The following is a 72089-nucleotide window of genomic DNA, read 5'->3' as shown; positions in this document are numbered from 1 at the left end:
TCCTTCCTCCAAATAAATTCCCATACCGCTATTTACTAACAGTTTAAACCCAAACAAACACCTCTAACCACTTCTTCCAACGAGTTCGCAACAGCAACAACCCCAGCTCTCGATAGATGCACCCCATCACGAGCATACATTTCATTTCTTCCATAGAAGTGTTCCCAGTTGTCTATGAAAGATATTGCATTTGATTTGCAATATCTTTTCCAGCCGGCAATTGACACCAAGTGCCCTCGACATCCATTCATTTCCCACTCCGTTTCTTGAAATCATTTCCCTTTTATTCATGTGGCACTGTATCAAAAGCTTTGCTAAAGTCAAGGTACACAACATCGCAATCCTTACCACTATCAACTGCCTCAACAATGCTAGAATAAAATGATAAGAAATTGGTTAAACATGAACGGCCATATATAAAACCATGTTACGACTCAATTATTAATTTATGTTTTTCAAGATGAAGACGAATTTTATTTGCTATTATAGATTCGAGTAACTTTCCCACAATAGACGTTAGGCTAATTGGTCGATAGTTAGACGCAAGTGATCTATCTCCTTTCTTAAAAACTGGTATCACATTAGCAACTTTCCAAAACTCTGGCACTCTGCCTGACTCTATTGATTTATTAAATATGGTTGACATTGGGTCACAAAGCTCCTCTTTGCATTCTTTAAGCACCCTGGCAATCACTTCATCCGGCCCTGGGGATTTGTTTGGTTTGAGTTTTTCTATTTGTTTAAGAACATCCTCCCTGGTAACTGCTAAACTTGTCAACCTGTCCTCATCCCCACCCCACATAGACTTGTTCAGCTGAAGGCATATTGTTAAGTTCCTCTTCAGTAAATACAGATACAAAATATTTATTAAAAATACTACTCATCTCTTCATCACTATCTGTTATTTGACCTCTCTCAGTTTTTAATTCATACAACTGGATAGAAATGTTAAAAAAGAGATTAGGAAAGCAAAAAGAAACTATGAAGTTCGCATAGCAGAGCAAGCAAAGTCAAATCCTAAAGGTTTTTGTTCAGTTATATCGAACTAAGACTAGGGAAAGGATAGGTCCATTAAAATCTGAGACAGGTCAAATAACGGATAATGACAAGGAGATGAGTAGTATTTTTAACAAATATTTTATATCTGTATTTACTAAAGAAGAACTTAACAATATGCCTTCAGCTAAACAAGTCCTTGTGGGTGGGGATGAGGACAGGTTGACTAGTTTAGCAGTTACCAGGGAGGATGTAATTAAACAATTAGAAAAACTAAAACCAAACAAAGCCCCAGAGCCGGATGAATTGTTTGCCAGGGTGCTTAAAGAATGCAAAGAGGAGCTTTCCGAGCCACTGTCTACCGTATTTATTAAATCAATAGAGTCAGGCAGAGTGCCAGAGTCATGGAAGGTAGCTAATGTTGTACCAATTTTTAAGAAAGGAGATAGATCTCTTGCGTCAAACTATTTGAATCAGTCAGGTGCTGTCACAGTGAGAGCTTGTGTTAGCTGGAGCTCTGGAGTAACATTATTATTGCAATAATGGAAGGATTAGTAAATGATTTGGTGAGTTTGGTTGGAGCTCTGAGAGCAGAGATGGATTCCCTGCGGGAGGAGGTACGACAGCTGAGACTTCGAGCGGAAACGAAGGAGGAGACCAGTGTTGACGAGACCTCATCGTGGAGAGTAGTGAAAGACAGGGGTCTTAAGAAGACCTTGACAAGGCCGCCTACAGACGCCCTAAGGACGGCAAATTCATTTGCCGTGTTGGAGGACGAGTGCTGTGGTGCTCCTGCAGAGAGGAAATCAGCGAGGAACGGCGGAGCGCAGGCCCCTCAGGCTGCTCAGAAAGTTAGGGCGGTACGGAAGCGAATTTTGGTTGTGGGAGATTCCCAGGTTAGGTATTTAGACAGAACGTTTTGTGCCAGAGATTGGGGGAACAGATTAAGGGTTTGCTATCCAGGAGCTGGAATTGGAGATATTGTTGAAAACATGAATGATATTATGACGGGAATTGGGAACAAACCCATTATTTGTATTAGTGCAGGGGGTAATGAAGTTGGGCGAGTTAGGAGTGAGGAACTAATACAGAGATTTAGGACATCCATTGAATTAGTTAGGAGCAAGGGAGGAATCCTGATACTATGTGGCATTCTTCCAAGAAAGGGAGTGGGAAATGAATGGATGTCGAGGGCACTTGGTGTCAATTGCCGGCTGGAAAGATATTGCAAATCAAATGCAATATCTTTCATAGACAACTGGGAACGCTTCTATGGAAGAAATGAAATGTATGCTCGTGATGGGGTGCATCTATCGAGGGCTGGGGTTGTTGCTGTTGCGAACTCGTTGGAACCAGTGGTTAGAGGTGTTTGTTTGGGTTTAAACTGTTAGTAGATAGTGGTATGGGAATTGATTTGGAGGAAGGAGGTAATAAAAGTATGTGTTCGTGGGAGAAAAGAATTGGCAAAATGATCAGGGAAAGAAAAGGGCCTCAAAATAACAATTCACTTAGGATATATTACACTAACAGTAGAAGTCTAAGAAATAAAATTAATGAATTAAATGCTCTTGTCTGCACAGAAAAAATAGATATTATTGCACTTACCGAAACGTGGATGAACGTAGAAAATAGAGAACTATTTGCTGAATATCAGATAAATGGATTTAAACAATTTCACACAGATAGATATATTAGACGAGGAGGGGGAGTAGCCATATATGTTAGGGACAATTTGAAATGTAGTCTCAAAGAGGGAATCAAAACTGAGCCACACACAGATACTATTTGGATAGAATTAAACGAAAAAGCAAATAATATTATAATAGGAGGTTATATATAGGCCACCAAATTTAGACAGAATGGAAGCAAAGCATCTATTGAATGAAATATCTAGAGCCTCTAGATCTAACAGTATTTATGTCATGGGTGACTTTAATTTTAGTTGAATAAACTGGGTGAACAAAACAGGGAATAGTGAAGCAGAAGATTTTCTAGAATTAATTGACGATTGCTTTCTTAAGCAACACATTAAGGAACCAACGCGGGAAAATAATATTTTAGATTTAGTGTTAATTAACAGGGAAACACAAATTAATGACATCGAAATAGGGAGTGAGCTAGGGAACAGTGATCGCAAAGAAATCAGATTTAGCATAGAATGGAATAGACCTGTAGGAGAAAATTCTGTTAAAGTGCCAGATTTTCGAAAAGCTGATTTTAATAGCCTATGAAATTTTTTGGGTCAAATAGATTGGAAACTCTTGGGTATGGGGTGTGGGCCGGTCTTAGAGCAAGACATAAACCCAGCGATAGGTGACGTAAAAGGAGATTTCGATGTGGATTTAATATATAACTTATTTAAGAATATTCTAAACAAAGCACAGGAACGTAGTATACCATACAAATTGAATAGGTCGAATACTAATGACTCAAAGTGGATAACAAATAATTTAAAGAATCTTATAGGTAAAAAGAGAGCTTGGTACAAAAGGATTAAGAATGGGGAAGTCAGGTTAGAACAGGAATTCATACAACTGGTTAGAAATGTTAAAAAAGAGATTAGGAAAGCAAAAAGAAACTATGAAGTTCGCATAGCAGAGCAAGCAAAGTCAAATCCTTAAGTTTTTTTTTAGTTATATCGAACTGAGACTAGGGAAAGGATAGGTCCATTCAAATCTGAGACAGGTCAAATAACGGATAATGACAAGGAGATGAGTAGTACTTTTAACAAATATTTTATATCTGTATTTACTAAAGAAGAACTTAACAATATGCCTTCAGCGGAACAAGTCTATGTGGGTGGGGATGAGGAAAGGTTGACTAGTTTAGCAGTTACCAGGGAGGATGTAATTAAACAATTAGAAAAACTAATATCAAACAAATCCCCCGGGCCGGATGAAGTGTTTGCCAGGGTGCTTAAAGAATGCAAAGAGGAGCTTTCCGAGCCACTGTCTACCATATTTATTAAAGCAATAGAGTCAGGCAGAGCGCCAGAGTCATGGAAGGTATCTAATGTGATACCAGTTTTTAAGAAAGGAGATTGATCACTTTCGTCTAACTATCGACCAATTAGCCTAACGTCTATTGTGGGAAAGTTACTCGAATCTATAATAGCAAATAAAATTCGTCTTCATCTTGAAAAACATAAATTAATAATTGAGTAGCAACATGGTTTTATAAATGGCCGTTCATGTTTAACAAATTTGCTATCTTTTTATTCTAGCATTGTTGAGGCAGTAGATAGTGGTAAGGATTGCGATGTTGTGTACCTTGACTTTACCAAAGCTTTTGATACAGTGCCACATGAAAGACTGATTAAAAAGTTAGAGTCTCATGGTATTGGGGGTGCTATATTAAGCTGGATTAGGGCATGGCTACACCAAAGGAAACAGTGAGTTAGTATGAATGGAGTCAAGTCAGAGTGGGAAAATGTTGTAAGTGGGGTGCCTCAGGGCTCTGTCCTGGGACCTCTGTTGTTTATAATATATATAAATGATTTAGATTCAGGTTTGAGTAGCAACATTTGCAAATTTGCCGATGATACGAAAATCGGTAGGGAAATTAATTCGGAGGAGGACTCACTATCACTTCAAGTTGATCTAGATAGGGTTTTGAAATGGTCGAAGGATTGGCAGATGCAGTTTAATGCTGATAAATGTAAAGTTCTGAGGCTAGGTAATGATGATAGAGTTACAAGATACTAGCTAGATGGTGTTGAGATTGCGAAGTCGGATTGCGAAAGGGATCTGGGAGTTATGATTAATAAGAATTTAAAACAAAAGGATCAATGCATGAATGTTCGTAATAAGGCGAATAGGACACTGGGATTTATTAATTGAAGCGTTAGTAAAAAGACACCTGGTGTGGTTCTTAAGCTATATCTTGCTCTGGTTAGGCCCCATTTAGATAATGCAGTTCAGTTTTGGTCGCCATATTATAGAATGGATATAAATTCACTTGAACGTGTTGAATTATACGAAATTATACGATTATACAATTACTGAAAACGGCGATAAGTCATATTATGCTTAAACCCACCCCTCCCCTCTGCAGTTTTCAAAATATCTAAAATGTCGGAAATTTGACCCCTTTGCGTGAATTTTGAGCCGAATTTTGACTCTGCTCCTTTTTTCATTTTCAAATTACGACTTTTTATACCGAAAATTTGCCAATTACTAAAAAAGGCTATGGGTCATATTTTGCACCACCCCCCCTACTCAACAGTTTTCAAAATATCTGAAATGTTGGAAATTTTACTCCTGAGAGTGATTTTTTAAGCTGAATTCTGACTCTCTGCCCAAATTTTCATTTTCAAATTACGACGATTTTTCTGAAAATATGCCAATTACTGAAAACGGCGACGGGTCATCTTTTGGTTAAACCCACCCCATCCCCCTGTAGTTTTCAAAATATCTGAAATGTCGAAAATTTGACTCCTGAGCGTGATTTTTGAGACCAATTTTGACTCTACACCATTTTTTAATTTTCAAATTACGACTTTTTATAACGAAAATATGGCAATTACTGAAAAGGACAGTGGGTCTGATTTTGCCCCCCCCCCCCCCACCCTGCAGTTTTCAAAATCTCTGGAATGTCGGAAATTTGACTCACGAGCGTGATTTTTGAGCCGAATTCTGACTCTCTGCACAGTTTTCTTTTTCAAATTACGAATTTTTATACCGAAAATATGCCAATTACCTAAAACGGCGATGTGTCATATTTTGCCAAAACCCCACTGAAGTTTCCTAAATACAATGAAATGTCGTAAATATGACTCCTGAGCGTTATTTTTTAGCCCAATTCTGACTCTCTGCATCATTTTTAATTTTCAAATTACGAATATCTATACCGAAAATATTCAAATTACTGAAAACAACGATGAGTCACATTTTTCCCAAACCCCTCTGCAGTTATCAAAAGTTTTAAAATGTTGGAAATTTGACTCTTGAACATGATTTTTCAGCCGAATTCTGTCTCTCTGCACCTACTTTCGTTTTCAAATTACGACTTTTTATACCGAAAATATACCAATTATTGAAAACGGGAATAGGTCATATTTTGCCCAAACCCACCTGCAGTTTTCAAAATATCTGAAATGTCGGAAATTTGACTCCTGAGCGTGTTTTTTGATCTGAATACTGACTCTCTGCACCAATTTTCATTTTCAAATTACGATTTTTTTTTACCTAATATATGCCAATTACTAAAAACAGCAATGGTTCATATTTTGCCCAAACCCCCCGGCAGTTTTCAAAATATCTAGAATGTTGGAAATTCGACTCCTGAGCGTGATTTTTAAGCCGAATTCTGACTCTTTGCATCTATTTTCATTTTCAAATTATGATATTTAGTACCGAAAATATGCAAATTACTGAAGATATTCATAGGTCATATTTTGACCAAACGCTTCCTGCAATTGTAAAAATATCTAAAACGTCCGGAATTTAAATCCTGAGCATGATTTTTTGAGCCAAATATACTGACCTACTTTCATTTTCAAATTACGACTTTTTATGCCAAAAATATGGCAATTACTGAAAACGGTGATGGGTCATATTTTGCCCAAATCCCCCCTGCAGTTTTCAAAATATCTGAAATGTCCGGAATATGATTCCTGAGCGTGATTTTTGAGCCGAATTCTGACTCTCTACACCTATTTGCAGTTTCAAATTACGACTTTTTATACCGAAAATTTGCCAATTACTAAAAAAGGCTATGGGTCATATTTTGCACCCCCCCCCCTACCCAGCAGTTTTCAAAACATCTGAAATGTTGGAAATTTGACTCCTGAGAGTGAATTTTTAAACTGAATTCTGACTCTCTGCACCTATTTTCATTTTCAAATTACTACTTTTTTACCTAATATATGCCAATTACTGAAAACAGCGATGGGTCATATTTTGCCCAAACCCCCCCTGCAGTTTTAAAAAATCTGGAATGTCGGAAATTCGACTCCTGAGCGTTATTTTTAAGCCGAATTCTGACTCTGTTCACCTATTTTAATTTTCAAGTTACGACTTTTTATACCAAAAATATGCCAGTTACTGAAAACGGCGATGGGTCATATTTTGCCCAAACAACCACCCCACTGTAGTTTACAAAATATCTGAAATTTCGTAAATTTGACTCCTGAGCTTGATATTTGAGCCAAATTTTGACTCTCTGCACCTATTTTCATTTTCAAATTACGAGTTTTTATATAAAAAATATCCCAATTACTGAAAAAGGTGATGTATCACGTTTTGGCCACCCCCCTCCCCTACAGTTTTCAAAATACCTGAAATGTCTAAAATTTTACTCCTGAGCGTGATTTTTTAGCCGAATTCTAAATCTCTGCCCCTATTTTCATTTTTTAATTACGACTATTTATAACGAAAATATGCCAATTACTGAAAAAGGCGATGGGTCATATTGGGTACAAGCCCCCTAACAGTTTCCAAAATATATGAAATGTCGGAAATTTTACTCCTGAGCGTGATTTTTGAGCCGAATTCTGTTTCTCTAAACCTATTTTCATTTTTACATAACGACTTTCTATACCGAAAATATGCTTATTATTGAAAACTCCGATGGATCATGTTTTTCCCAACACCCCCAGTAGTTTTCGAAATATCTGAAATGTTGAAAATTTAACTCCTGAGCGTGATTTCTGAGCCGAATACTGACTCTCTGCACCTATTTTAATTTTCAAATTACAACTTTTTATACCTAAATATTGCCAATTACTGAAAACAGCGATGGGTCATGTTTTGCGCGAACCCTCTGGCAATTTTACAAATATCTGGAATGTCGGAAATTCGACTCCTTAGCGTAATTTTTTAGCCAAATTCTGACTCTCTGCACCTATTTTCAATTTTTATATTACGACTTTTTATACCGAGAATATGCCAATTAATGAAAAAGACTATGGTTTATGTTTTGCCACCACTTCCCCCTCTGCAGTTTTTAAGATATCTGAAATGTCGGAAATTTGACTCCTGAGCGTGACTTTTGAACCGAATTCTGACTCTCTACACCTTATTTCATTTTCAAATTACGGCATTTTATAACGAAAATATGTCAATTACTGATATCTCGGATTAGTCATATTTTGAGCAACCCCCCCCCCCCCAGCAATTTTCAAAATATATTAAATGTCGGAAATTTGACTCCTGTGCGTGATTTTTGAGGCGAATTCTGGCTCTCTGCACCTATTTTCAATTTCATATTACGAAGTCTTATACCGAAAATATGCAAATTACTTAAAACGGCTATGTTCATGTTTTGCCCCCCCCCCCCCCCTCTGCAATTTTCAAAATATCTGAAATGTTCGAAATTTGACTCCTGAGCTTGATTTTTGAACCGAATTCTGAGTCTTTGCACCTATTTTTATTTTCAAACTAGCATTACCCGGCCACGTGTTGCTCTGGCTGAGCAACGTATGTGCGTTGTTGAGCCACAGCAACCTTCTTTGTTCCCCAGTCCTCCCCACCATTCTCTCCTCACCGGTGTCCTCGGCTTCCCAATTATTCTAAATTCTACCGTCCCCTCGTCCTCCCCACAATTCCCCACTCCACCATCCCCTCTTCCTTCCCACCATGCCCCACTCCCCTGTCCCTTTGTCCTCCCCACCATTCTCCATTCCCACATCCCCTCGTCCCCACCATCCCAAACTCCCCCGTCCCTTCGTCCTTCCCCACCATTACCCCCTTCTCTTGTCCCCTCATCCTCCCCACCATCTCTCACTTCCGTCCCCTCGTCATCCCCAACATTCCACACATCCCTCGTCCGATGCCTTCCGAAATGAACAAATCAACAAGGGTCGTGACGTGGATTCGAATATGCGCCCGGGAGCATCCCAAGACACTGCCTTAATCGACTGAGCTACGACAAGGTAAAATGGTTGAAACCGAAGTTCTACTGAACTTACTGGATCCCGTAGCCTCTCCGAGGCACAAACCAGGAATGGTTTGTGCCTTGTGCCTTTCCAAATGGTCTGATGATCCCATCAGAAAATTGGGAACATCAAGAGATCTGATGTTCCCATCACTGAAGTATGAGAAAAACAGTTAAAAAATTAAATGAAAATTTGACAAAAAAATAAACTAAACTCACGAAATGACGAAATGACAAAATGTATGGCAAACAACACAGCTGAATTCCAACGCAATTGGCACAAAATAATTATATCAAAATGAAAATAAATCCAAAATCTATGATAATTCAATTTATCAATGCAATCAGAAACATTGAAATGGAATTGTAACATATTTTGCATAGCATGTGCATTGCTCCTGCATGCAACAGATGGCGCTGTTTGTCAAGAAAAGCATATTTTTACCAGTCAGAGGTGTGGCATCTATACTTATACCTACGAAATAACCGGTATGGTAAACAACACAGTTCCATTCAAACACAATTTCACACAAAATAATACAATAAAAAGTAAAAACAAATCGAAATCTTAGAAAAAAACGAAACTTAGAAACAAAAAACTTAGAAAGAAGAATCCCTCAACAGTTTTCAAAATATCTGATAAGTCGAAAATTTTACTCCTGAACGTGATTTTTGTGACGAATTCTGACTCTCTGCACCTATTTTCATTTTCAAATTACGACATTTTATACCGAAAATATGCCAAATATTGAAATCGGCGATTAGTAATTTTTTGACCAAACCCCCTTGCAGTTTTCAAATTATATTAAATGTCAGAAATTTTAATTTTCAGCATGATTTTTGAGCCGAATTCTCTCTCTGTGCACCTATTTTCATTTTCATATTAAGAGTTTTTATACCGAAAATACGCCAATTACTGAACACGGCGATGGGTCAGGTTTTTCCCAAACCCCCATGCAGTTTACAAAATACAAGAAATGTCGGAAATTTGACTCCTGACCTTGATGTTTGAACCGAATTCTGACTCTTAGCATATATTTTCATTTTCAAGTTACGAATTTTATACCGAAAATATGCCAATTACTGAAAACGGCGATAGTTCATATTTTGACCCCTCCCCCTGCAGTTTTCAGAATATCTGAAATGTCGGAAATTTGACTCCTGAGCGTGATTTTTCAGCTGAATTCTGTCTTTCTGCACCTATTTTCATTTTCAAATTACAACATTTTATACCGAAAATATGTCTTTACTCAAATCGGCGATTAGTAATATTTTGACCAAACCCCCTTGCAGTTTTCATATTATATTATTGTCAGAAATTAAAATTTTAGCGTGATTTTTTAGCTGAATTCTGACTCTCTGCACCTATTTTCATTTTTATATATACGAGTTTTTATACCGAATATACGCCAATTACCGAAAACAGCGATGGGTCAGGTTTTTCCCAAACCCCATGCAGTTTTCAAAATATATGAAATGTCGAAAACTTGACTCCTGACCTTAATGTTTGTGCCGAATTCTGACTCTTTGCATCTATTTTCATTTTCAAATTACGACTTTTTATACCGAAAATATGCCAATTACTGGAAACAGCGATTGGTCATATTTTGACCCCCACCCTTACAGTTCTCAAAATATTTGAATTGACAGAAATTTAACTCTTTAGCGTGATTTACGAGCCAATTCTGACTCTTTGCACCTATTTTCATTTTCAAATTACGTCTTTTTATTCTGAAATTATGCCAATTACTGAAATCGACGAGTAGTAATATTTTGACCAAACACCCTTGCAGTTTCTAAATTATATTAAGGGTCGGAAATTTGAATTTTAAGCGTGATTTTTGAACTTAATTCGGACTCTCTGCACCTTTTTTCATTTTCAAATTACGACTTTTTATACTGAAAATACGCCAATTACTGAAAACGGCAATGGGTCATTTTTTTCCCAAACCCCCATGCAGTTTTCAAAATACATGAAATGTCTGAAATTTGATTCCTGACCTTGATGTTTGAGCCGAATTCAAACTCTTTGCATATTCTTTCAATTTCAAATAACGACTTTTTATACCAAAAATATGCCAATAACTGTAAACGGCGGTTGGTCATATTTTGACCATTCCCCCCCTCCCCTCTGCAGTTTTCAGAATATCAGAAATGTCGGAAATTTGACTCCTGAGCGTGATTTATCAGCCGAATTCTGACTCTGCACCTATTTTCATTTCCAAATTACAACATTTTATACCGAAAATATGCCAATTACTGATATCGGCGATTAGTAATATTTTGACCAAACCCCCTTGCAGTTTTTAAATTATATTAATGACAGAAATTTATATTTTCAGCGTGATTTTTGAGCCGAATTCTGACTCTGCACCTTTTTTCATTTACAAATTATGACTTTTTATACCGAATATGTGCCAATTACTGAAAACAGCAATTGGTAATATTTTGCCCAACCGCCCTACAGCTTTCAAAATACCTGAAATGTCGGAAATATTACCCCTGAGCGTGATTTGTGAGCCGATTCTGACTCCCTGCACCTATTTTCATTTCCAAATTACGAATTTTTGTACCGAAAATTCGCCAATTACTGAAAACAGTGATGGGTCATATTTTGCACAAATCCCTCTACAGTTTTCAAAATATCTGAAATGTCGGGAATTTAAATCATGAGCGTGATTTTTTAGCATAGTTCTGACTGTCTGGACCTATTTTCATTTTAAAATTACGACTTTTTATACTGAAAATATGCCAATTACTGAAAACAGCTACGGGTCATATTTTGCCCAAATTCCCTGCAGTTTTCAAATATTTCAAACGTCGGAAATATGATTCCTGAGCGTTATATTTCATCTGAATTCTGACTCTCTGCACCTAATTTCATTTTCAAATTACGATTTTTTATACCGAAAATATGCAAATTACTGAAAACTGCGATGGGTCATATTTTGTCTAACACCCCATCCCCCCCCCCCCTCTGCATTTTTAAAAATATTTGAAATGTCGGAAATTTGACTGCTGAGCGTGATTTTTTAGCCAAATTCTGATTCTCTACACCTATTTTCATTTTCATATTAAGACTGTTTATATCGAAAATGTGCCAATTACTGAAAACAGCGATGGGTCCTATTTTGCCCAAACCTCCCTGAAGTTTCAAATTATCTCAAACGTCGGATATTTGGCTCCTGAGTGTGATTTTTTTAGCCGAATTCTGATTGTCTGCATCTATTTTCATTTTCAAATTACGCCTTTTTATACCGAAAATATGCAAATTACTGAAAACTGCGATCGGTCATATTTTGCCCAAATCCTCACTGCAGTTATCAAAATTCCAGAAATATCGGAAATTTCAATCCTGAGCGTGATTTTTTAACAGAATTCTGACTGTGCAACAAATTTCAGTTTCAAATTACGACTTTTTATACCGAAAATACGCCAATTACTGAAAAGGCCGATGGGTCATATTTTGCCCAGACCCCCCCCCCCCTGCAATTTTCAAAATATCTGAAATGTCGGAAGTTTGAGACCTGAGCATGATTTTTGAGCCGAGCTCCGAATCTGTGCACCTGTTTTCATTTTAAAATTACGACTTTTTATACCGAAAATATGCCAATTACTGAAAACGGTGATGAGTCCTATTTTGCCCAAATCCCCTGCAATTTTCATAATAATTGAAATGTCGAAAGTATGACTCCTGGGCGTGATCTTTGAGCCGAATTCTGACTCTCTGCACCTAATTTCCTTTTCAAATTACGATTTTTTATACCGAAAATATGGCAATTACTGAAAACAGCATTGGGTCACATTTCCCCCCCCCCCTCAGTGAAATGTCGGAAATTTGACTCCTGAGCGTGATTTTTGAGCCGAATTCTGACTCAATGCACCTATTTTTATTTTCAAATTACGACTTTTTTTATCTAAAGTTTGCCAATTACTGAAATGGGCGATGGGTTATGTTTTGGCCAAACGGTCTCTGTTGTTTTCAAATTATCTGAAATGTCGGAAATTTGACTCATGAGCGTGATTTTTGAGCCGATTTCTGACTCGCTGCACCTATTTTCATTTTTAAATTACGACTTTTTATACCTAAAGTTTGCCAATTACTGAAAACGGCTATGGGTCATATTTTGACTAAATCCCCTGCAGTTTTCAAAATTTTTGAAATGTCGGAAATATGACTCCTGAGTGTGATATTTGAGCCAAATTCTGACTCTCTGCACCTAATTTCATTTTCATATTATGACTTTTTATACCGAAAATGTGCCAATTACTGAAAACGGCAAAGGGTCATATTTTGCCCCCCCCCCCCAGCAGTTTTCAAAATATCTGAAGTATCGGAAATTTGACTAAGGGTGATTTTTGAGCCGAATTCTGACTCTACACCAAATTTCAGTTTCAAATTAGAACTATTTATACCGAACATATGTCAATTACTGAAATGGCGATGGGTCATATTTTGGCCAAACCTCCCTGCAGTTTTCAAAATATCTGAAATGTTGGAAATTCGAATCGTGAGCGTGATTTTTGAGCCGAATTCTGATCTGCACCTATTTTCATTTTCAAATTATGAATTTTTATACCGAAAATATGCCAATTACTAAAAACGGCGATGGGTCATATTTTGCCAAAACCGCCCAACAAATTTCAAAATATCTGAAATATTGGAAATTTGACTCCTAATCGTGATTTTTGAGGCGAATTTTGACCCTCTGCACCTATTTTAATTTTCAAATTTCGACTTTTAATACCGAAAATATGCAAATTACTGAAAACAACGATGGGTCATATTTTGCACAAACTACCCTGCAGTTTTCAAAATATGTGAAATGTCGGAAATTGGAATCCTGAGCGTGATTCTTGAACCGAATTCTGACTCTGCCTCAAATTACAGTTTCAAATTACTACTTTTTATACCGAAAATATGTCAATTACTGAAAACAACGATGGGTCATATTCTGCCCAAACCCTCCTGCAGTATTCAAAATATCTGAAATGTCAAAAATTTGACTCCTAATCGTGATTTTTGAGCCGTATTCTGACTCTCTGCACATATTTCATTTTCAAATTACGACGTTTTATACTGAAAATATGCAAATTTCTGAAAACTGCGATGGGTCATATTATGCCCAAACCCCCTTGCACTTTTCAAATTATGTGAAATGTCAGAAATTTGAATTTAAAGGGTAATTTTTCAGCCGAATTCTGACTCTGCACCAAATTTCAGTTTCATATTACGAATTTTTATATCGAAAATATGTCAATTACAGAAAACGGCGATTGGTCATACTTTGCACATTCCTTCCCGCAGTTTTCAAAATATCTGAAGTGTCGGAAAATTGACTCCTGAGCGTGATTTTTGTGCCGAATTCAGACTCTCTACACTGATTTACATTTTCAAATTATGACTTTTTATACCGAAAATATTCCAATTACTGAAAACGGTGATGGGTCATATTTTTTCCCAAACCCCCCTGCAGTTTTCAAAATATCTAAAACGTCGGAAATTTGACTCGTAAGCGGGATTTTGGAGCCGAATTCTATCTCTCTGCACCTGTTTTTACTTTCAAACTTACACTTTTTTTACCGAAAATATGCCAATTACTGAAAACAGCAATGGGTCATATCATGACCTACCCCCCCCCCCCCCCTGCAGTTTTCATTAATATCTTAAATGTCAAAATTTGACTGAGCATGATTTTTGAGCCGAGTTCTTAGTTCTGCACCTATTTTCATTTTAAAATTATGATTTTTTTGAATTTAAAGTTTCATTTATCACGAATTTGTAAACTAATTTTTTTGTAGCCTAGCATAGGCTTAATTATTTTTGTTGTGAAGACATAACTAAAATGAACTTAGCCTCTTGTGTATTAGTTGTGTATAAAATGCTTTTAAACACTTGGGACCAAATTGGAAAAACAGTTAATCTTCGTTAAGCTACAAAGTTACGGAATGGAAAGTTTGATATTTTTTCCCTTCCAGTAAAATCCTACATCTCGCAAAGTCGATTCGTATCCTGAAGACCGTGGAAGTCGACTATTATGTCCCAGTTATTCAAGTGTTGCAACACCAGATCTCTTCTCAGTGTGCGCTCCCAGAGTTGTACTTGTCGGGGGTTGAGCTTCGGCTTTTTGGTCATGGCTCTCAACTGTCATTATGATGTTGAAGGTGAATAAAGCACTTGCAAGTAACATCGGTGATGTTCTGCGTTTATGAGTTTCTATATATTTTTTTATTATTTAATCTAAAAGGCTGTATGGTAGAGAACATTTTGCTCTGAATTGAAATCATTTGGAATAAACCTTTTAGATAGTTTTTTAGATAGCTCTTGTTTCCAAAGAGCTGTATAAATTGACTGCTTCGTATGAAGCATTTCAAACAAGATTTTGAATCTGAAGTATGAGAAATATTTATGCTCATTACGAGTAAAGGTAAAACTGGAAGCATGCTTAATGCTGTAAATTGCCGTCTCCAATATTGTCACCTGGAACACGAGTCGTTTCGCTCAATTTGAGTGAAATAAATCGGTAAGATATTTACTTTTCAAACTGTTGACTCATATGTAATTAAAGGTAATCAATTGGAAAAGAATTCTAATTTAGAGTGGCAAGAATCAAAGGTCTAAACATTTTTTGTCATGGGTCTAAGCTACAGAGGAATAGGCATATATGTGCCAAAGATTTTTATTATTAGGCATGTACCAACCTATTCATGACAGTTCTAGTAGAGTATTTTATAAAAATGAATTCTTTAAACAAAAAATGCAGACTTTTTTAATGATTATTGCGAATTTACTGTTTGCTTATATATTTTGTTTTATACAATACTGTATTGTGTGGGGGGTAACATTAAACTTTCATTTCTATTCCTTAAAAGATTTTTAGACTGAAATTGCTGCTCTGAACAGCAAAGATACAATATTTTCATTAAAGCCACGAATACTATTTTTCACTTTAGTGCTAAAATACTTCAAACTGACAGTTGTCAAATTGCCGATCTCCATGTTGCTCATAAACCATTTTTTTTGTAAACAGTTTATGCATAAAAGAAATACTGTGCTTTATGTTGCCAAAAGATTATACATCCAGTACAGTATGTAGAGGAGTAGCTGCAGGATCCAGTAAGTTCAGTAGAACTTCGGTTTCAACTCTTGACCATGTCGTACTTCAGTCGACTGAGGCAGCGTCTGGGATGCTCCCGGACGCAGGTTCGAATCATCGACCTTGTGGATTTGTTCATTTGATGCATCACGCAATTGTGATTTCTGTGTGTAATGTATTGTAGAATAAGGTTTAATAATTTTAGGAGGAAATGTACATGTCAATTGTCATAGATCATTGATAGCCTTTGTATTCGTAATCATCTTATAACTACCAGGCCACATTGACTAAGGGCGGGGGGGGGGGGGGGTTGGACACAAAATCAATAACTTTCCCATGGATTCATGTTCTTATATACTCATCAATACTTAGGATTAAAAACAAACTGATATATTTTACTAACCTTTATTTCACAGCAATGAGAACATGTCAATAAGGAACATTTTCAATATAACACATCTTTGATTTATTAAATTCCTGATTTATAGACCTAAACATAGCTTTATAAAACATTCTAAATGAATGTAGAATGAAAAAACATTCTACATTCCTACAAAATTCTTTGCTATGTAAAACTCATATTTACAGGACAAGTCGCATTTTAACACAAGAAAACTGCACTGCATTCCACAAGTACTTAATGTTTTACAAATTATATGTGCACTCTGAAGAACAAGACTTCATCCTCCCATGTCAATTTATGTTGGTTCTCCAACCAAAGCTTTTTGGCGAAGTGAGAAAATCCTGCATAGATACTCTTCCTCGAGGATACAGGTGAGGACTTGAAAGACTATCCTCACTAGAAGGCATAAATTTCCTAGCAATTCCTTTGCAGCAAACTTAGCAGTGTCCCAAAGTTGGATTCATCTCCATCTTTACTATCAGCTTGTTTCTTGGGAGCTTTCCCACTACGGCTGGATTTTAAGGCTTGCTGAACCAAATCATCATCTCCAATTTCTTCTACAGCTCGTGAATATGCTCCTACTCTCTATGCTCAGAGACTGGCATTTCTTGTCTCTTTGTAGACGACTTTCTGAGAACTTTTTCTTTTTCCTTATTCCTTTCTTTGTCTCTTTGATCCTTTATACTCTACTGCTGCGTCTCGCTGACCATGATTTTGAGTACTTTTCACTATGATCTGAATCAGAGCTGGAACTGCGCTCTCTGTGCTTGGATCTCTGATGCTTCCGGCTAAATCTGTCCCTAGATCTTGAGCGGGAATAAGTAGGACTGCGATGACGCCTGTGGCGCTCTCGATCTCGACTTGATGAGTGGGACCTCCGAGTGGGCGATGGACAACGAGAACACCTGCTTGACAGAGGACTGGGTGATGAATAGCGAGAACGCCTGCGTGCCAGAGGACTGGGTGATGGACAGCGAGAACGGCTGCGTGACAGAGGACTAGGTGATGAACAGCAAGAACGCCTGCATGGCAGAGGACTGGGCGATGGACAACGAGAACGCCTGCTTGACAGAGGACTGGGTGATGAACAGCGAGAACGCCTGCGTGCCAGAGGACTGGGTGATGGACAGCGAGAACGGCTGCGTGACAGAGGACTAGGTGATGAACAGCAAGAACGCCTGCATGGCAGAGGTCTGGGCGATGGACAACGAGAACGCCTGCTTGACAGAGGACTGGCTGATGAACAGCGAGAACGCCTGCGTGCCAGAGGACTGGGTGATGGACAGCGAGAACGGCTGCGTGACAGAGGACTGGGTGATGAACAGCAAGAACGCCTGCATGGCAGAGGACTGGGCGATAGACAACGAGAACGCCTGCATGGCAGAGGACTGGGCGATAGACAACGCCTGCGTGGCAGGGGATTGGGAGATGGACAACGAGAACGCCCGCCTGACAGAGGGCTGGGCGATGGACAACGAGAACACCTGTCTGACAGAGGGCTGGGCGATGGACAACGAGAACACCTGTCTGACAGAGGGCTGGGCGATGGACAACGAGAACGCCTGTTTGACAGAGGGCTGGGCGATGGACAACGAGAACGCCTGTCTGACAGACGGCTGGGCGATGGACAACGAGAACGCCTGTCTGACAGAGGGCTGGGCGAACGGCTTAATGACCGACTAGAGGAACGTCTTCTGTGTGTCCGTGACTTTTTATGGTGACGATGACGACTTCTGGAACTAGTACTGCTGCTACTCCGAGACCTATTTCTCCGTTTCCTTTTGCTGGTCCCCTCACTGCTTGAATCTATCGAGTAACGGCCCATGTTTGCAATATTATCTACAATTATACGTGCAGTTGTAGGGGATTTCTTCTTAATTTACGTACTGTATGGCTCCTTCATACAGTTCCCGCAGTACACGACACGCCGCTGAAACCTTTGTTATTCGAATTAATGAACAGTTTTTCTTCATCCAATAGCAGTGCGAGTGGATGCGTTAACCAATAAGACAGTCCGGTGTTGCTAATAAGATGAAGATGTTTAGTCTAGGAATGTCTCTAAGGAAGTGGCTCAACAGTGTTGATTGAAGGTATGGCCATCCAAGAGGTGGCATGGGCATAAATAAACCATAACAGCACCTAACTACTAATTCTTCTTCCTCTTGATAGTTGGTGCAGTTTGTAACACCACACCTCTAAACTGTTATTCGGGAAGTGCTTTGATTTTTTGAGACGCGTTAAGATAAGCCTAAAAATTATACATATATATTTTTGTAATATCATAAAGGCTACTTAAGCGTTGTCGGGTGCAACATCGATGTTTTCGAATATAAGTATTAAAGGTATATTTTCTATCCATGACATTGGTCAAGCATAACAACATATGAATAAAGGTAACTTAAGAAGGCCTATTGGCCCATACTAGGCAGCTTCAATTTATAACCACCCAATACCACTTATATACATGTCCAACCCACGCTTAAAAAAATCAAGGGACTCCCACCTCCACCACGCCATGTGGCAAATGGTTCCACAAATCAACAATCTTATTACCGAACCTGTATTTACCCAGGTCTTTCCGAAATCTAAACTTATTCAGTATATTCCCATTGTTTCGTATTCTGTCCTTTGTTGATACTTTTAATACTCTATTAATATCCCCTTTGTTATGTCCATTCATCCACTTGTAAACCTCTATCATGTCACCCCTAACTCTTCGCGTTTCCAGTGAATGAACGTTAAGCTATGTTAATCTCTCTCTATATGAAAGATTTCTAATTTGTGGAATGAACTTTGCCATCCTTCGCTGGATACGTTCAAGTGAATCACAACTCGTCGATAAATAAATCCCAGTGTTCTATTTGCATTATTACGAACATTCTTGCATTGATCCTTTGGTTTTAAATTCTTACTAATCATAACTCACAGATCCCTTTCACAATTCGATTTCGTAATCTCAACACCATCTAGATTGTACCCTGTAACTCTTATCATTATTAAATCGATAATCGCAAATACCATTCGTCTTCATCTTGAAAAACATAAATTAATAAACGAGTCACAACATGGATTTACAAATGGCCGTTCATGTTTAACAAATTTGCTATCATTTTATTCCTGCATAGTTGAGGCAGTTGATAGTGGTAAGGTTTGCGAACAAACGAACAAACCAAAGAACATAAGAACAAAGGTAACTGCAGAAGGCCTATTGGCCCATACGAGGCAGCTCCTATCTATAACCACCCAATCCCACTCATATACTTGTCCAACCCGCGCTTGAAACAATCCAGGGACCCCACCTCCACCGCGTTACGTGGCAGTTGGTTCCACAAATCAACAACCCTGTTACTGAACCAGTATTTACCCAAGTCTTTATTAAATCTAAACTTATCCAATTTATACCCATTGTTTCGTGTTCTGTCTTGTGTTGATATTTTTAATACCCTATTAATATCCCCCTTGTTATGTCTATTCATCCACTTGTAAACCTCTATCATGTCACCCCTAACTCTTCGCCTTTCCAGTCAATGCAACTTAAGCTTTGTTAATCTTTCTTCATATGAAAGATTTCTAATTTGGGGAACTAACTTAGTCATCCTATGTTGGACACGTTCAAGTGAATTTATATCCATTCTATAATACGGCGACCAAAACTGAACTGCATAATCTAAATGGGGCCTAACCAGAGCAAGATATAGCTTAAGAACCACACCAGGTGTCTTGATACTAACGATTCGATTAATAAATCCCAGTGTCCTATTCGCCTTATTACGAACATTCATGCATTGATCCTTTTGTTTTAAATTCCTACTAATCGTAACTCCCAGATCCCTTTCGCAATCCGACTTCGCAATAACAACACCATCTAGCTCGTATCTTGTAACTCTATCATCATTACCTAGCCTCAGAACTTTACATTTATCAGCGTTAAACTGCATTTGCCAATCCTTTGACCATTTCAAAACCCTATCTAGATCAACTTGAAGTGATAATGAGTCCTCCTCCGAAATAATTTCCCTACCGATTTTCGTATCATCGGCAAATTTGCAAATGTTGCACCTCAAACGTGAATCTAAATAATTTATATATATTATAAACAATAGAGGTCCCAGGACAGAGCCCTGAGGTACTCCACTAACAACATTATCCCACTCTGACTTAACCCCATTTATACTAACTCTCTGTTTCCTTTGGAATAGCCATGCCTTAATCCAACTTAATATAGCACCCCCAATACCATGAGCTTCTATTTTTTAAATTAGTCTTTCATGTGGCACTGTATCAAAAGCTTTGCTAAAGTCAAGATTAACAACATCACAATTCTAACCACTATCAACTGCCTCAACTATGCTGGAATAAAAAGTTAGCAAATTTGTTAAACATGGACGGCCATTTGTAAAACCATGTTGCGGCTCATTTATTAATTTATGTTTTTCAAGATGGAGACGAATTGTATTTGCAATTATTGATTCAAGTAACTTTCCCTCAATAGACGTTAGGCTAATTGGCCGATAATTTAACGCAAGTGATCTATCTCCTTTCTTAAAAATTGGTACCACATTAGCTACCTTCCATGACTCTGGCACTCTGCCTGTCTCTATTGATTTATTAAATATGGTAGACAGTGGCTCGGAAAGCCCCTCTTTGCATTCTTTAAGCACCCTGGCAAACACTTCATCCGGCCCTGGGGATTTGTTTGGTGTTGATTTTTCTAATTGTTTAATTACATCCTCCCTGGTAACTGCTAAACTAGTCAACCTTTCCTCATCCCCACCCACATAGACTTGTTCCGCTGAAGGCATATTGTTAAGTTCTTCTTTAGTAAATACAGATATAAAATATTTGGTAAAAATACTACTCATCTCCTTGTCATTATCCGTTATTTGACCTGTCTCAGATTTTAATGGACCTATCCTTTCCCTAGTCTTAGTTCGATATAACTGAAAAAACCCTTTAGGATTTGACTTTGCTTGCTCTGCTATGCGAACTTCATAGTTTCTTTTTGCTTTCCTAATCTCTTTTTTAACATTTCTAACCAGTTGTATGAATTCCTTTTCTAAACTGACTTCCCCATTCTTAATCCTTTTGTACCAAGCTCTCTTTTTACCTATAAGGTTCTTTAAATTATTTGTTATCCACTTTGGGTCATTTGTATTCCATCTATTCAATTTGTATGGTATACTACGTTCCTGTGCTTTGTTTAGAATATTCTTAAATAAGTTATATATTAAATCCACATCGAAATCCCCTTTTACGTCACCTATCGCTGGGTTCATGTCTCGCTCTAAGACCGGCCCACACCCCATACCCAAGACTTTCCAGTCTATTTGACCCAAAAAATTTCTTAGGCTATTAAAATCAGCTTTTCGAAAATCTGGCACTTTAACAGAATTTTCTCCTACAGGTCTATTCCATTCTATGCTAAATCTGATTACTTTGTGATCACTGTTCCCTAGCTCACTCCCTATTTTGATGTCTTTAATTTGTGCTTCCCTGTTAGTTAACACTAAATCTAAAATATTATTTTCCCGCGTTGGTTCCTTAATGTGTTCCGTAAGAAAGCAATCGTCAATTAATTCTAGAACATCTTCTGCTTCACTATTCCCTGTTTTGCTCACCCAGTTTATTTCACTAAAATTAAAGTCACCCATGACATAAGTACTGTTATATCTAGATGCTCTAGATATTTCATCCCATAGATGCTCTGCTTCCATTCTGTCTAAATTTGGTGGCCTATATATAACTTCTATTATAATATTATTTGCTTTTTCGTATAATTCTATGCAAATAGTTTATGTGTGTGGCTCAGTTTTGATTCCCTCTTTGAGACTACATTTCAAATTGTCCCTAACATATATGGCTACTCCCCCTCCTCGTCTAATATATCTATCCGTGTGAAATAGTTTAAATCCATTTATTTGATATTCAGCTAAAAGTTCTCTATTTTCTACATTCAACCACGTTTCGGTAAGTGCAATAATATCTATTTTTTCTGTGCAGACAAGAGCATTTAATTCGTTAATTTTATTTCTTAGACTTCTACTGTTAGTGTAATATACCCTAAGTGAATTGTTATTTTGAGGCCTTTCTCTTTCCCTGATCATTTTGCCAATTCCTTTCTCCCACAAACACATACTTTTATTACCTCCTTCCTCCAAATAAATTCCCATACCGCTATTTACTAACAGTTTAAACCCAAACAAACACCTCTAACCACTTCTTCCAACGAGTTCGCAACAGCAACAACCCCAGCTCTCGATAGATGCACCCCATCACGAGCATACATTTAATTTCTTCCATAGAAGTGTTCCCAGTTGTCTATGAAAGATATTGCATTTGATTTGCAATATCTTTTCCAGCCGGCAATTGACACCAAGTGCCCTCGACATCCATTCATTTCCCACTCCCTTTCTTGGAATCATTTCCCTTTTATTCATATGGCACTTTATCAAAAGCTTTGCTAAAGTCAAGGTACACAACATCGCAATCCTTACCACTATCAACTGCCTCAACAATGCTAGAATAAAATGATAAGAAATTTGTTAAACATGAACGGCCATATATAAAACCATGTTACGACTCAATTATTAATTTATGTTTTTCAAGATGAAGACGAATTTTATTTGCTATTATAGATTCGAGTAACTTTCCCACAATAGACGTTAGGCTAATTGGTCGATAGTTAGACGCAAGTGATCTATCTCCTTTCTTAAAAACTGGTATCACATTAGCAACTTTCCAAAACTCTGGCACTCTGCCTGACTCTATTGATTTATTAAATATGGTTGACATTGGGTCACAAAGCTCCTCTTTGCATTCTTTAAGCACCCTGGCAATCACTTCATCCGGCCCTGGGGATTTGTTTGGTTTGAGTTTTTCTATTTGTTTAAGAACATCCTCCCTGGTAACTGCTAAACTTGTCAACCTGTCCTCATCCCCACCCCACATAGACTTGTTCAGCTGAAGGCATATTGTTAAGTTCCTCTTCAGTAAATACAGATACAAAATATTTATTAAAAATACTACTCATCTCTTCATCACTATCTGTTATTTGACCTCTCTCAGTTTTTAATTCATACAACTGGATAGAAATGTTTAAAAAGAGATTAGGAAAGCAAAAAGAAACTGAAGTTCGCATAGCAGAGCAAGCAAAGTCAAATCCTAAAGGTTTTTGTTCAGTTATATCGAACTAAGACTAGGGAAAGGATAGGTCCATTAAAATCTGAGACAGGTCGAATAACGGATAATGACAAGGAGATGAGTAGTATTTTTAACAAATATTTTATATCTGTATTTACTAAAGAAGAACTTAACAATATGCCTTCAGCTAAACAAGTCTATGTGGGTGGGGATGAGGACAGGTTGACTAGTTTAGCAGTTACCAGGGAGGATGTAATTAAACAATTAGAAAAACTAAAACCAAACAAAGCCCCAGAGCCGGATGAATTGTTTGCCAGGGTGCTTAAAGAATGCAAAGAGGAGCTTTCCGAGCCACTGTCTACCGTATTTATTAAATCAATAGAGTCAGGCAGAGTGCCAGAGTCATGGAAGGTAGCTAATGTTGTACCAATTTTTAAGAAAGGAGATAGATCTCTTGCGTCAAACTATTTGAATCAGTCAGGTGCTGTCACAGTGAGAGGTTGTGTTAGCTGGAGCTCTGGAGTAACATTATTATTGCAATAATGGAAGGATTAGTAAATGATTTGGTGAGTTTGGTTGGAGCTCTGGGAGCAGAGATGGATTCCCTGCGGGAGGAGGTACGACAGCTGAGACTTCGAGAGGAAACGAAGGAGGAGACCAGTGTTGACGAGACCTTATCGTGGAGAGTAGTGAAAGACAGGGGTCTCAAGAAGACCTTGACAAGGCCGCCTACAGACGCCCTAAGGACGGCAAATTCATTTGCCGTGTTGGAGGACGAGTGCTGTGGTGCTCCTGCAGCGAGGAAATCAACGAGGAACGGCGGAGCGCAGGCCCCTCAGGCTGCTCAGAAAGTTAGGGCGGTACGGAAGCGAATTTTGGTGGTGGGAGATTCCCAGGTTAGGTATTTAGACAGAACGTTTTGTGCCAGAGATTGGAGGAACAGATTAAGGGTTTGCTATCCAGGAGCTGGAATTGGAGATATTGTTGAAAACATGAATGATATTATGACGGGAATTGGGAACAAACCCATTATTTGTATTAGTGCAGGGGGTAATGAAGTTGGGCGAGTTAGGAGTGAGGAACTAATACAGAGATTTAGGACATCCATTGAATTATTTAGGAGCAAGGGAGGAATCCTGATACTATGTGGCATTCTTCCAAGAAAGGGAGTGGGAAATGAATGGATGTCGAGGGCACTTGGTGTCAATTGCCGGCTGGAAAGATATTGCAAATCAAATGCAATATCTTTCATAGACAACTGGGAACGCTTCTATGGAAGAAATGAAATGTATGCTCGTGATGGGGTGCATCTATCGAGGGCTGGGGTTGTTGCTGTTGCGAACTCGTTGGAACCAGTGGTTAGAAGTGTTTAAGAACATAAGAACATAAGAACAAAGGCAACTGCAGAAGGCCTGTTGGCCCATACGAGGCAGCTTCTATTCTATAACCACCCAATCCCACTCATATACTTGTCCAACCCGTGCTTGAAACAATCGAGGGACCCCACCTCCACAATGTTACGCGGCAATTGGTTCCACAAATCAACAACCCTGTTACTGAACCAGTATTTACCCAAGTCTTTCCTAAATCTAAACTTATCCAATTTATACCCATTGTTTCGTGTTCTGTCCTGTGTTGATACTTTTAATACCCTATTAATATCCCCCCGGTTATGTCCATTCATCCACTTGTAAACCTCTATCATGTCACCCCTAACTCTTCGCCTTTCCAGTGAATGCAACTTAAGCTTTGTTAATCTTTCTTCATATGAAAGATTTCTAATTTGGGGAATTAACTTAGTCATCCTACGCTGGACACGTTCAAGTGAATTTATATCCATTCTATAATATGGCGACCAAAACTGAACTGCATAATCTAAATGGGGCCTAACTAGAGCAAGATATAGCTTGAGAACCACACCAGGTGTCTTGTTACTAACGCTGCGATTAATAAATCCAAGTGTCCGATTTGCCTTATTACGAACATTTATGCATTGATCCTTTTGTTTTAAATTCTTACTAATCATAACTCCCAGATCCCTTTCGCAATCCGACTTCGCAATCACAACACCATCTAGCTCGTATCTTGTAACTCTATCATCATTACCTAACCTCAGAACTTTACATTTATCAGCATTAAACTGCATCTGCCAATCCTTTGACCATTTCAAAACCCTATCTAGATCAACTTGAAGTGATAGTGAGTCCTCCTCCGAATTAATTTCCCTACCGATTTTCGTATCATCGGCAAATTTGCAAATGTTGCTACTCAAACCTGAATCTAAATCATTTATATATATTATAAACAACAGAGGTCCCAGGACAGAGCCTTGAGGCACTCCACTTACAACATTTTCCCACTCTGACTTGATTCCATTTATACTAACTCTCTGTTTCCTTTGGTATAGCCATGCCCTAATCCAGCTTAATATAGCACCCCCAATACCATGAGACTCTATTTTTTTAATCAGTCTTTCATGTGGCACTGTATCAAAAGCTTTGCTAAAGTCAAGGTATACAACATCGGTTTGTTTGGGTTTAAACTGTTAGTAGATAGTGGTATGGGAATTGATTTGGAGGAAGGAGGTAATAAAAGTATGTGTTCGTGGGAGAAAAGAATTGGCAAAATGATCAGGGAAAGAAAAGGGCCTCAAAATAACAATTCACTTAGGATATATTACACTAACAGTAGAAGTCTAAGAAATAAAATTAATGAATTAAATGCTCTTGTCTGCACAGAAAAAATAGATATTATTGCACTTACCGAAACGTGGATGAACGTAGAAAATAGAGAACTATTAGCTGAATATCAGATAAATGGATTTAAACTATTTCACACAGATAGATATATTAGACGAGGAGGGGGAGTAGCCATATATGTTAGGGACAATTTGAAATGTAGTCTCAAAGAGGGAATCAAAACTGAGCCACACACAGAAACTATTTGGATAGAATTAAACGAAAAAGCAAATAATATTATAATAGGAGGTTATATATAGGCCACCAAATTTAGACAGAATGGAAGCAAAGCATCTATTGAATGAAATATCTAGAGCCTCTAGATCTAACAGTATTTATGTCATGGGTGACTTTAATTTTAGTTGAATAAACTGGGTGAACAAAACAGGGAATAGTGAAGCAGAAGATTTTCTAGAATTAATTGACGATTGCTTTCTTAAGCAACACATTAAGGAACCAACGCGGGAAAATAATATTTTAGATTTAGTGTTAACTAACAGGGAAACACAAATTAATGACATCGAAATAGGGAGTGAGCTAGGGAACAGTGATCGCAAAGAAATCAGATTTAGCATAGAATGGAATAGACCTGTAGGAGAAAATTCTGTTAAAGTGCCAGATTTTCGAAAAGCTGATTTTAATAGCCTATGAAATTTTTTGGGTCAAATAGATTGGAAACTCTTGGGTATGGGGTGTGGGCCGGTCTTAGAGCAAGACATGAACCCAGCGATAGGTGACGTAAAAGGGGATTTCGATGTGGATTTAATATATAACTTATTTAAGAATATTCTAAACAAAGCACAGGAACGTAGTATACCATACAAATTGAATAGGTCGAATACTAATGACTCAAAGTGGATAACAAATAATTTAAAGAATCTTATAGGTAAAAAGAGAGCTTGGTACAAAAGGATTAAGAATGGGGAAGTCAGGTTAGAACAGGAATTCATACAACTGGTTAGAAATGTTAAAAAAGAGATTAGGAAAGCAAAAAGAAACTATGAAGTTCGCATAGCAGAGCAAGCAAAGTCAAATCCTTAAGTTTTTTTTTAGTTATATCGAACTGAGACTAGGGAAAGGATAGGTCCATTAAAAATCTGAGACAGGTCAAATAACGGATAATGACAAGGAGATGAGTAGTACTTTTAACAAATATTTTATATCTGTATTTACTAAAGAAGAACTTAACAATATGCCTTCAGCGGAACAAGTCTATGTGGGTGGGGATGAGGAAAGGTTGACTAGTTTAGCAGTTACCAGGGAGGATGTAATTAAACAATTAGAAAAACTAATATCAAACAAATCCCCCGGGCCGGATGAAGTGTTTGCCAGGGTGCTAAAAGAATGCAAAGAGGAGCTTTCCGAGCCACTGTCTACCATATTTATTAAAGCAATAGAGTCAGGCAGAGCGCCAGAGTCATGGAAGGTATCTAATGTGATACCAGTTTTTAAGAAAGGAGATTGATCACTTTCGTCTAACTATCGACCAATTAGCCTAACGTCTATTGTGGGAAAGTTACTCGAATCTATAATAGCAAATAAAATTCGTCTTCATCTTGAAAAACATAAATTAATAATTGAGTCGTAACATGGTTTTATAAATGGCCGTTCATGTTTAACAAATTTGCTATCTTTTTATTCTAGCATTGTTGAGGCAGTAGATAGTGGTAAGGATTGCGATGTTGTGTACCTTGACTTTAGCAAAGCTTTTGATACAGTGCCACATGAAAGACTGATTAAAAAGTTAGAGTCTCATGGTATTGGGGGTGCTATATTAAGCTGGATTAGGGCATGGCTACACCAAAGGAAACAGAGAGTTAGTATAAATGGAGTCAAGTCAGTGTGGGAAAATGTTGTAAGTGGGGTGCCTCAGGGCTCTGTCCTGGGACCTCTGTTGTTTATAATATATATAAATGATTTAGATTCAGGTTTGAGTAGCAACATTTGCAAATTTGCCGATGATACGAAAATCGGTAGGGAAATTAATTCGGAGGAGGACTCACTATCACTTCAAGTTGATCTAGATAGGGTTTTGAAATGGTCGAAGGATTGGCAGATGCAGTTTAATGCTGATAAATGTAAAGTTCTGAGGTTAGGTAATGATGATAGGGTTACAAGATACGAGCTAGATGGTGTTGAGATTGCGAAGTCGAATTGCGAAAGGGATCTGGGAGTTATGATTAGTAAGAATTTAAAACAAAAGGATCAATGCATAAATATTCGTAATAAGGCAAATCGGACACTTGGATTTATTAATCGAAGCGTTAGTAACAAGACACCTGGTGTGGTTCTCAAGCTATATCTTGCTCTAGTTAGGCCCCATTTAGATTATGCAGTTAAGTTTTGGTCGCCATATAATGGAATGGATATAAATTCACTTGAACGTGTCCAGCGTAGGATGACTAAGTTAATTCCCCAAATTAGAAATCTTTCATATGAAGAAAGATTGACAAAGCTTAAGTGACATTCCCTGGAAAGGCGAAGAGTTAGGGGTGACATGATAGAGGTTTACAAGTGGGTGAATGGACATAACAAAGGGGATATTAATAGGGTATTAAAAGTATCAACACTAGACAGAACACGAAACAATGGGTATAAATTGGATAAGTTTAGATTTAGGAAAGACTTGGGTAAATACTGGTTCAGTAACAGGGTTGTTGATTTGTGGAACCAATTGCCGCGTAACATTGTGGAGGTGGGGTCCCTCGATTGTTTCAAGCATGGGTTGGACATGTATATGAGTGGGATTGGGTGGTTATAAATAGGAGCTGCCTCGTATGGGCCAACAGGCCTTCTGCAGTTGCCTTTGTTCTTATGTTCTTATGTGGTACCAATTTTTAAAAAAGGAGATAGATCACTTGCGTCAAACTATCGGTCAATTAGCCTAACGTCTATTGTGGGAAAGTTACTTGAATCAATAATTGCAAATACAATTCGTCTCCATATTGAAAAACATAAATTAATAAATGAGTCGCAACATGGTTTTATAAATGGCAGTTCATGTTTAACAAATTTGCTAACTTTTTATTCCAGCATAGTTGAGGCAGTTGATAGTGGTAAGGATTGTGATGATAAAGTAGCTTGACTTTAGCAAAGCTTTTGATACAGTGCCACATGAAAGACTAATTAAAAAAATAGAAGCTCATAGTATTGGGGGTGCTATATTAACTTGGATTAGGGCATGGCTATTCCAAAGGAAACAGAGAGTTAGTATAAATGGGGTTAAGTCAGAGTAGGATAATGTTGTTAGTGGAGTACCTCAGGGCTCTGTCCTGGGACCTCTGTTGTTTATAATATATATAAATGATTTAGATTCAGGTTTGAGTAGCAACATTTGCAAATTTGCCGATGATACGAAAATCGGTAGGGAAATTAATTCGGAGGAGGACTCACTATCACTACAAGTTGATCTAGATAGGGTTTTGAAATGGTCAAAGGATTGGCAAATGCAGTTTAATGCTGATAAATGTAAAGTTCTGAGGCTAGGTAATGATGGTAGAGTTACAAGATACTAGCTAGATGGTGTTGAGATTGCGAAGTCGGATTGCGAAAGGGATCTGGGAGTTATGATTAATAAGAATTTAAAACAAAAGGATCAATGCATGAATGTTCGTAATAAGGCGAATAGGACACTGGGATTTATTAATTGAAGCGTTAGTAACAAGACACCTGGTGTGGTTCTTAAGCTATATCTTGCTCTGGTTAGGCCCCATTTAGATAATGCAGTTCAGTTTTGGTCACCTTATTATAGAATGGATATAAATTCACTTGAACGTGTTGAATTATACGAAATTATACGATTATACAATTACTGAAAACGGCGATAAGTCATTTTATGCTTAAACCCACCCCTCCCCTCTGCAGTTTTCAAAATATCTATAATGTCGGAAATTTGACCCCTTTGTGTGAATTTTGAGCCGAATTTTGACTCTGCTCCTTTTTTCATTTTCAAATTACGACTTTTTATACCGAAAATTTGCCAATTACTAAAAAAGGCTATGGGTCATATTTTGCACCACCCCCCCTACTCAACAGTTTTCAAAATATCTGAAATGTTGGAAATTTTACTCCTGAGAGTGATTTTTTAAGCTGAATTCTGACTCTCTGCACAAATTTTCATTTTCAAATTACGACGATTTTTCTGAAAATATGCCAATTACTGAAAACGGCGACGGGTCATCTTTTGGTTAAACCCACCCCATCCCCCTGTAGTTTTCAAAATATCTGAAATGTCGGAAATTTGACTCCTGAGCGTGATTTTTGAGACCAATTTTGACTCTACACCATTTTTTAATTTTCAAATTACGACTTTTTATAACGAAAATATGGCAATTACTGAAAAGGACAGTGGGTCTGATTTTGCCCCCCCCCCCACCCTGCAGTTTTCAAAATCTCTGGAATGTCGGAAATTTGACTCACGAGCGTGATTTTTGAGCCGAATTCTGATTCTCTGCACAGTTTTCTTTTTCAAATTACGAATTTTTATACCGAAAATATGCCAATTACCTAAAACGGCGATGTGTCATATTTTACCAAAACCCCCCTGAAGTTTCCTAAATACAATGAAATGTCGTAAATATGACACCTGAGCGTTATTTTTTAGCCCAATTCTGACTCTCTGCATCATTTTTAATTTTCAAATTACGAATATCTATACCGAAAATATTCAAATTACTGAAAACAACGATGAGTCACATTTTTCCCAAACCCCTCTGCAGTTATCAAAAGTTTTAAAATGTTGGAAATTTGACTCTTGAACATGATTTGTCAGCCGAATTCTGTCTCTCTGCACCTACTTTCGTTTTCAAATTACGACTTTTTATACCGAAAATATACCAATTATTGAAAACGGGAATAGGTCATATTTTGCCCAAACCCACCTGCAGTTTTCAAAATATCTGAAATGTCGGAAATTTGACTCCTGAGCGTGTTTTTTGATCTGAATACTGACTCTCTGCACCAATTTTCATTTTCAAATTACGAATTTTTTTACCTAATATATGCCAATTACTAAAAACAGCAATGGTTCATATTTTGCCCAACCCCCCGGCAGTTTTCAAAATATCTAGAATGTTGGAAATTCGACTCCTGAGCGTGATTTTTAAGCCGAATTCTGACTCTTTGCATCTATTTTCATTTTCAAATTATGATATTTAGTACCGAAAATATGCAAATTACTGAAAATATTCATAGGTCATATTTTGACCAAACGCTTCCTGCAATTGTAAAAATATCTAAAACGTCCGGAATTTAAATCCTGAGCATGATTTTTTGAGCCAAATATACTGACCTACTTTCATTTTCAAATTACGACTTTTTATGCCAAAAATATGGCAATTACTGAAAACGGTGATGGGTCATATTTTGCCCAAATCCCCCCTGCAGTTTTCAAAATATCTGAAATGTCCGGAATATGATTCCTGAGCGTGATTTTTGAGCCGAATTCTGACTCTCTACACCTATTTGCAGTTTCAAATTACGACTTTTTATACCGAAAATTTGCCAATTACTAAAAAAGGCTATGGGTCATATTTTGCACCCCCCCCTACCCAGCAGTTTTCAAAACATCTGAAATGTTGGAAATTTGACTCCTGAAAGTGAATTTTTAAACTGAATTCTGACTCTCTACACCTATTTTCATTTTCAAATTACTACTTTTTTTTTACCTAATATATGCCAATTACTGAAAACAGCGATGGGTCATATTTTGCCCAAACCCCCCCCTGCAGTTTTAAAAAATCTGGAATGTCGGAAATTCGACTCCTGAGCGTTATTTTTAAGCCGAATTCTGACTCTGTTCACCTATTTTAATTTTCAAGTTACGACTTTTTATACCAAAAATATGCCAGTTACTGAAAACGGCGATGGGTCATATTTTGCCCAAACAACCACCCCACTGTAGTTTACAAAATATCTGAAATTTCGTAAATTTGACTCCTGAGCTTGATATTTGAGCCAAATTTTGACTCTCTGCACCTATTTTCATTTTCAAATTACGAGTTTTTATATAAAAAATATCCCAATTACTGAAAAAGGTGATGTATCACGTTTTGGCCACCCCCCTCCCCTACAGTTTTCAAAATACCTGAAATGTCTAAAATTTTACTCCTGAGCGTGATTTTTTAGCCGAATTCTAAATCTCTGCCCCTATTTTCATTTTTTAATTACGACTTTTTATAACGAAAATATGCCAATTACTGAAAAAGGCGATGGGTCATATTGGGTACAAGCCCCCTAACAGTTTCCAAAATATATGAAATGTCGGAAATTTTACTCCTGAGCGTGATTTTTGAGCCGAATTCTGTTTCTCTAAACCTATTTTCATTTTTACATAACGACTTTCTATACCGAAAATATGCTTATTATTGAAAACTCCGATGGATCATGTTTTTCCCAACACCCCCAGTAGTTTTCGAAATATCTGAAATGTTGAAAATTTAACTCCTGAGCGTGATTTCTGAGCCAAATACTGACTCTCTGCACCTATTTTAATTTTCAAATTACAACTTTTTATACCTAAATATTGCCAATTACTGAAAACAGCGATGGGTTATGTTTTGCGTGAACCCTCTGGCAATTTTAAAAATATCTGGAATGTCGGAAATTCGACTCCTTAGCGTAATTTTTTAGCCAAATTCTGACTCTCTGCACCTATTTTCAATTTTTATATTACGACTTTTTATACCGAGAATATGCCAATTACTGAAAAAGACTATGGTTTATGTTTTGCCACCACTTCCCCCTCTGCAGTTTTTAAGATATCTGAAATGTCGGAAATTTGACTCCTGAGCGTGACTTTTGAACCGAATTCTGACTCTCTACACCTTATTTCATTTTCAAATTACGGCATTTTATAACGAAAATATGTCAATTACTGATATCTCGGATTAGTCATATTTTGAGCAACCCCCCCCCCCCCCCCCACAGCAATTTTCAAAATATATTAAATGTCGGAAATTTGACTCCTGTGCGTGATTTTTGAGGCGAATTCTGGCTCTCTGCACCTATTTTCAATTTCATATTACGAAGTCTTATACCGAAAATATGCAAATTACTTAAAACGGCTATGTTCATGTTTTGCCCCCCCCCCCTGCAATTTTCAAAATATCTGAAATGTTCGAAATTTGACTCCTGAGCTTGATTTTTGAACCGAATTCTGAGTCTTTGCACCTATTTTTATTTTCAAACTAGCATTACCCGGCCACGTGTTGCTCTGGCTGAGCAACGTATGTGCGTTGTTGAGCCACAGCAACCTTCTTTGTTCCCCAGTCCTCCCCACCATTCTCTCCTCACCGGTGTCCTCGGCTTCCCAATTATTCTAAATTCTACCGTCCCCTCGTCCTCCCCACAATTCCCCACTCCACCATCCCCTCTTCCTTCCCACCATGCCCCACTCCCCTGTCCCTTTGTCCTCCCCACCATTCTCCATTCCCACATCCCCTCGTCCCCACCATCCCAAACTCCCCCGTCCCTTCGTCCTTCCCCACCATTACCCCCTTCTCTTGTCCCCTCATCCTCCCCACCATCTCTCACTTCCGTCCCCTCGTCATCCCCAACATTCCACACATCCCTCGTCCGATGCCTTCCGAAATGAACAAATCAACAAGGGTCGTGACGTGGATTCGAATATGCGCCCGGGAGCATCCCAAGACACTGCCTTAATCGACTGAGCTACGACAAGGTAAAATGGTTGAAACCGAAGTTCTACTGAACTTACTGGATCCCGTAGCCTCTCCGAGGCACAAACCAGGAATGGTTTGTGCCTTGTGCCTTTCCAAATGGTCTGATGATCCCATCAGAAAATTGGGAACATCAAGAGATCTGATGTTCCCATCACTGAAGTATGAGAAAAACAGTTAAAAAATTAAATGAAAATTTGACAAAAAAATAAACTAAACTCACGAAATGACGAAATGACAAAATGTATGGCAAACAACACAGCTGAATTCCAACGCAATTGGCACAAAATAATTATATCAAAATGAAAATAAATCCAAAATCTATGATAATTCAATTTATCAATGCAATCAGAAACATTGAAATGGAATTGTAACATATTTTGCATAGCATGTGCATTGCTCCTGCATGCAACAGATGGCGCTGTTTGTCAAGAAAAGCATATTTTTACCAGTCAGAGGTGTGGCATCTATACTTATACCTACGAAATAACCGGTATGGTAAACAACACAGTTCCATTCAAACACAATTTCACACAAAATAATACAATAAAAAGTAAAAACAAATCGAAATCTTAGAAAAAAACGAAACTTAGAAACAAAAAACTTAGAAAGAAGAATCCCTCAACAGTTTTCAAAATATCTGATAAGTCGAAAATTTTACTCCTGAACGTGATTTTTGTGACGAATTCTGACTCTCTGCACCTATTTTCATTTTCAAATTACGACATTTTATACCGAAAATATGCCAAATATTGAAATCGGCGATTAGTAATTTTTTGACCAAACCCCCTTGCAGTTTTCAAATTATATTAAATGTCAGAAATTTTAATTTTCAGCATGATTTTTGAGCCAAATTCTCTCTCTGTGCACCTGTTTTCATTTTCATATTAAGAGTTTTTATACCGAAAATACGCCAATTACTGAACACGGCGATGGGTCAGGTTTTTCCCAAACCCCCATGCAGTTTACAAAATACAAGAAATGTCGGAAATTTGACTCCTGACCTTGATGTTTGAACCGAATTCTGACTCTTAGCATATATTTTCATTTTCAAATTACGAATTTTATACCGAAAATATACCAATTACTGAAAACGGCGATAGTTCATATTTTGACCCTTCCCCCTGCAGTTTTCAGAATATCTGAAATGTCGGAAATTTGACTCCTGAGCGTGATTTTTTAGCTGAATTCTGTCTTTCTGCACCTATTTTCATTTTCAAATTACAACATTTTATACCGAAAATATGTCTTTACTCAAATCGGCGATTAGTAATATTTTGACCAAACCCCCTTGCAGTTTTCATATTATATTATTGTCAGAAATTAAAATTTTAGCGTGATTTTTTAGCTGAATTCTGACTCTCTGCACCTATTTTCATTTTCAAATTACAACATTTTATACCGAAAATATGTTTTTACTCAAATCGGCGATTAGTAATATTTTGACCAAACCCCCTTGCAGTTTTCATATTATATTATTGTCAGAAATTAAAATTTTAGCGTGATTTTTTAGCTGAATTCTGACTCTCTGCACCTATTTTCATTTTTATATATACGAGTTTTTATACCGAATATACGCCAATTACCGAAAACAGCGATGGGTCAGGTTTTTCCCAAACCCCCATGCAGTTTTCAAAATATATGAAATGTCGAAAACTTGACTCCTGACCTTAATGTTTGTGCCGAATTCTGACTCTTTGCATCTATTTTCATTTTCAAATTACGACTTTTTATACCGAAAATATGCCAATTACTGGAAACAGCGATTGGTCATATTTTGACCCCCACCCTTACAGTTCTCAAAATATCTGAATTGACAGAAATTTAACTCTTTAGCGTGATTTACGAGTCAATTCTGACTCTTTGCACCTATTTTCATTTTCAAATTCCTTTTTTTATACTGAAAATATGCCAATTACTGAAATCGACGAGTAGTAATATTTTGACCAAACACCCTTGCAGTTTCTAAATTATATTAAGGGTCGGAAATTTGAATTTTAAGCGTGATTTTTGAACTTAATTCGGACTCTCTGCACCTTTTTTCATTTTCAAATTACGACTTTTTATACTGAAAATACGCCAATTACTGAAAACGGCAATGGGTCATTTTTTTCCCAAACCCCCATGCAGTTTTCAAAATACATGAAATGTCTGAAATTTGATTCCTGACCTTGATGTTTGAGCCGAATTCAAACTCTTTGCATATTCTTTCAATTTCAAATAACGACTTTTTATACCAAACATATGCCAATAACTGTAAACGGCGATTGGTCATATTTTGACCATTCCCCCCTCCCCCCTGCAGTTTTCAGAATATCAGAAATGTCGGAAATTTGACTCCTGAGCGTGATTTATCAGCCGAATTCTGACTCTGCACCTATTTTCATTTTCAAATTACAACATTTTATACCGAAAATATGCCAATTACTGATATCGGCGATTAGTAATATTTTGACCAAACCCCCTTGCAGTTTTTAAATTATATTAAATGACAGAAATTTATATTTTCAGCGTGATTTTTGAGCCGAATTCTGACTCTGCACCTTTTTTCATTTACAAATTATGACTTTTTATACCGAATATGTGCCAATTACTGAAAACAGCAATTGGTAATATTTTGCCCAACCGCCCTACAGCTTTCAAAATACCTGAAATGTCGGAAATATTACCCCTGAGCGTGATTTGTGAGCCGATTCTGACTCCCTGCACCTATTTTCATTTCCAAATTACGAATTTTTGTACCGAAAATTCGCCAATTACTGAAAACAGTGATGGGTCATATTTTGCACAAATCCCTCTACAGTTTTCAAAATATCTGAAATGTCGGGAATTTAAATCATGAGCGTGATTTTTTAGCATAGTTCTGACTGTCTGGACCTATTTTCATTTTAAAATTACGACTTTTTATACTGAAAATATGCCAATTACTGAAAACAGCTATGGGTCATATTTTGCCCAAATTCCCTGCAGTTTTCAAAATATTTCAAACGTCGGAAATATGATTCCTGAGCGTTATATTTCATCTGAATTCTGACTCTCTGCACCTAATTTCATTTTCAAATTACGATTTTTTATACCGAAAATATGCAAATTACCGAAAACTGCGATGGGGCATATTTTGTCTAACACCCCATCCCCCCCCCCCTCTGCATTTTTAATAATATTTGAAATGTCGGAAATTTGACTGCTGAGCGTGATTTTTTAGCCAAATTCTGATTCTCTACACCTATTTTCATTTTCATATTAAGACTGTTTATATCGAAAATGTGCCAATTACTGAAAACAGCGATGGGTCCTATTTTGCCCAAACCTCCCTGAAGTTTCAAATTATCTCAAACGTCGGATATTTGGCTCCTGAGTGTGATTTTTTTAGCCGAATTCTGATTGTCTGCATCTATTTTCATTTTCAAATTACGCCTTTTTATACCGAAAATATGCAAATTACTGAAAACTGCGATCGGTCATATTTTGCCCAAATTCTCACTGCAGTTATCAAAATTCCAGAAATATCGGAAATTTCAATCCTGAGCGTGATTTTTGAGCAGAATTCTGACTGTGCAACAAATTTCAGTTTCAAATTACGACTTTTTATTCCGAAAATACGCCAATTACTGAAAAGGCCGATGGGTCATATTTTGCCCAGACCCCCCCCCCCCTGCAGTTTTCAAAATATCTGAAATGTCGGAAATTTGAGACCTGGGCATGATTTATGAGCCGAGTACTGACTCTCTGCATATATTTTCATTTTAAAATTACGACTTTTTATACCGAAAATATGCCAATTACTGAAAACGGCTATGGGTCATATTTTGCACAAATCCCCTGCAGTTTTCCAAATATCTGGAAAATCGGAAATTTGACTCCTAAGCGTAATTTTTGAGCCGAAGTCTCATCCTCTGCACCTACATTAATTTTCAAATTTCGAGTTTTAATACCGAAAATATGCAAATTACTGAAAACAACGATGGGTCATATTTTGCCCAAACCCCCCGGCCGTTTTCAAAATATGCGATATGTCAGAAATTTGAATCCTGAGCGCCATTTTTGAGGCGAATTCTAACTATGCACCTATTTTCATTTTAAAATTACGACTTTTTATACCGAAAATTCTCCAATTACTAAAAATAGCGATGAGTCATATTTTGCCCAAACATCCCTGCAGATGTCAAAATATCTGAAATGTCGGAAATTTGACTCCTAAGCGTGATTTCTGAGGCGAATTCTGACTCTCTGCGCCTATTTTCATTTTCAAATTTCGAATTTTCATACCGAAATTAAGCAAATTATTGTAAACAATAATGGGATCATATTTTGCCCAAACCCTCCTGCAATTATCAAAATACCTGAAATGTCGGAAATTTGACTCCTGAGCGTCTTTTTTGAGCCGAATTCTGACTCTCTGCACCTATTTTCACTTTTAAATTTAGACTTTTTATACCGAAAATATGCCAACTACAGAAAATGGCAATGGGTCATATTTTGTCCAAACCCCCCTGCAGTTTTCAAAATACGATAAATGTCGGTAAATTTGACTTCTGAGCATGATTTTTGGGCCGAATTCTCACTCTGCACCAAATTTCAGTTTCAAATTACGACTTTTTATACCAAAAATATACCAATTAATGACAACTGCGAAGAGGCATATTTTGCCAAAACCTCCCTGCAGTTTTCAAAATATCTGAAATGTTGGCAATTTGACTCATCAGCGTGATTTTTGAGCCGAATTCTGACTCTGCACCTATTTTCATTTTCATATTATGATTTTGTTATGCCAAAAATATGCTAATTACCGAAAACGGCGATGGGTCATATTTTATTCAAACCCCTCTGCAATTTTCAAAATATCTGAAATGTCGGAAGTTTGAGACCTGAGCATGATTTTTGAGCCGAGCTCCGAATCTGTGCACCTGTTTTCATTTTAAAATTACGACTTTTTATACCGAAAATATGCCAATTACTGAAAACGGTGATGAGTCCTATTTTGCCCAAATCCCCTGCAATTTTCATAATAATTGAAATGTCGAAAGTATGACTCCTGGGCGTGATCTTTGAGCCGAATTCTGACTCTCTGCACCTAATTTCCTTTTCAAATTACGATTTTTTATACCGAAAATATGGCAATTACTGAAAACAGCATTGGGTCACATTTTGCCCCCCCCCCCTCAGTGAAATGTCGAAAATTTGACTCCTGAGCGTGATTTTTGAGCCGAATTCTGACTCAATGCACCTATTTTTATTTTCAAATTACGACTTTTTTTATCTAAAGTTTGCCAATTACTGAAATGGGCGATGGGTTATGTTTTGGCCAAACGGTCTCTGTTGTTTTCAAATTATCTGAAATGTCGGAAATTTGACTCCTGAGCGTGATTTTTGAGCCGATTTCTGACTCGCTGCACCTATTTTCATTTTTAAATTACGACTTTTTATACCTAAAGTTTAGCAATTACTGAAAACGGCTATGGGTCATATTTTGCCTAAATCCCCAGCAGTTTTCAAAATTTTTGAAATGTCGGAAATATGACTCCTGAGTGTGATATTTGAGCCAAATTCTGACTCTCTGCACCTAATTTCATTTTCATATTATGACTTTTTATACCGAAAATGTGCCAATTACGGAAACGGCAGAGGGTCATATTTTGCCCCCCCCCCCCAGCAGTTTTCAAAATATCTGAAGTATCGGAAATTTGACTAAATTTTGGTGATTTTTTGAGCCGAATTCTGACTCTACACCAAATTTCAGTTTCAAATTAGAACTATTTATACCGAACATATGTCAATTACTGAAATGGCGATGGGTCATATTTTGGCCAAACCTCCCTGCAGTTTTCAAAATATCTGAAATGTTGGAAATTCGAATCGTGATTTTTGAGCCGAATTCTGATCTGCACCTATTTTCATTTTCAAATTATGAATTTTTATACCGAAAATATGCCAATTACTAAAAACGGCGATGGGTCATATTTTGCCAAAACCGCCCAACAAATTTCAAAATATCTGAAATATCGGAAATTTGACTCCTAATCGTGATTTTTGAGGCAAATTTTGACCCTCTGCACCTATTTTAATTTTCAAATTTCGACTTTTAATACCGAAAATATGCAAATTACTGAAAACAACGATGGGTCATATTTTGCACAAACTACCCTGCAGTTTTCAAAATATGTGAAATGTCGGAAATTGGAATCCTGAGCGTGATTCTTGAACCGAATTCTGACTCTGCCTCAAATTACAGTTTCAAATTACTACTTTTTATACCGAAAATATGTCAATTACTGAAAACAACGATGGGTCATATTCTGCCCAAACCCTCCTGCAGTATTCAAAATATCTGAAATGTCAAAAATTTGACTCCTAATCGTGATTTTTGAGCCGAATTCTGACTCTCTGCACATATTTCATTTTCAAATTACGACGTTTTATACTGAAAATATACAAATTTCTGAAAACTGCGATGGGTCATATTATGCCCAAACCCCCTTGCACTTTTCAAATTATGTGAAATGTCAGAAATTTGAATTTAAAGGGTAATTTTTCAGCCGAATTCTGACTCTGCACCAAATTTCAGTTTCAAATTACGAATTTTTATATCGAAAATATGTCAATTACAGAAAACGGCGATTGGTCATACTTTGCACATTCCTTCCCGCAGTTTTCAAAATATCTGAAGTGTCGGAAAATTGACTCCTGAGCGTGATTTTTGTGCCGAATTCTGACTCTCTACACTGATTTACATTTTCAAATTATGACTTTTTATACCGAAAATATTCCAATTACTGAAAACGGTGATGGGTCATATTTTTTCCCAAACCCCCCTGCAGTTTTCAAAATATCTAAAACGTCGGAAATTTGACTCGTAAGCGGGATTTTGGAGCCGAATTCTATCTCTCTGCACCTGTTTTTACTTTCAAACTTACACTTTTTTTACCGAAAATATGCCAATTACTGAAAACAGCAATGGGTCATATCATGACCTACCCCCCCCCCCCCCTGCAGTTTTCATTAATATCTTAAATGTCGGAAATTTGACTGAGCATGATTTTTGAGCCGAGTTCTTAGTTCTGCACCTATTTTCATTTTAAAATTATGATTTTTTTGAATTTAAAGTTTCATTTATCACGAATTTGTAAACTAATTTTTTTGTAGCCTAGCATAGGCTTAATTATTTTTGTTGTGAAGACATAACTAAAATGAACTTAGCCTCTTGTGTATTAGTTGTGTATAAAATGCTTTTAAACACTTGGGACCAAATTGGAAAAACAGTTAATCTTCGTTAAGCTACAAAGTTACGGAATGGAAAGTTTGATATTTTTTCCCTTCCAGTAAAATCCTACATCTCGCAAAGTCGATTCGTAACCTGAAGACCGTGGAAGTCGACTATTATGTCCCAGTTATTCAAGTGTTGCAACACCAGATCTCTTCTCAGTGTGCGCTCCCAGAGTTGTACTTGTCGGGGGTTGAGCTTCGGCTTTTTGGTCATGGCTCTCAACTGTCATTATGATGTTGAAGGTGAATAAAGCACTTGCAAGTAACATCGGTGATGTACTGCGTTTATGAGTTTCTATATATTTTTTTATTATTTAATCTAAAAGGCTGTATGGTAGAGAACATTTTGCTCTGAATTGAAATCATTTGGAATAAACCTTTTAGATAGTTTTTTAGATAGCTCTTGTTTCCAAAGAGCTGTATAAATTGACTGCTTCGTATGAAGCATTTCAAACAAGATTTTGAATCTGAAGTATGAGAAATATTTATGCTCATTACGAGTAAAGGTAAAACTGGAAGCATGCTTAATGCTGTAAATTGCCGTCTCCAATATTGTCACCTGGAACACGAGTCGTTTCGCTCAATTTGAGTGAAATAAATCGGTAAGATATTTACTTTTCAAACTGTTGACTCATATGTAATTAAAGGTAATCAATTGGAAAAGAATTCTAATTTAGAGTGGCAAGAATCAAAGGTCTAAACATTTTTTGTCATGGGTCTAAGCTACAGAGGAATAGGCATATATGTGCCAAAGATTTTTATTATTAGGCATGTACCAACCTATTCATGACAGTTCTAGTAGAGTATTTTATAAAAATGAATTCTTTAAACAAAAAATGCAGACTTTTTTAATGATTATTGCGAATTTACTGTTTGCTTATATATTTTGTTTTATACAATACTGTATTGTGTGGGGGTAACATTAAACTTTCATTTCTATTCCTTAAAAGATTTTTAGACTGAAATTGCTGCTCTGAACAACAAAGATACAATATTTTCATTAAAGCCACGAATACTATTTTTCACTTTAGTGCTAAAATACTTCAAACTGACAGTTGTCAAATTGCCGATCTCCATGTTGCTCATAAACCATTTTTTTTGTAAACAGTTTATGCATAAAAGAAATACTGTGCTTTATGTTGCCAAAAGATTATACATCCAGTACAGTATGTAGAGGAGTAGCTGCAGGATCCAGTAAGTTCAGTAGAACTTCGGTTTCAACTCTTGACCATGTCGTACTTCAGTCGATTGAGGCAGCGTCTGGGATGCTCCCGGACGCAGGTTCGAATCATCGACCTTGTGGATTTGTTCATTTGATGCATCACGCAATTGTGATTTCTGTGTGTAATGTATTGTAGAATAAGGTTTAATAATTTTAGGAGGAAATGTACATGTCAATTGTCATAGATCATTGATAGCCTTTGTATTCGTAATCATCTTATAACTACCAGGCCACATTGACTAAGGGCGGGGGGGGTTGGGGGGGTTGGACACAAAATCAATAACTTTCCCATGGATTCATGTTCTTATATACTCATCAATACTTAGGATTAAAAACAAACTGATATATTTTACTAACCTTTATTTCACAGCAATGAGAACATGTCAATAAGGAACATTTTCAATATAACACATCTTTGATTTATTAAATCCCTGATTTATAGACCTAAACATAGTTTTATAAAACATTCTAAATGAATGTAGAATGAAAAAAACATTCTACATTCCTACAAAATTCTTTGCTATGTAAAACTCATATTTACAGGACAAGTCGCATTTTAACACAAGAAAACTGCACTGCTTTCCACAAGTACTTAATGTTTTACAAATTATATGTGCACTCTGAAGAACAAGACTTCATCCTCCCATGTCAATTTATGTTGGTTCTCCAACCAAAGCTCTTCCTCTTTGATACTCTTCCTCGAGGATACAGGTGAGGACTTGAAAGACTATCCTCACTAGAAGGCATAAATTTCCTAGCAATTCCTTTGCAGCCAACTTAGCAGTGTCCCAAAGTTGGATTCATCTCCATCTTTACTATCAGCTTGTTTCTTGGGAGCTTTCCCACTACGGCTAGATTTTAAGGCTTGCTGAACCAAATCATCATCTCCAATTTCTTCTACAGCTCGTGAATATGCTCCTACTCTCTATGCTCAGAGACTGGCATTTCTTGTCTCTTTGTAGACGACTTTCTGAGAACTTTTTCTTTTTCCTTATTCCTTTCTTTGTCTATTTGATCCTTTATGCTCTACTGCTGCGTCTCGCTGACCATGATTTTGAGTACTTTTCACTATGATCTGAATCAGAGCTGGAACTGCGCTCTCTGTGCTTGGATCTCTGATGCTTCCGGCTAAATCTGTCCCTAGATCTTGAGCGGGAATAAGTAGGACTGCGATGACGCCTGTGGCGCTCTCGATCTCGACTTGATGAGTGGGACCTCCGAGTGGGCGATGGACAACGAGAACACCTGCTTGACAGAGGACTGGGTGATGAACAGCGAGAACGCCTGCGTGCCAGAGGACTGGGTGATGGACAGCGAGAACGGCTGCGTGACAGAGGACTAGGTGATGAACAGCAAGAACGCCTGCATGGCAGAGGACTGGGCGATGGACAACGAGAACGCCTGCTTGACAGAGGACTGGGTGATGAACAGCGAGAACGCCTGCGTGCCAGAGGACTGGGTGATGGACAGCGAGAACGGCTGCGTGACAGAGGACTAGGTGATGAACAGCAAGAACGCCTGCATGGCAGAGGACTGGGCGATAGACAACGAGAACGCCTGCATGGCAGAGGACTGGGCGATAGACAACGAAAACGCCTGCGTGGCAGGGGACTGGGAGATGGACAACGAGAACGCCCGCCTGACAGAGGGCTGGGCGATGGACAACGAGAACACCTGTCTGACAGAGGGCTGGGCGATGGACAACGAGAACACCTGTCTGACAGAGGGCTGGGCGATGGACAACGAGAACGCCTGTTTGACAGAGGGCTGGGCGATGGACAACGAGAACGCCTGTCTGACAGAGGGCTGGGCGATGGACAACGAGAACGCCTGTCTGACAGAGGGCTGAGCGATGGACAACGAGAACGCCTGTCTGACAGAGGGCTGGGCGAACGGCTTAATGACCGACTAGAGGAACGTCTTCTGTGTGTCCGTGACTTTTTATGGTGACGATGACGACTTCTGGAACTAGTACTGCTGCTACTCCGAGACCTATTTCTCCGTTTCCTTTTGCTGGTCCCCTCACTGCTTGAATCTATCGAGTAACGGCCCATGTTTGCAATATTATCTACAATTATACGTGCAGTTGTAGGGGATTTCTTCTTAATTTACGTACTGTATGGCTCCTTCATACAGTTCCCGCAGTACACGACACGCCGCTGAAACCTTTGTTATTCGAATTAATGAACAGTTTTTCTTCATCCAATAGCAGTGCGAGTGGATGCGTTAACCAATAAGACAGTCCGGTGTTGCTAATAAAATGAAGATGTTTAGTCTAGGAATGTCTCTAAGGAAGTGGCTCAACAGTGATGATTGAAGGTATGGCCATCCAAGAGGTGGCATGGGCATATATAAACCATAACAGCACCTCACTACTAATTCTTCTTCCTCTTGATAGTTGGTGCAGTTTGTAACACCACACCTCTAAACTGTTATTCGGGAAGTGCTTTGATTTTTTGAGACGCGTTAAGATAAGCCTAAAAATTATACATATATATTTTTGTAATATCATAAAGGCTACTTAAGCGTTGTCGGGTGCAACATCGATGTTTTCGAATATAAGTATTAAAGGTATATTTTCTATCCATGACATTGGTCAAGCATAACAACATATGAATAAAGGTAACTTAAGAAGGCCTATTGGCCCATACTACGCAGCTTCTATTTATAACCACCCAATACCACTTATATACATGTCCAACCCACGCTTAAAAAAATCAAGGGACTCCCACCTCCACCACGCCATGTGGCAAATGGTTCCACAAATCAACAATCTTATTACCGAACCAGTATTTACCCAGGTCTTTCCGAAATCTAAACTTATTCAGTATATACCCATTGTTTCGTATTCTGTCCTTTGTTGATACTTTTAATACTCTATTAATATCCACTTTGTTATGTCCATTCATCCACTTGTAAACCTCTATCATGTCACCCCTAACTCTTCGCGTTTCCAGTGAATGAACGTTAAGCTATGTTAATCTCTCTCTATATGAAAGATTTCTAATTTGTGGAATGAACTTTGCCATCCTTCGCTGGATACGTTCAAGTGAATCACAACTCGTCGATAAATAAATCCCAGTGTTCTATTTGCATTATTACGAACATTCTTGCATTGATCCTTTGGTTTTAAATTCTTACTAATCATACCTCACAGTTCCCTTTCACAATTCGATTTCGTAATCTCAACACCATCTAGCTTGTACCCTGTAACTCTTATCATTATTAAATCGTTAATCGCAAATACCATTCGTCTTCATCTTGAAAAACATAAATTAATAAACGAGTCACAACATGGATTTACAAATGGCCGTTCATGTTTAACAAATTTGCTATCATTTTATTCCTGCATAGTTGAGGCAGTTGATAGTGGTAAGGTTTGCGAACAAACGAACAAACCAAAGAACATAAGAACAAAGGTAACTGCAGAAGGCCTATTGGCCCATACGAGGCAGCTCCTATCTATAACCACCCAATCCCACTCATATACTTGTCCAACCCGCGCTTGAAACAATCGAGGGACCCCACCTCCACCGCGTTACGTGGCAGTTGGTTCCACAAATCAACAACCCTGTTACTGGACCAGTATTTACCCAAGCCTTTATTAAATCTAAACTTATCCAATTTATACCCATTGTTTCGTGTTCTGTCTTGTGTTGATATTTTTAATACCCTATTAATATCCCCTTTGTTATGTCTATTCATCCACTTGTAAACCTCTATCATGTCACCCCTAACTCTTCGCCTTTCCAGTCAATGCAACTTAAGCTTTGTTAATCTTTCTTCATATGAAAGATTTCTAATTTGGGGAACTAACTTAGTCATCCTATGTTGGACACGTTCAAGTGAATTTATATCCATTCTATAATACGGCGACCAAAACTGAACTGCATAATCTAAATGGGGCCTAACCAGAGCAAGATATAGCTTAAGAACCACACCAGGTGTCTTGATACTAACGCTTCGATTAATAAATCCCAGTGTCCTATTCGCCTTATTACGAACATTCATGCATTGATCCTTTTGTTTTAAATTCCTACTAATCGTAACTCCCAGATCCCTTTCGCAATCCGACTTCGCAATAACAACACCATCTAGCTCGTATCTTGTAACTCTATCATCATTACCTAGCCTCAGAACTTTACATTTATCAGCGTTAAACTGCATTTGCCAATCCTTTGACCATTTCAAAACCCTATCTAGATCAACTTGAAGTGATAATGAGTCCTCCTCCGAAATAATTTCCCTACCGATTTTCGTATCATCGGCAAATTTGCAAATGTTGCTACTCAAACGTGAATCTAAATCATTTATATATATTATAAACAATAGAGGTCCCAGGACAGAGCCCTGAGGTACTCCACTAACAACAATATCCCACTCTGACTTAACCCCATTTATACTAACTCTCTGTTTCCTTTGGAATAGCCATGCCCTAATCCAACTTAATATAGCACCCCCAATACCACGAGCTTCTATTTTTTTAATTAGTCTTTCATGTGGCACTGTATCAAAAGCTTTGCTAAAGTCAAGATTTAACAACATCACAATTCTAACCACTATCAACTGCCTCAACTATGCTGGAATAAAAAGTTAGCAAATTTGTTAAACATGGACGGCCATTTGTAAAACCATGTTGCGGCTCATTTATTAATTTATGTTTTTCAAGATGGAGACGAATTGTATTTGCAATTATTGATTCAAGTAACTTTCCCTCAATAGACGTTAGGCTAATTGGCCGATAATTTAACGCAAGTGATCTATCTCCTTTCTTAAAAATTGGTACCACATTAGCTACCTTCCATGACTCTGGCACTCTGCCTGTCTCTATTGATTTATTAAATATGGTAGACAGTGGCTCGGAAATCCCCTCTTTGCATTCTTTAAGCACCCTGGCAAACACTTCATCCGGCCCTGGGGATTTGTTTGATGTTAGTTTTCTAATTGTTTAATTACATCCTCCCTGGTAACTGCTAAACTAGTCAACCTTTCCTCATCCCCACCCACATAGACTTGTTCCGCTGAAGGCATATTGTTAAGTTCTTCTTTAGTAAATACAGATATAAAATATTTGGTAAAAATACTACTCATCTCCTTGTCATTATCCGTTATTTGACCTGTCTCAGATTTTAATGGACCTATCCTTTCCGTAGTCTTAGTTCGATATAACTGAAAAAACCCTTTAGGATTTGACTTTGCTTGCTCTGCTATGCGAACTTCATAGTTTCTTTTTGCTTTCCTAATCTCTTTTTTAACATTTCCAACCAGTTGTATGAATTCCTGTTCTAAACTGACTTCCCCATTCTTAATCCTTTTGTACCAAGCTCTCTTTTTACCTATAAGGTTCTTTAAATTATTTGTTATCCACTTTGGGTCATTTGTATTCCATCTATTCAATTTGTATGGTATACTACGTTCCTGTGCTTTGTTTAGAATATTCTTAAATAAGTTATATATTAAATCCACATCGAAATCCCCTTTTACGTCACCTATCGCTGGGTTCATGTCTCGCTCTAAGACCGGCCCACACCCCATACCCAAGACTTTCCAGTCTATTTGACCCAAAAAATTTCTTAGGCTATTAAAATCAGCTTTTCGAAAATCTGGCACTTTAACAGAATTTTCTCCTACAGGTCTATTCCATTCTATGCTAAATCTGATTACTTTGTGATCACTGTTCCCTAGCTCACTCCCTATTTCGATGTCATTAATTTGTGCTTCCCTGTTAGTTAACACTAAATCTAAAATATTATTTTCCCGCGTTGGTTCCTTAATGTGTTCCGTAAGAAAGCAATCGTCAATTAATTCTAGAACATCTTCTGCTTCACTATTCCCTGTTTTGCTCACCCAGTTTATTTCACTAAAATTAAAGTCACCCATGACATAAGTACTGTTATATCTAGATGCTCTAGATATTTCATCCCATAGATGCTCTGCTTCCATTCTGTCTAAATTTGGTGGCCTATATATAACTTCTATTATAATATTATTTGATTTTTCGTATAATTCTATGCAAATAGTTTATGTGTGTGGCTCAGTTTTGATTCCCTCTTTGAGACTAGGTATAAAACAGCCATAGAATTAGTTAGGAGCAAGGGAGGAATCCCGATCATATGTGGCATTCTTCCAAGAAAGGGAGTGGGAAATGAATGGATATCGAGGGCACTTGGTGTCAATTGCCGGCTGGAAAGATATTGCAAATCAAATGCAATATCTTTCATAGACAACTGGGAACACTTCTATGGAAGAAATGAAATGTATGCTCGTGATGGGGTGCATCTATCGAGAGCTGGGGTTGTTGCTGTTGCGAACTCGTTGGAAGAAGTGGTTAGAGGTGTTTGTTTGGGTTTAAACTGTTAGTAGATAGAGGTATGGGAATTGATTTGGAGGAAGGAGGTAATAAAAGTATGTGTTTGTGGGAGAAAGGAATTGGCAAAACGATCAGGGAAAGAGAAGGTCCGCAAAATAACAATTCACTTAGGGTATATTACACTAACAGTAGAAGTCTAAGAAATAAAATTAACGAATTAAATGCTCTTGTCTGCACAGAAAAAATAGATATTATTGCACTTACCGAAACGTGGATGAATATTACTAGAACTAGACTAGCTAATTACTAGAACTATTAGCTGAATATCAAATATACGGATTTAAACTATTTCACACAGATAGATATATTAGACGAGGAGGTGAAGTAGCCATATATGTTAGGGACAATTTGAAATGTAGTCTCAAAGAGGTAATCAAAACAGAGCCACACACAGAAACTATTTGGATAGAATTAAACGAAAATGCTAATAATATTATAATAGGAGTAATATATAGGCCACCAAATTTAGACAGAATGGAAGCAAAGCACCTATGGGATGAAATATCTAGAGCATCTAGATCTTACAGTATTTATGTCATGGGTGACATGGGTGATCTATCTCCTTTCTTAAAAACTGGTATCACATTAGCAACTTTCCAAAACTCTGGCACTCTGCCTGACTCTATTGATTTATTAAATATGGTTGACAGTGGGTCACAAAGCTCCTCTTTGCATTCTTTAAGCACCCTGGCAAACACTTCATCCGGCCCTGGGGATTTGTTTGGTTTGAGTTTTACTATTTGTTTAATTACATCCTCCCTGGTAACTGCTAAACTCGTCAACCTGTCCTCATCCCCACCCCACATAGACTTGTTCAGCTGAAGGCATATTGTTAAGTTCCTCTTCAGTAAATACAGATACAAAATATTTATTAAAAATACTACTCATCTCTTCATCACTATCTGTTATTTGACCTCTCTCAGTTTTTAATTCATACAACTGGATAGAAATGTTAAAAAAGAGATTAGGAAAGCAAAAAGAAACTATGAAGTTCGCATAGCAGAGCAAGCAAAGTCAAATCCTAAAGGTTTTTGTTCAGTTATATCGAACTAAGACTAGGGAAAGGATAGGTCCATTAAATTCTGAGACAGGTCAAATAACGGATAATGACAAGGAGATGAGTAGTATTTTTAACAAATATTTTATATCTGTATTTACTAAAGAAGAACTTAACAATATGCCTTCAGCTAAACAAGTCTATGTGGGTGGGGATGAGGACAGGTTGACTAGTTTAGCAGTTACCAGGGAGGATGTAATTAAACAATTAGAAAAACTAAAACCAAACAAAGCCCCAGAGCCGGATGAATTGTTTGCCAGGGTGCTTAAAGAATGCAAAGAGGAGCTTTCCGAGCCACTGTCTACCGTATTTATTAAATCAATAGAGTCAGGCAGAGTGCCAGAGTCATGGAAGGTAGCTAATGTTGTACCAATTTTTAAGAAAGGAGATAGATCTCTTGCGTCAAACTATTTGAATCAGTCAGGTGCTGTCACAGTGAGAGGTTGTGTTAGCTGGAGCTCTGGAGTAACATTATTATTGCAATAATGGAAGGATTAGTAAATGATTTGGTGAGTTTGGTTGGAGCTCTGAGAGCAGAGATGGATTCCCTGCGGGAGGAGGTACGACAGCTGAGACTTCGAGAGGAAACGAAGGAGGAGACCAGTGTTGACGAGACCTCATCGTGGAGAGTAGTGAAAGACAGGGGTCTTAAGAAGACCTTGACAAGGCCGCCTACAGACGCCCTAAGGACGGCAAATTCATTTGCCGTGTTGGAGGACGAGTGCTGTAGTGCTCCTGCAGCGAGGAAATCAGCGAGGAACGGCGGAGCGCAGGCCCCTCAGGCTGCTCAGAAAGTTAGGGCGGTACGGAAGCGAATTTTGGTTGTGGGAGATTCCCAGGTTAGGTATTTAGACAGAACGTTTTGTGCCAGAGATTGGGGGAACAGATTAAGGGTTTGCTATCCAGGAGCTGGAATTGGAGATATTGTTGAAAACATGAATGATATTATGACGGGAATTGGGAACAAACCCATTATTTGTATTAGTGCAGGGGGTAATGAAGTTGGGCGAGTTAGGAGTGAGGAACTAATACAGAGATTTGGGACAGCCATTGAATTAGTTAGGAGCAAGGGAGGAATCCTGATACTATGTGGCATTCTTCCAAGAAAGGGAGTGGGAAATGAATGGATGTCGAGGGCACTTGGTGTCAATTGCCGGCTGGAAAGATATTGCAAATCAAATGCAATATCTTTCATAGACAACTGGGAACGCTTCTATGGAAGAAATGAAATGTATGCTCGTGATGGGGTGCATCTATCGAGGGCTGGGGTTGTTGCTGTTGCGAACTCGTTGGAACCAGTGGTTAGAGGTGTTTGTTTGGGTTTAAACTGTTAGTAGATAGTGGTATGGGAATTGATTTGGAGGAAGGAGGTAATAAAAGTATGTGTTCGTGGGAGAAAAGAATTGGCAAAATGATCAGGGAAAGAAAAGGGCCTCAAAATAACAATTCACTTAGGATATATTACACTAACAGTAGAAGTCTAAGAAATAAAATTAATGAATTAAATGCTCTTGTCTGCACAGAAAAAATAGATATTATTGCACTTACCGAAACGTGGATGAACGTGGAAAATAGAGAACTATTAGCTGAATATCAGATAAATGGATTTAAACTATTTCACACAGATAGATATATTAGACGAGGAGGGGGAGTAGCCATATATGTTAGGGACAATTTGAAATGTAGTCTCAAAGAGGGAATCAAAACTGAGCCACACACAGAAACTATTTGGATAGAATTAAACGAAAAAGCAAATAATATTATAATAGGAGATTATATATAGGCCACCAAATTTAGACAGAATGGAAGCAAAGCATCTATTGAATGAAATATCTAGAGCCTCTAGATCTAACAGTATTTATGTCATGGGTGACTTTAATTTTAGTTGAATAAACTGGGTGAACAAAACAGGGAATAGTGAAGCAGAAGATTTTCTAGAATTAATTGACGATTGCTTTCTTAAGCAACACATTAAGGAACCAACGCGGGACAATAATATTTTAGATTTAGTGTTAACTAACAGGGAAACACAAATTAATGACATCGAAATAGGGAGTGAGCTAGGGAACAGTGATCGCAAAGAAATCAGATTTAGCATTGAATGGAATAGACCTGTAGGAGAAAATTCTGTTAAAGTGCCAGATTTTCGAAAAGCTGATTTTAATAGCCTATGAAATTTTTTGGGTCAAATAGATTGGAAACTCTTGGGTATGGGGTGTGGGCCGGTCTTAGAGCGAGACATGAACCCAGCGATAGGTGACGAAAAAGGGGATTTCGATGTGGATTTAATATATAACTTATTTAAGAATATTCTAAACAAAGCACAGGAACGTAGTATACCATACAAATTGAATAGGTCGAATACTAATGACTCAAAGTGGATAACAAATAATTTAAAGAATCTTATAGGTAAAAAGAGAGCTTGGTACAAAAGGATTAAGAATGGGGAAGTCAGGTTAGAACAGGAATTCATACAACTGGTTAGAAATGTTAAAAAAGAGATTAGGAAAGCAAAAAGAAACTATGAAGTTCGCATAGCAGAGCAAGCAAAGTCAAATCCTTAAGTTTTTTTTTAGTTATATCGAACTGAGACTAGGGAAAGGATAGGTCCATTAAAAATCTGAGACAGGTCAAATAACGGATAATGACAAGGAGATGAGTAGTACTTTTAACAAATATTTTATATCTGTATTTACTAAAGAAGAACCATATATGCCTTCAGCGGAACAAGTCTATGTGGGTGGGGATGAGGAAAGGTTGACTAGTTTAGCAGTTACCAGGGAGGATGTAATTAAACAATTAGAAAAACTAATATCAAACAAATCCCCCGGGCCGGATGAAGTGTTTGCCAGGGTGCTTAAAGAATGCAAAGAGGAGCTTTCCGAGCCACTGTCTACCATATTTATTAAAGCAATAGAGTCAGGCAGAGCGCCAGAGTCATGGAAGGTATCTAATGTGATACCAGTTTTTAAGAAAGGAGATTGATCACTTTCGTCTAACTATCGACCAATTAGCCTAACGTCTATTGTGGGAAAGTTACTCGAATCTATAATAGCAAATAAAATTCGTCTTCATCTTGAAAAACATAAATTAATAATTGAGTCGCAACATGGTTTTATAAATGGCCGTTCATGTTTAACAAATTTGCTATCTTTTTATTCTAGCATTGTTGAGGCAGTAGATAGTGGTAAGGATTGCGATGTTGTGTACCTTGACTTTAGCAAAGCTTTTGATACAGTGCCACATGAAAGACTAATTAAAAAAATAGAAGCTCATAGTATTGGGGGTGCTATATTAACTTGGATTAGGGCATGGCTATTCCAAAGGAAACAGAGAGTTAGTATAAATGGGGTTAAGTCAGAGTAGGATAATGTTGTTAGTGGAGTACCTCAGGGCTCTGTCCTGGGACCTCTGTTGTTTATAATATATATAAATGATTTAGATTCAGGTTTGAGTAGCAACATTTGCAAATTTGCCGATGATACGAAAATCGGTAGGGAAATTAATTCGGAGGAGGACTCACTATCACTTCAAGTTGATCTAGATAGGGTTTTGAAATGGTCGAAGGATTGGCAGATGCAGTTTAATGCTGATAAATGTAAAGTTCTGAGGTTAGGTAATGATGATAGGGTTACAAGATACGAGCTAGATGGTGTTGAGATTGCGAAGTCGAATTGCGAAAGGGATCTGGGAGTTATGATTAGTAAGAATTTAAAACAAAAGGATCAATGCATAAATATTCGTAATAAGGCAAATCGGACACTTGGATTTATTAATCGAAGCGTTAGTAACAAGACACCTGGTGTGGTTCTCAAGCTATATCTTGCTCTAGTTAGGCCCCATTTAGATTATGCAGTTAAGTTTTGGTCGCCATATAATGGAATGGATATAAATTCACTTGAACGTGTCCAGCGTAGGATGACTAAGTTAATTCCCCAAATTAGAAATCTTTCATATGAAGAAAGATTGACAAAGCTTAAGTGACATTCCCTGGAAAGGCGAAGAGTTAGGGGTGACATGATAGAGGTTTACAAGTGGGTGAATGGACATAACAAAGGGGATATTAATAGGGTATTAAAAGTATCAACACTAGACAGAACACGAAACAATGGGTATAAATTGGATAAGTTTAGATTTAGGAAAGACTTGGGTAAATACTGGTTCAGTAACAGGGTTGTTGATTTGTGGAACCAATTGCCGCGTAACATTGTGGAGGTGGGGTCCCTCGATTGTTTCAAGCATGGGTTGGACATGTATATGAGTGGGATTGGGTGGTTATAAATAGGAGCTGCCTCGTATGGGCCAAACGGCCTTCTGCAGTTGCCTTTGTTCTTATGTTCTTATGTGGTACCAATTTTTAAGAAAGGAGATAGATCACTTGCGTCAAACTATCGGTCAATTAGCCTAACGTCTATTGTGGGAAAGTTACTTGAATCAATAATTGCAAATACAATTCGTCTCCATCTTGAAAAACATAAATTATTAAATGAGTCGCAACATGGTTTTATATATGGCAGTTCATGTTTAACAAATTTGCTAACTTTTTATTCCAGCATAGTTGAGGCAGTTGATAGTGGTAAGGATTGTGATGATAAAGTACCTTGACTTTAGCAAAGCTTTTGATACAGTGCCACATGAAAGACTAATTAAAAAAATAGAAGCTCATAGTATTGGGGGTGCTATATTAACTTGGATTAGGGCATGGCTATTCCAAAGGAAACAGAGAGTTAGTATAAATGGGGTTAAGTCAGAGTAGGATAATGTTGTTAGTGGAGTACCTCAGGGCTCTGTCCTGGGACCTCTGTTGTTTATAATATATATAAATGATTTAGATTCAGGTTTGAGTAGCAACATTTGCAAATTTGCCGATGATACGAAAATCGGTAGGGAAATTAATTCGGAGGAGGACTCACTATCACTACAAGTTGATCTAGATAGGGTTTTGAAATGGTCAAAGGATTGGCAAATGCAGTTTAATGCTGATAAATATAAAGTTCTGAGGCTAGGTAATGATGATAGAGTTACAAGATACTAGCTAGATGGTGTTGAGATTGCGAAGTCGGATTGCGAAAGGGATCTGGGAGTTATGATTAATAAGAATTTAAAACAAAAGGATCAATGCATGAATGTTCGTAATAAGGCGAATAGGACACTGGGATTTATTAATTGAAGCGTTAGTAACAAGACACCTGGTGTGGTTCTTAAGCTATATCTTGCTCTGGTTAGGCCCCATTTAGATAATGCAGTTCAGTTTTGGTCGCCATATTATAGAATGGATATAAATTCACTTGAACGTGTTGAATTATACGAAATTATACGATTATACAATTACTGAAAACGGCGATAAGTCATATTATGCTTAAACCCACCCCTCCCCTCTGCAGTTTTCAAAATATCTAAAATGTCGGAAATTTGACCCCTTTGCGTGAATTTTGAGCCGAATTTTGACTCTGCTCCTTTTTTCATTTTCAAATTACGACTTTTTATACCGAAAATTTGCCAATTACTAAAAAAGGCTATGGGTCATATTTTGCACCACCCCCCCTACTCAACAGTTTTCAAAATATCTGAAATGTTGGAAATTTTACTCCTGAGAGTGATTTTTTAAGCTGAATTCTGACTCTCTGCACAAATTTTCATTTCAAATTACGACGATTTTTCTGAAAATATGCCAATTACTGAAAACGGCGAAGGGTCATCTTTTGGTTAAACCCACCCCATCCCCCTGTAGTTTTCGAAATGTCGGAAATTTGACTCCTGAGGGTGATTTTTGAGACGAATTTTGACTCTCTGCACCTTTTTTCATTTTCAAATTTCGACTTTTTATACTGAAAATTAGCCAATAACTGAAAAAGGCTATGTGTAATATTTTGCCCCACCCCCCATACTTTGCAGTTTTTAAAATATCTGAAACGTCAAAATTTGACTCCTGAGTGTAATTTTTGAGTCGAATACTGGCTCTCTGAACCAATTTTCAAGAAAACAGCGATGGGTCATATATTGCCAAAAACTGCCTGCAGTTTTTAAAATATCTGAAATGTCGAAAGTTTGAATCCTGAGCGTGATTTTTGTGCTGAATTCTGGCTTTCTGCTCATATCTTCATTTTCAAATTACGACTATTTATACCGAAAATATGCCAATTACTGAAAACTGCGATTGGTCATATTTTGATCAAACTCCCCTGCAGTTGTCAAAATATCTGAAATGTCGGAAACTTGACTCCTGAGCGTAATTTATGAGCCGAATTCTGACTCGGCACCAAATTTCAGGTTCTAATTACGACTTTTTATACTGAAAATATGCAAATTACTTAAAACAGCGATAGGTCATAATTTGCCCAAACCTCCCTGCAGTTCTTTAGAGTCTTTGAAATGTCGAAAATTTATCTCCTGAGCGTGATTTTTGAGCTGATTTCTGATTCTGCACCTATTTTCGTTTTCAAATTATGATTTTTATTCCGAAAATATGTCTATTATTGAAAACGGCGATGGGTCATATTTTGCCCACACCCCCCTCCCCCCTGCAGTTTTCAAAATATCTGAATTGTCGGAAATTTGACCCCTGTGCGTGAATTTTGAAACAAATTCTGACTCTTTGCTCATATTTTCATTTTCAAAATATTCTTTTTATACCGAAAATATGCCAATTGCAGAAAACGGCGATGGGTCATGGTTAGACCAAACCCCCCCCCCCCCCCCTCCCGCAGCTTTCAAAATATCAGAAATGTCGGAAATTTGACTCCTGAGCGTGAATTTTGAAACGAATTCTGACTCTCTGCACCTATTTTCATTTTCGAATTATAAATTTTCATACAGAAAATTTGCCAATTACTTAGAAAGGAGATGGTTCATATTTTTCCCCCCTCCCCCCTTTACCATGATGTTTTCAAAATATTTGAAATGTCGGAAATTTGACTGCTGAGCGTGATTTTTTAGCCAAATTCTGATTCTCTACACCTATTTTCATTTTCATATTAAGACTGTTTATATCGAAAATATGCCAATTACTGAAAACAGCGATGGGTCCTATTTTGCCCAAACCTCCCTGAAGTTTCTAATTATCTCAAACGTCGGATATTTGGCTCCTGAGTGTGATTTTTTTAGCCGAATTCTGATTGTCTGCATCTATTTTCATTTTCAAATTACGCCTTTTTATACCGAAAATATGCAAATTACTGAAAACTGCGATCGGTCATATTTTGCCCAAATCCCCACTGCAGTTATCAAAATTCCAGAAATATCGGAAATTTCAATCCTGAGCGTGATTTTTGAGCAGAATTCTGACTGTGCAACAAATTTCAGTTTCAAATTACGACTTTTAATACCGAAAATACGCCAATTACTGAAAAGGCCGATGGGTCATATTTTGCCCAGACCCCCCCCCCCCCTGCAGTTTTCAAAATATCTGAAATGTCGGAAATTTGAGACCTGGGCATGATTTTTGAGCCGAGTTCTGACTCTCTGCATATATTTTCATTTTAAAATTACGACTTTTTATACCGAAAATATGCCAATTACTGAAAACGGCTATGGGTCATATTTTGCACAAATCCCCTGCAGTTTTCCAAATATCTGAAAAATCGGAAATTTGACTCCTAAGCGTAATTTTTGAGCCCAAGTCTCACCCTCTGCACCTACATTAATTTTCAAATTTCGAGTTTTAATACCGAAAATATGCAAATTACTGAAAACAACGATGGGTCATATTTTGCCCAAACCCCCCGGCCGTTTTCAAAATATGCGATATGTCAGAAATTTGAATCCTGAGCGCCATTTTTGAGGCGAATTCTAACTCTGCACCTATTTTCATTTTAAAATTACGACTTTTTATACCGAAAATTCTCCAATTACTGAAAATAGCGATGAGTCATATTTTGCCCAAACATCCCTGCAGATGTCAAAATATCTGAAATGTCGGAAATTTGACTCCTAAGCGTGATTTCTGAGGCGAACTCTGACTCTCTGCGCCTATTTTCATTTTCAAATTTCGAATTTTCATACCGAAATTAAGCAAATTATTGTAAACAATAATGGGATCATATTTTGCCCAAACCCTCCTGCAATTATCAAAATACCTGAAATGTCGGAAATTTGACTCCTGAGCGTCATTTTTGAGCCGAATTCTGACTCTCTGCACCTATTTTCATTTTTAAATTTAGACTTTTTATACCGAAAATATGCCAACTACAGAAAATGGCAATGGGTCATATTCTGTCCAAACCCCCCTGCAGTTTTCAAAATACGATAAATGTCGGTAAATTTGACTTCTGAGCATGATTTTTGGGCCGAATTCTCACTCTGCACCAAATTTCAGTTTCAAATTACGACTTTTTATACCAAAAATATACCAATTAATGACAACTGCGAAGAGGCATATTTTGCCAAAACCTCCCTGCAGTTTTCAAAATATCTGAAATGTTGGCAATTTGACTCATCAGCGTGATTTTTGAGCCGAATTCTGACTCTGCACCTATTTTCATTTTCATATTATGATTTTGTTATGCCAAAAATATGCTAATTACCGAAAACGGCGATGGGTCATATTTTATTCAAACCCCTCTGCAATTTTCAAAATATCTGAAATGTCGGAAGTTTGAGACCTGAGCATGATTTTTGAGCCGAGCTCCGAATCTGTGCACCTGTTTTCATTTTAAAATTACGACTTTTTATACCGAAAATATGCCAATTACTGAAAACGGTGATGAGTCCTATTTTGCCCAAATCCCCTGCAATTTTCATAATAATTGAAATGTCGAAAGTATGACTCCTGGGCGTGATCTTTGAGCCGAATTCCGACTCTCTGCACCTAATTTCCTTTTCAAATTACGATTTTTTATACCGAAAATATGGCAATTACTGAAAACAGCATTGGGTCACATTTTGCCCCCCCCCCCCTCAGTGAAATGTCGGAAATTTGACTCCTGAGCGTGATTTTTGAGCCGAATTCTGACTCAATGCACCTATTTTTATTTTCAAATTACGACTTTTTTTATCTAAAGTTTGCCAATTACTGAAATGGGCGATGGGTTATGTTTTGGCCAAACGGTCTCTGTTGTTTTCAAATTATCTGAAATGTCGGAAATTTGACTCCTGAGCGTGATTTTTGAGCCGATTTCTGACTCGCTGCACCTATTTTCATTTTTAAATTACGAATTTTTATACCTAAAGTTTGCCAATTACTGAAAACGGCTATGGGTCATATTTTGCCTAAATCCCCTGCAGTTTTCAAAATTTTTGAAATGTCGGAAATATGACTCCTGAGTGTGATATTTGAGCCAAATTCTGACTCTCTGCACCTAATTTCATTTTCATATTATGACTTTTTATACCGAAAATGTGCCAATTACTGAAAACGGCAAAGGGTCATATTTTGCCCCCCGCCCCAGCAGTTTTCAAAATATCTGAAGTATCGGAAATTTGACTAAGGGTGATTTTTGAGCCGAATTCTGACTCTACACCAAATTTCAGTTTCAAATTAGAACTATTTATACCGAACATATGTCAATTACTGAAATGGCGATGGGTCATATTTTCGCCAAACCTCCATGCAGTTTTCAAAATATCTGAAATGTTGGAAATTCGAATCGTGAGCGTGATTTTTGAGCCGAATTCTGATCTGCACCTATTTTCATTTTCAAATTATGAATTTTTATACCGAAAATATGCCAATTACTAAAAACGGCGATGGGTCATATTTTGCCAAAACCGCCCAACAAATTTCAAAATATCTGAAATATCGGAAATTTGACTCCTAATCGTGATTTTTGAGGCGAATTTTGACCCTCTGCACCTATTTTAATTTTCAAATTTCGACTTTTAATACCGAAAATATGCAAATTACTGAAAACAACGATGGGTCATATTTTGCACAAACTACCCTGCAGTTTTCAAAATATGTGAAATGTCGGAAATTGGAATCCTGAGCGTGATTCTTGAACCGAATTCTGACTCTGCCTCAAATTACAGTTTCAAATTACAACTTTTTATACCGAAAATATGTCAATTACTGAAAACAACGATGGGTCATATTCTGCCCAAACCCTCCTGCAGTATTCAAAATATCTGAAATGTCAAAAATTTGACTCCTAATCGTGATTTTTTAGCCGAATTCTGACTCTCTGCACATATTTCATTTTCAAATTACGACGTTTTATACTGAAAATATGCAAATTTCTGAAAACTGCGATGGGTCATATTATGCCCAAACCCCCTTGCACTTTTCAAATTATGTGAAATGTCAGAAATTTGAATTTAAAGGGTAATTTTTCAGCCGAATTCTGACTCTGCACCAAATTTCAGTTTCAAATTACGAATTTTTATATCGAAAATATGTCAATTACAGAAAACGGCGATTGGTCATACTTTGCACATTCCTCCCCGCAGTTTTCAAAATATCTGAAGTGTCGGAAAATTGACTCCTGAGCGTGATTTTTGTGCCGAATTCTGACTCTCTACACTGATTTACATTTTCAAATTAAGACTTTTTATACCGAAAATATTCCAATTACTGAAAACGGTGATGGGTCATATTTTTTCCCAAACCCCCCTGCAGTTTTCAAAATATCTAAAACGTCGGAAATTTGACTCGTAAGCAGGATTTTGGAGCCGAATTCTATCTCTCTGCACCTGTTTTTACTTTCAAACTTACACTTTTTTTACCGAAAATATGCCAATTACTGAAAACAGCAATGGGTCATATCATGACCTACCCCCCCCCCCTGCAGTTTTCATTAATATCTTAAATGTCGGAAATTTGACTGAGCATGATTTTTGAGCAGAGTTCTTAGTTCTGCACCTATTTTCATTTTAAAATTATGATTTTTTTGAATTTAAAGTTTCATTTATCACGAATTTGTAAACTAATTTTTTTGTAGCCTAGCATAGGCTTAATTATTTTTGTTGTGAAGACATAACTAAAATGAACTTAGCCTCTCGTGTATTAGTTGTGTATAAAATGCTTTTAAACACTTGGGACCAAATTGGAAAAACAGTTAATCTTCGTTAAGCTACAAAGTTACGGAATGGAAAGTTTGATATTTTTTCCCTTCCAGTAAAATCCTACATCTCGCAAAGTCGATTCGTATCCTGAAGACCGTGGAAGTCGACTATTATGTCCCAGTTATTCAAGTGTTGCAACACCAGATCTCTTCTCAGTGTGCGCTCCCAGAGTTGTACTTGTCGGGGGTTGAGCTTCGGCTTTTTGGTCATGGCTCTCAACTGTCATTATGATGTTGAAGGTGAATAAAGCACTTGCAAGTAACATCGGTGATGTACTGCGTTTATGAGTTTCTATATATTTTTTTATTATATAATCTAAAAGGCTGTATGGTAGAGAACATTTTGCTCTGAATTGAAATCATTTGGAATAAACCTTTTAGATAGTTTTTTAGATAGCTCTTGTTTCCAAAGAGCTGTATAAATTGACTGCTTCGTATGAAGCATTTCAAACAAGATTTTGAATCTGAAGTATGAGAAATATTTATGCTCATTACGAGTAAAACTGGAAGCATGCTTAATGTTGTAAATTGCCGTCTCCAATATTGTCACCTGGAACACGAGTCATTTCGCTCAATTTGAGTGAAATAAATCGGTGAGATATTTACTTTTCAAACTGTTGACTCATATGTAATTAAAGGTAATCAATTGGAAAAGAATTCTAATTTAGAGTGGCAAGAATCAAAGGTCTAAAAATTTTTTGTCATGGGTCTAAGCTACAGAGGAATAGGCATATATGTGCCAAAGATTTTTATTATTAGGCATGTACCAACCTATTCATGACAGTTCTAGTAGAGTATTTTATAAAAATGAATTCTTTAAACAAAAAATGCAGACTTTTTTAATGATTATTGCGAATTTACTGTTTGCTTATATATTTTGTTTTATACAATACTGTATTGTGTGGGGGATAACATTAAACTTTCATTTCTATTCCTTAAAAGATTTTTAGACTGAAATTGCTGCTCTGAACAGCAAAGATACAATATTTTCATTAAAGCCACGAATACTATTTTTCACTTTAGTGCTAAAATACTTCAAACTGACAGTTGTCAAATTGCCGATCTCCATGTTGCTCATAAACCATTTTTTTTGTAAACAGTTTATGCATAAAAGAAATACTGTGCTTTATGTTGCCAAAAGATTATACATCCAGTACAGTATGTAGAGGAGTAGCTGCAGGATCCAGTAAGTTCAGTAGAACTTCGGTTTCAACTCTTGACCATGTCGTACTTCAGTCGACTGAGGCAGCGTCTGGGATGCTCCCGGACGCAGGTTCGAATCATCGACCTTGTGGATTTGTTCATTTGATGCATCACGCAATTGTGATTTCTGTGTGTAATGTATTGTAGAATAAGGTTTAATAATTTTAGGAGGAAATGTACATGTCAATTGTCATAGATCATTGATAGCCTTTGTATTCGTAATCATCTTATAACTACCAGGCCACATTGACTAAGGGCGGGGGGGGGGGGGGGTTGGTTGGACACAAAATCAATAACTTTCCCATGGATTCATGTTCTTATATACTCATCAATACTTAGGATTAAAAACAAACTGATATATTTTACTAACCTTTATTTCACAGCAATGAGAACATGTCAATAAGGAACATTTTCAATATAACACATCTTTGATTTATTAAATCCCTGATTTATAGACCTAAACATAGTTTTATAAAACATTCTAAATGAATGTAGAATGAAAAAACATTCTAAATGAATGTAGAATGAAAAAACATTCTAAATGAATGTAGAATGAAAAAACATTCTACATTCCTACAAAATTCTTTGCTATGTAAAACTCATATATACAGGACAAGTCGCATTTTAACACAAGAAAACTGCACTGCATTCCACAAGTACTTAATGTTTTACAAATTATATGTGCACTCTGAAGAACAAGACTTCATCCTCCCATGTCAATTTATGTTGGTTCTCCAACCAAAGCTTTTTGGCGAAGTGAGAAAATCCTGCATAGATACTCTTCCTCGAGGATACAGGTGAGGACTTGAAAGACTATCCTCACTAGAAGGCATAAATTTCCTAGCAATTCCTTTGCAGCAAACTTAGCAGTGTCCCAAAGTTGGATTCATCTCCATCTTTACTATCAGCTTGTTTCTTGGGAGCTTTCCCACTACGGCTGGATTTTAAGGCTTGCTGAACCAAATCATCATCTCCAATTTCTTCTACAGCTCGTGAATATGCTACTACTCTCTATGCTCAGAGACTGGCATTTCTTGTCTCTTTGTAGACGACTTTCTGAGAACTTTTTCTTTTTCCTTATTCCTTTCTTTGTCTCTTTGATCCTTTATGCTCTACTGCTGCGTCTCGCTGACCATGATTTTGAGTACTTTTCACTATGATCTGAATCAGAGCTGGAACTGCGCTCTCTGTGCTTGGATCTCTGATGCTTCCGGCTAAATCTGTCCCTAGATCTTGAGCGGGAATAAGTAGGACTGCGATGACGCCTGTGGCGCTCTCGATCTCGACTTGATGAGTGGGACCTCCGAGTGGGCGATGGACAACGAGAACACCTGCTTGACAGAGGACTGGGTGATGAACAGCGAGAACGCCTGCGTGCCAGAGGACTGGGTGATGGACAGCGAGAACGGCTGCGTGACAGAGGACTAGGTGATGAACAGCAAGAACGCCTGCATGGCAGAGGACTGGGCGATGGACAACGAGAACGCCTGCTTGACAGAGGACTGGGTGATGAACAGCGAGAACGCCTGCGTGCCAGAGGACTGGGTGATGGACAGCGAGAACGGCTGCGTGACAGAGGACTAGGTGATGAACAGCAAGAACGCCTGCATGGCAGAGGACTGGGCGATGGACAACGAGAACGTCTGCTTGACAGAGGACTGGCTGATGAACAGCGAGAACGCCTGCGTGCCAGAGGACTGGGTGATGGACAGCGAGAACGGCTGCGTGACAGAGGACTGGGTGATGAACAGCAAGAACGCCTGCATGGCAGAGGACTGGGCGATAGACAACGAGAACGCCTGCTTGACAGAGGACTGGCTGATGAACAGCGAGTACGCCTGCGTGCCAGAGGACTGGGTGATGGACAACGAGAACGCCCGCCTGACAGGGCTGGGCGATGGACAACGAGAACACCTGTCTGACAGAGGGCTGGGCGATGGACAACGAGAACACCTGTCTGACAGAGGGCTGGGCGATGGACAACGAGAACGCCTGTTTGACAGAGGGCTGGGCGATGGACAACGAGAACGCCTGTCTGACAGAGGGCTGGGCGATGGACAACGAGAACGCCTGTCTGACAGAGGGCTGAGCGATGGACAACGAGAACGCCTGTCTGACAGAGGGCTGGGCGACCGGCTTAATGACCGACTAGAGGAACGTCTTCTGTGTGTCCGTGACTTTTTATGGTGACGATGACGACTTCTGGAACTAGTACTGCTGCTACTCTGAGACCTATTTCTCCGTTTCCTTTTGCTGGTCCCCTCACTGCTTGAATCTATCGAGTAACGGCCCATGTTTGCAATATTATCTACAATTATACGTGCAGTTGTAGGGGATTTCTTCTTAATTTACGTACTGTATGGCTCCTTCATACAGTTCCCGCAGTACACGACACGCCGCTGAAACCTTTGTTATTCGAATTAATGAACAGTTTTTCTTCATCCAATAGCAGTGCGAGTGGATGCGTTAACCAATAAGACAGTCCGGTGTTGCTAATAAGATGAAGATGTTTAGTCTAGGAATGTCTCTAAGGAAGTGGCTCAACAGTGATGATTGAAGGTATGGCCATCCAAGAGGTGGCATGGGCATAAATAAACCATAACAGCACCTCACTACTAATTCTTCTTCCTCTTGATAGTTGGTGCAGTTTGTAACACCACACCTCTAAACTGTTATTCGGGAAGTGCTTTGATTTTTTGAGACGCGTTAAGATAAGCCTAAAAATTATACATATATATTTTTGTAATATCATAAAGGCTACTTAAGCGTTGTCGGGTGCAACATCGATGTTTTCGAATATAAGTATTAAAGGTATATTTTCTATCCATGACATTGGTCAAGCATAACAACATATGAATAAAGGTAACTTAAGAAGGCCTATTGGCCCATACTAGGCAGCTTCTATTTATAACCACCCAATACCACTTATATACATGTCCAACCCACGCTTAAAAAAATCAAGGGACTCCCACCTCCACCACGCCATGTGGCAAATGGTTCCACAAATCAACAATCTTATTACCGAACCAGTATTTACCCAGGTCTTTCCGAAATCTAAACTTATTCAGTATATACCCATTGTTTCGTATTCTGTCCTTTGTTGATACTTTTAATACTCTATTAATATCCCCTTTGTTATGTCCATTCATCCACTTGTAAACCTCTATCATGTCACCCCTAACTCTTCGCGTTTCCAGTGAATGAACGTTAAGCTATGTTAATCTCTCTCCATATGAAAGATTTCTAATTTGTGGAATGAACTTTGCCATCCTTCGCTGGATACGTTCAAGTGAATCACAACGTCGTCGATAAATAAATCCCAGTCTTCTATTTGCATTATTACGAACATTCTTGCATTGATCCTTTGGTTTTAAATTCTTACTAATCATAACTCACAGATCCCTTTCACAATTCGATTTCGTAATCTCAACACCATCTAGCTTGTACCCTGTAACTCTTATCATTATTAAATCGATAATCGCAAATACCATTCGTCTTCATCTTGAAAAACATAAATTAATAAACGAGTCACAACATGGATTTACAAATGGCCGTTCATGTTTAACAAATTTGCTATCATTTTATTCCTGCATATTTGAGGCAGTTGATAGTGGTAAGGTTTGCGAACAAACGAACAAACCAAAGAACATAAGAACAAAGGTAACTGCAGAAGGCCTATTGGCCCATACGAGGCAGCTCCTATCTATAACCACCCAATCCCACTCATATACTTGTCCAACCCGCGCTTGAAACAATCGAGGGACCCCACCTCCACCGCGTTACGTGGCAGTTGGTTCCACAAATCAACAACCCTGTTACTGAACCAGTATTTACCCAAGTCTTTATTAAATCTAAACTTATCCAATTTATACCCATTGTTTCGTGTTCTGTCTTGTGTTGATATTTTTAATACCCTATTAATATCCCCCTTGTTATGTCTATTCATCCACTTGTAAACCTCTATCATGTCACCCCTAACTCTTCGCCTTTCCAGTCAATGCAACTTAAGCTTTGTTAATCTTTCTTCATATGAAAGATTTCTAATTTGGGGAACTAACTTAGTCATCCTATGTTGGACACGTTCAAGTGAATTTATATCCATTCTATAATACGGCGACCAAAACTGAACTGCATAATCTAAATGGGGCCTAACCAGAGCAAGATATAGCTTAAGAACCACACCAGGTGTCTTGATACTAACGCTTCGATTAATAAATCCCAGTGTCCTATTCGCCTTATTACGAACATTCATGCATTGATCCTTTTGTTTTAAATTCCTACTAATCGTAACTCCCAGATCCCTTTCGCAATCCGACTTCGCAATAACAACACCATCTAGCTCGTATCTTGTAACTCTATCATCATTACCTAGCCTCAGAACTTTACATTTATCAGCGTTAAACTGCATTTGCCAATCCTTTGACCATTTCAAAACCCTATCTAGATCAACTTGAAGTGATAATGAGTCCTCCTCCGAAATAATTTCCCTACCGATTTTCGTATCATCGGCAAATTTGCAAATGTTGCTACTCAAACGTGAATCTAAATCATTTATATATATTATAAACAATAGAGGTCCCAGGACAGAGCCCTGAGGTACTCCACTAACAACATTATCCCACTCTGACTTAACCCCATTTATACTAACTCTCTGTTTCCTTTGGAATAGCCATGCCCTAATCCAACTTAATATAGCACCCCCAATACCATGAGCTTCTATTTTTTTAATTAGTCTTTCATGTGGCACTGTATCAAAAGCTTTGCTAAAGTCAAGATTAACAACATCACAATTCTAACCACTATCAACTGCCTCAACTATGCTGGAATAAAAAGTCAGCAAATTTGTTAAACATGGACGGCCATTTGTAAAACCATGTTGCGGCTCATTTATTAATTTATGTTTTTCAAAATGGAGACGAATTGTATTTGCAATTATTGATTCAAGTAACTTTCCCTCAATAGACGTTAGGCTAATTGGCCGATAATTTAACGCAAGTGATCTATCTCCTTTCTTAAAAATTGGTACCACATTAGCTACCTTCCATGACTCTGGCACTCTGCCTGTCTCTATTGATTTATTAAATATGGTAGACAGTGGCTCGGAAAGCCCCTCTTTGCATTCTTTAAGCACCCTGGCAAACACTTCATCCGGCCCTGGGGATTTGTTTGGTGTTAGTTTTTTCTAATTGTTTAATTACATCCTCCCTGGTAACTGCTAAACTAGTCAACCTTTCCTCATCCCCACCCACATAGACTTGTTCCGCTGAAGGCATATTGTTAAGTTCTTCTTTAGTAAATACAGATATAAAATATTTGGTAAAAATACTACTCATCTCCTTGTCATTATCCGTTATTTGACCTGTCTCAGATTTTAATGGACCTATCCTTTCCCTAGTCTTAGTTCGATATAACTGAAAAAAACCCTTTAGGATTTGACTTTGCTTGCTCTGCTATGCGAACTTTATAGTTTCTTTTTGCTTTCCTAATCTCTTTTTTAACATTTCTAACCAGTTGTATGAATTCCTGTTCTAAACTGACTTCCCCATTCTTAATCCTTTTGTACCAAGCTCTCTTTTACCTATAAGGTTCTTTAAATTATTTGTTATCCACTTTGGGTCATTTGTATTCCATCTATTCAATTTGTATGGTATACTACGTTCCTGTGCTTTGTTTAGAATATTCTTAAATAAGTTATATATTAAATCCACATCGAAATCCCCTTTTACGTCACCTATCGCTGGGTTCATGTCTCGCTCTAAGACCGGCCCACACCCCATACCCAAGACTTTCCAGTCTATTTGACCCAAAAAATTTCTTAGGCTATTAAAATCAGCTTTTCGAAAATCTGGCACTTTAACAGAATTTTCTCCTACAGGTCTATTCCATTCTATGCTAAATCTGATTACTTTGTGATCACTGTTCCCTAGCTCACTCCCTATTTCGATGTCATTAATTTGTGCTTCCCTGTTAGTTAACACTAAATCTAAAATATTATTTTCCCGCGTTGGTTCCTTAATGTGTTCCGTAAGAAAGCAATCGTCAATTAATTCTAGAACATCTTCTGCTTCACTATTCCCTGTTTTGCTCACCCAGTTTATTTCACTAAAATTAAAGTCACCCATGACATAAGTACTGTTATATCTAGATGCTCTAGATATTTCATCCCATAGATGCTCTGCTTCCATTCTGTCTAAATTTGGTGGCCTATATATAACTTCTATTATAATATTATTTGCTTTTTCGTATAATTCTATGCAAATAGTTTATGTGTGTGGCTCAGTTTTGATTCCCTCTTTGAGACTACATTTCAAATTGTCCCTAACATATATGGCTACTCCCCCTCCTCGTCTAATATATCTATCCGTGTGAAATAGTTTAAATCCATTTATTTGATATTCAGCTAATAGTTCTCTATTTTCTACATTCAACCACGTTTCGGTAAGTGCAATAATATCTATTTTTTCTGTGCAGACAAGAGCATTTAATTCGTTAATTTTATTTCTTAGACTTCTACTGTTAGTGTAATATACCCTAAGTGAATTGTTATTTTGAGGCCTTTCTCTTTCCCTGATCATTTTGCAATTCCTTTCTCCCACAAACACATACTTTTATTACCTCCTTCCTCCAAATAAATTCCCATACCGCTATCTACTAACAGTTTAAACCCAAACAAACACCTCTAACCACTTCTTCCAACGAGTTCGCAACAGCAACAACCCCAGCTCTCGATAGATGCACCCCATCACGAGCATACATTTCATTTCTTCCATAGAAGTGTTCCCAGTTGTCTATGAAAGATATTGCATTTGATTTGCAATATCTTTTCCAGCCGGCAATTGACACCAAGTGCCCTCGACATCCATTCATTTCCCACTCCCTTTCTTGGAATCATTTCCCTTTTATTCATGTGGCACTGTATCAAAAGCTTTGCTAAAGTCAAGGTACACAACATCGCAATCCTTACCACTATCAACTGCCTCAACAATGCTAGAATAAAATGATAAGAAATTTGTTAAACATGAACGGTCATATATAAAACCATGTTACGACTCAATTATTAATTTATGTTTTCAAGATAAAGACGAATTTTATTTGCTATTATAGATTCGAGTAACTTTCCCACAATAGACGTTAGGCTAATTGGTCGATAGATAGACGCAAGTGATCTATCTCCTTTCTTAAAAACTGGTATCACATTAGCAACTTTCCAAAACTCTGGCACTCTGCCTGACTCTATTGATTTATTAAATATGGTTGACATTGGGTCACAAAGCTCCTCTTTGCATTCTTTAAGCACCCTGGCAATCACTTCATCCGGCCCTGGGGATTTGTTTGGTTTGAGTTTTTCTATTTGTTTAACAACATCCTCCCTGGTAACTGCTAAACTTGTCAACCTGTCCTCATCCCCACCCCACATAGACTTGTTCAGCTGAAGGCATATTGTTAAGTTCCTCTTCAGTAAATACAGATACAAAATATTTATTAAAAATACTACTCATCTCTTCATCACTATCTGTTATTTGACCTCTCTCAGTTTTTAATTCATACAACTGGATAGAAATGTTAAAAAAGAGATTAGGAAAGCAAAAAGAAACTATGAAGTTCGCATAGCAGAGCAAGCAAAGTCAAATCCTAAAGGTTTTTGTTCAGTTATATCGAACTAAGACTAGGGAAAGGATAGGTCCATTAAAATCTGAGACAGGTCAAATAACGGATAATGACAAGGAGATGAGTAGTATTTTTAACAAATATTTTATATCTGTATTTACTAAAGAAGAACTTAACAATATGCCTTCAGCTAAACAAGTCTATGTGGGTGGGGATGAGGACAGGTTGACTAGTTTAGCAGTTACCAGGGAGGATGTAATTAAACAATTAGAAAAACTAAAACCAAACAAAGCCCCAGAGCCGGATGAATTGTTTGCCAGGGTGCTTAAAGAATGCAAAGAGGAGCTTTCCGAGCCACTGTCTACCGTATTTATTAAATCAATAGAGTCAGGCAGAGTGCCAGAGTCATGGAAGGTAGCTAATGTTGTACCAATTTTTAAGAAAGGAGATAGATCTCTTGCGTCAAACTATTTGAATCAGTCAGGTGCTGTCACAGTGAGAGGTTGTGTTAGCTGGAGCTCTGGAGTAACATTATTATTGCAATAATGGAAGGATTAGTAAATGATTTGGTGAGTTTGGTTGGAGCTCTGAGAGCAGAGATGGATTCCCTGCGGGAGGAGGTACGACAGCTGAGACTTCGAGAGGAAACGAAGGAGGAGACCAGTGTTGACGAGACCTCATCGTGGAGAGTAGTGAAAGACAGGGGTCTTAAGAAGACCTTGACAAGGCCGCCTACAGACGCCCTAAGGACGGCAAATTAATTTGCCGTGTTGGAGGACTAGTGCTGTAGTGCTCCTGCAGCGAGGGAATCAGCGAGGAACGGCGGAGCGCAGGCCCCTCAGGCTGCTCAGAAAGTTAGGGCGGTACGGAAGCGAATTTTGGTTGTGGGAGATTCCCAGGTTAGGTATTTAGACAGAACGTTTTGTGCCAGAGATTGGGGAACAGATTAAGGGTTTGCTATCCAGGAGCTGGAATTGGAGATATTGTTGAAAACATGAATGATATTATGACGGGAATTGGGAACAAACCCATTATTTGTATTAGTGCAGGGGGTAATGAAGTTGGGCGAGTTAGGAGTGAGGAACTAATACAGAGATTTAGGACAGCCATTGAATTAGTTAGGAGCAAGGGAGGAATCCTGATACTATGTGGCATTCTTCCAAGAAAGGGAGTGGGAAATGAATGGATGTCGAGGGCACTTGGTGTCAATTGCCGGCTGGAAAGATATTGCAAATCAAATGCAATATCTTTCATAGACAACTGGGAACGCTTCTACGGAAGAAATGAAATGTATGCTCGTGATGGGGTGCATCTATCGAGGGCTGGGGTTGTTGCTGTTGCGAACTCGTTAGAACCAGTGGTTAGAGGTGTTTGTTTGGGTTTAAACTGTTAGTAGATAGTGGTATGGGAATTGATTTGGAGGAAGGAGGTAATAAAAGTATGTGTTCGTGGGAGAAAAGAATTGGCAAAATGATCAGGGAAAGAAAAGGGCCTCAAAATAACAATTCACTTAGGATATATTACACTAACAGTAGAAGTCTAAGAAATAAAATTAATGAATTAAATGCTCTTGTCTGCACAGAAAAAATAGATATTATTGCACTTACCGAAACGTGGATGAACGTGGAAAATAGAGAACTATTAGCTGAATATCAGATAAATGGATTTAAACTATTTCACACAGATAGATATATTAGACGAGGAGGGGGAGTAGCCATATATGTTAGGGACAATTTGAAATGTAGTCTCAAAGAGGGAATCAAAACTGAGCCACACACAGAAACTATTTGGATAGAATTAAACGAAAAGCAAATAATATTATAATAGGAGGTTATATATAGGCCACCAAATTTAGACAGAATGGAAGCAAAGCATCTATTGAATGAAATATCTAGAGCCTCTAGATCTAACAGTATTTATGTCATGGGTGACTTTAATTTTAGTTGAATAAACTGGGTGAACAAACAGGGAATAGTGAAGCAGAAGATTTTCTAGAATTAATTGACGATTGCTTTCTTAAGCAACACATTAAGGAACCAACGCGGGAAAATAATATTTTAGATTTAGTGTTAACTAACAGGGAAACACAAATTAATGACATCGAAATAGGGAGTGAGCTAGGGAAACAGTGATCGCAAAGAAATCAGATTTAGCATAGAATGGAATAGACCTGTAGGAGAAAATTCTGTTAAAGTGCCAGATTTTCGAAAAGCTGATTTTAATAGCCTATGAAATTTTTTGGGTCAAATAGATTGGAAACTCTTGGGTATGGGGTGTGGGCCGGTCTTAGAGCGAGACATGAACCCAGCGATAGGTGACGTAAAAGGGGATTTCGATGTGGATTTAATATATAACTTATTTAAGAATATTCTAAACAAAGCACAGGAACGTAGTATACCATACAAATTGAATAGGTCGAATACTAATGACTCAAAGTGGAT

The 72089-nt window shown here is 37.7% G+C and overlaps 1 pseudogene; it reads right to left on the bottom strand.

Moving 5' to 3' along the window:
- Nucleotides 1–16666: 16666 nt before the first annotated feature.
- Nucleotides 16667–64334, bottom strand: LOC138371004 (serine/Arginine-related protein 53-like; annotated as a pseudogene).
- Nucleotides 64335–72089: the final 7755 nt, after the last annotated feature.

This window comes from Procambarus clarkii, chromosome 34 (genome assembly GCF_040958095.1).
Source record: "Procambarus clarkii isolate CNS0578487 chromosome 34, FALCON_Pclarkii_2.0, whole genome shotgun sequence".
Classification (NCBI taxonomy): domain Eukaryota; kingdom Metazoa; phylum Arthropoda; class Malacostraca; order Decapoda; family Cambaridae; genus Procambarus; species Procambarus clarkii.
This window is presented reverse-complemented; position numbering and strand designations above follow the sequence as displayed.